This window comes from Peromyscus maniculatus, chromosome 1 (genome assembly GCF_049852395.1).
Source record: "Peromyscus maniculatus bairdii isolate BWxNUB_F1_BW_parent chromosome 1, HU_Pman_BW_mat_3.1, whole genome shotgun sequence".
Lineage (NCBI taxonomy): Eukaryota > Metazoa > Chordata > Mammalia > Rodentia > Cricetidae > Peromyscus > Peromyscus maniculatus.
In genome coordinates, this window is record NC_134852.1 from 153,368,160 (window position 1) to 153,438,916 (window position 70,757).

The 70,757-nt window shown below is 47.7% G+C and overlaps 1 protein-coding gene and 1 long non-coding RNA gene across 2 annotated transcripts; both read right to left on the reverse strand.

Moving 5' to 3' along the window:
• Positions 1-35,503: 35,503 nt before the first annotated feature.
• Ascl2 (achaete-scute family bHLH transcription factor 2) lies at positions 35,504-37,418 on the reverse strand. Its single transcript, XM_006977352.4, has 2 exons — positions 36,568-37,418; positions 35,504-36,007 (listed from the first exon to the last, which is right to left on the reverse strand). The coding sequence occupies exon 1, from the start codon at positions 37,165-37,167 to the stop codon at positions 36,586-36,588; it is 582 nt and encodes a 193-aa protein (XP_006977414.2). The 5' UTR covers positions 37,168-37,418; the 3' UTR covers positions 35,504-36,007; positions 36,568-36,585.
• Positions 37,419-37,553: 135 nt separating this feature from the next.
• LOC143269644 (uncharacterized) lies at positions 37,554-59,820 on the reverse strand. Its single transcript, XR_013046225.1, has 3 exons — positions 59,506-59,820; positions 58,857-59,424; positions 37,554-40,839 (listed from the first exon to the last, which is right to left on the reverse strand). It is a non-coding gene; the product is annotated as an uncharacterized LOC143269644 (long non-coding RNA).
• Positions 59,821-70,757: the final 10,937 nt, after the last annotated feature.

Here is a 70,757-nt window from a genome sequence, read left to right on the forward strand (position 1 = left end):
GTTTGATGCCCTCTTGGATTACAAACTCCATAAGGACCACATTCATCCCTGGCCCCGAACTGTGTCCCAGCCACATAGCAAGTGCCCAGTGAATACCAGTGAAGCAGAGGGTAGCAACGGACAAGCAGCTATCTGGATGGTCCCTGGAAGGGAACGTGCTGAGTTTAGGAAACGTCCAGGGTGGTAGTCCACTGGTACCCTACTCATAGGTAAAACCCCGAGCCAGGCAGAGAGCCTCAATCTGGGAAGGGAGGAAGCCAATAGATGCCATCCTGGGGCAGAAAGCAGCACAGACTACTGTGGCTCCTTTTCATAGCCCTCCAGTGAGCAGTCCAAAGCAGGAGGGGTTTCGGTGAAGTGGGCTACAAGGTTCCACAGCGTCTTGAGCTGTGCCTCCCTCCCCTTTCTTTTCTCCGAATTGCTGCTGCTTGCTGACAAACAGGGGCTGGACATAGACCTGTGAGTGCTTACCATAGCCCGCCACCCACTGCTGCCAAAGGGAGAAAGAGGCAGACGTTGCCTAGCCTCGAGACAGGAACTCAGTGCCAGGTGCACACAGCCATGCACAGGTTCACATGGCCACACACAGACAAATACAGTCACACGCAGTCACACGCAAGTGTGCATTGCCTCATGCGGCCACACAGAGGCGTGTACAAGCACGGAGACACGTGCCCAGCCCTCCCAGCCGCACTCAGGCTCCCATACCCACAGCCACGCCCATGAGACCCAGCAACACCCAGCCACTCCTGCAGTGGGTGCCCGCAGGCAGCAACAACTCCACCGCCGCCCAGGCGCACGTCCTCAGCCGTGTCCACCCAGGCCTGCAGGTTCAGACAGACACCACCCCAGGCAGCAAGTGTGCCTGGAGCCTGCCAACTTGGACTCGGAGGCTGTGGGTGTGAAGATGCTCCATCTGAACCTAACTGCCGTGGCCAGGGGAGTGGAGCCCTGCTGAGCCAGTGTCCTACTTCACAGCCTAGAAGGGAAGAGCCAGAACAGCTACCTGCCATAGCCAAGGGCCCCGGAAGCTCTTCCTGGGGCACCAGCCTTGGAACTTCAAGGAAATTGATACCCAAGTGCTACATGGTGCTAAGAGTCTCCAGAGCTCTCTCTCTCTGCCTTGGTGGATGCCACCTGTGCCCTAGCCATGCAAAGTGTCCAGCCCCAGCTCTGAGGTTGACTGCTAACTGCCCACACTGCCCTCTGTAGCATCTTGTTCTAGACAAATCAGAGGTCGTGCTGGCCAGGATGCAATGGCCAGCCCCTCACCTGCAAGCAGGACCACCTGTGGAATAGTGTATGTCCTAGTCTGCCTGTCCCGTCTGCCTGACAAATCCTCCTTCTCTTATAGGCCCCTTCCTTCTCCTGAGGTCATTGGTCCCCACCAACAAAACCCATAAGTAGACTCTCCATCCTAGGCCCTATTTTGAAAGTTGGGGGGTGGTGCTAAGACAGCTGGTGCTGGCTGTGGAGCTGAGAAGTATCTCAGGACAGACTTTGTTCCATCCTCTTCAGAGAGCTCAGGTAGGGGACCTGGGGGCAGACCTCTGCAGGTGATGCCTTGCAGTTGCTGCCCAGCCTTGTACTGATGGGAGGAGGTGGCACACACCTATCTCTGCACCCCAGAGCAGGGGGAGGGAATCTTCAAGCAGAGGGCTGTCCAGTAGGCAACATATGCTGAGGGTAGCTGAGGACCCACAGAAGGAAGATGCGGCAGGGCATGGAAAGACAGGATTGGAAATTACAGTTGGGCTAGGCATGGTGGTTCAGTTCCTTAACCTTAGCACTCAGGAGACTGAGGCAGGAGGATCCCTGTCTCCCCCAGAGGGGAAGCTTTGAAAATGTTTATGAAGGGTATGTCCTAGGACCACAGACCACTGAAACAGTACAATTTAACCAAAACACTGAGGAACACTTCCCACATACCTCACCACCCCTTGTTGGAAAGGGGCCTGGGTTCTCAAGAAGATGGCACACAAGTACTTCAACAATGCTAAACGTTCTACTTCTGCAGACAGGTAATAGAGATACTCTAAATTCAGCAAGCAAGCATGGGGGGGGGGGCTTCCACTGGTTTATTTTTTTTTTTTTTTGAGATTTATTTTTGCTTTTATTTATGTGTATGAGAGAGTGTATGCTATTTGTGAGCAGTGTCCATGGAGGCCAGAGAGGGCATCAGACACCCTGGGGCTGGAGTTACAGACTGTTGTGAGCTACCTGATATGGGTGCCCGAAACCCAACTCAGTTTCTTTGCAGGAACAGCAGGTGTTCTGAACTGCTAAGCTGTTTCTCTAGCCCTCTCCACTGTTTGGGGTTTTTGTTGTTAATGTTGTTGTTTGTTTGTTTGCTTGTTTCTAAGACCCCACTGGGTTTTTATGGCTAAGACAGAGGGATCTTGTACCACACTCTGATGCAACTGAAGCACACACTTTGATCTTAGAAAAGTGCTGCCTGGGAGGGGATGTTTGTGAGATGGTGTCTTTACCCGTTTATTTAAAGATGGACTTTCTGATGTTCATTTAACTCTTTGGTAGAAAAGAGTACATTTCATTTACATTCCCACACTTTCCCCCTCTTTTACAATACATTTTTATTATTTTCTTCAAATTCAATTCATCTTGCCTGACTTCCTTATTCTTGGGTACTCTTCAGTAACACACATGATAAGATGTCAGACGTTTGTGATCGGTTATTGCTGCTTCAATAACTTCAACTCCACAGGTTCAGGTATGTGAACACTGGCCCTCAGTTGGCAGTGCTGTTTGGGTAGGCTGTGCAGCCTTGCTGGGGTGGCCTTTGAGAGTGGTTAGCCATGCCCACTTCTCTCTCTCTCTCTCTCTCTCTCTCTCTCTCTCTCTCTCTCTCTCTCTCTCTCTCTCTCTCGTGTTTATGGTTAAAATGTCTCAGCTTCCTGCTCCCGCTGTGCCACGCCCCCACCACCATGATATATTCTTATTTCTCTGGAACCATAAGCCCCAATACACCCTTCCTTCTGTAAGTTACCTTCGTCATGGTGTTTCAGCACCATGACGGAAAAGTAGCTAACATGGAAGGTCAGGACTGAGGTCGGGACACCTTCCCTCTTTCCAAAGCAATATGCCATCACATTAGAAAAGGGGTCATCTAGTCCTGAAGCGTCAGCTAACTCGTTAAATAACAGAGTCCCTGAAGAGGTTTTGTAATGGCACCACCAGGATCCATGATATTAGGAAGGAAAGTTCAACACTGGCCGCCTGCCGTCACACAAACCCCATGGTTTCTGCTAGCCATGTTGAGGGCTCATCTCTCACCCCATTGTGCTGGTGGCTTTCCACTGGTCTGCCTCGGTGCTCACAGATCTTTGTTGGTTGCAGTGCAGATAAACCGCCAGGGTGGCACTGATTCCAATCACATCGTTATTTGGTTCCTGGCCTTACACTCACCAGGAACTCCTTTGGGCATGCCGATGGAATCTCTATAAACATCAAGGTCATAGGGCTCTCCTGGAGTTATCAGCTCCCTTTTTCTAGGAGACAATTGGGTTTGACTTAGGAATAGACTGGAGAGATGTAGTAATGAAGGAAATAGCCGACTGGACCAAAACATAGCTCTCATATAATGGCTCAGCACAATTACAGAAGACGTCTACCTTGGCAATGCTCAGGATAGAGCAGCACATTTCCTCAAAGACCCAAAGGCCCTGCCGTCTAGACACATTTCCCAAGAATTACGATCCTCCTGACCTTTCTTGTTAGAAGGTGTCTTACTCACTGCTCTACTGCTATAAAGAGACACTATGACCACTACAACTCTTACTAAAGAAGGAATTGAATTGGGCTTGCTTACAGTTTCAGAGGTTCAGTCCATCATCATCTGGGGAACCCCGCAGCACAAAGGCGGACGTGTTGCTGGAGACTTCTATGTCCAGATCCTCAGGCAGCAGGAAAAGAGCAGCATTGGACCTGGCTTGCTTGTGTCAGATTGACAAGAAACAAAACAAAACTAATCAGGAAGAATGGTCTCTTTGTGAAAAGGCCGTCCATTTTCCCTGAGTGCTGTTGCATTTGTTTCTAGTTCTGGGTAGTGTGTCCAGCTTCCTTCAGCCATCTGAACCATTGTCTCAGTAACTAACAGCACCAGAGAGGGTCCCTCCTGGGCTGACTCCAGTTGGCTCCCTTTTCCACTTTTTATCAGCATTGGTAAAGGATGGGCTGGAAATTCAGATGAGGGGGTGTGGATGAAAAAACCTTATAACCTATGAGAAAGGAAAACAGAAGAAAGCTCGGCACTCCATTTCTGAGAAATTGATCTCCAGTCTCCAGGTTGAAAAAGGTCATCATTCCTCCCCACTGCTCATCAATCAGATAGCATTTCATAAATGGATGGCCCTGAGTCCTCTGGAGAGCTGAGAGGATTCTAAACAAAGCTATGGGAAACACTATCTGTCTCTATCTGTCTACTTGTCCTCTGTCTTCTGTCCTTCTATGGATCACCTATCTATCATCTATCTATCTATTATCCATCCATTTTCTACTATCATCTATCTATCCTATCTTTCCATCCATCCTCTAGTAGCTTCTATCTGACTACTTGTCATCTATCCATCTTCCATTCCATATGCATTTATCATCTGCTTATCTATCAGTCTATTTCCTTTTGGTTCTGTTTCTCTGGAGATTTCTGACTAATACAGACATATACAGAACAATAGAAAACACTGACTGGAACACAGGAAAGAAGCATCATAATCTAGTCCTTCCCAATTTTAACAAACAAATTAAAAGAACACACACCTTAGACCATATTCAAATTTTAACTTAAAATAAATTCATTACACAATATAAATCTAAAACTAGAAAAAGTGTAGAAGAAAATGTTGGAGAAAAATCTTTTGATCAAGAACCAAAAGGAAATTATAGTAAGAGCACAATTTATAAAAATAAATAAGTAAACCCTTATAAAAATTAAAAGCTCCTACTATTTCAAGATGAGGATAAAAACATGGAGCTGGAGAAAAGGCTCGGCAGCTCAAAGCACTGGCTGCTCTTGCAGAGGTCCCAGGTCCAGTTCCTAGCACCCACATGACAGCTCACAACTGTCCTTAACTTCAGTTCTAGGGGATCCAACACCCTCTCTGGGTTCCTGGACACATGAACCAATGTGCATATAGACACACACACACACACACACACACACACACACACACACACACACACGTATATATATGTATATATATAGAGAGAATAATTGAATGATTAATTGAATTGAAATTTTGATATCAATTAAATAATTGAAAAATAATAAAAATAAGTCTATTTTTTAAAAGTTGATCACAGCACCCACCATGAGCTCTGACTGATCACACTAAGCTATTTACTCAAGAGCTATAAATAAAAATGAAATCATGAACTTTACAGGTAAATGGATAGAACTAGAAAAGATCATATTGGATAAGGTAACCCCAGACCCAGAAAGACAGATGCTGTATGTTCTCTCTCATTGGAGGCGCCTAGCTCCAAATCTTCAGATGTGAGTACACAGCTTAAAGTAACTACAGAAACCAGGAAAGAAATGGAACCACTGTCAGGATAGGGGGCTTGGGGATCAGGAGAGGGGTGAATAGCAAGGCACAAGTGATTTGATCCAAGAAATGGGAAAGGGAGGGGGACTCTTAAAGGGGACGAAGAAGGCAAATACAGAAGGAGGGCAAATGAGAAGAAGAGAGTGCATGTGATTTGACAGGGAAATAGGAAAAAAGAGGGCTTTTAGGGAAGGCAGAAGGAGGGAAATACAAAAGAAAGGAGGTGAGTAAAATAGCAATAAGGATGTCTGGAAAAGCCACAATGAATCATACTATTAACTGTTTACCTAGGAAAATCTATAATATACATAATTCCATGTATAAACACACATACATAGTTTTAATGAACTTCTCTCATTTAGGCTGATGATGCTAGAGAGCCAAGCCTACAAGAGCCAAAGACCACCAAACAAAAATCCCAATACCAGACATGAGAAGCCCTTTTTGAGTTGTTAGCCAGGACTGTCCAAGAGAATCCCAAAATGTACATCCTATTACTGTTACTGTGGGTTACCTGACAGAGGTGGAAGATAAGTCTCTATTACTGAAAACACCCTGCACTTCAGAAACAGAGCCCAGAGACCCCTGAGCTGGAACTGACCTCAATGCCGCCTCTTTGAGGACTTTCATGGAACCAGAAGACTCTATGCAAGCTTCCAAAGAGGGTAGGCAAACAACAGTCCTATCTAGCTATCATGCTGATGAACTACATGAACAACCAGCATGATACAATAACCCTAAGGGGTCCACTAATGGCACACATACCTTGGTAGTAACCAATAGCTCTCTAATTGGATTTAAGGCCTGCTCAACAAAAAAAGAAACCATGCCTGGTACTGGAAACCTAGCTGCTACTCAGTACTAGTGAAGTCATGACTGTTGGAGGAGACTCTAAAACCTCTGGTTCACTGAACCAGCATAACCCCTAAGAACAATCTATAAACATTTGTCCTTATACCCACAGATAAGTAGTCTTTACCCTTCGGCAAAGAATTCTCTTTGCAACAGATGGAGACCACTGCAGAAAACCACAGCCAATCAAAATGCAGAGCTGTGGAGCCCAATCCCAGTGGATTCATCTGCAAAACACTCCTGCGCCTAAGGTTTGGGGAATGTTAGAAGAGGTGGCAAAAAGATTGTAAGAGCCGGTAGATCAGGGAGTTTGCTGTGAGATTATGTCATCTCCTAGTAACATCAGAAATTACACCCATAAAGTCTCACCAACATGATAGCCCATGCATGAACTGAGCATGACTGACACCAATAGACACGTCCAACTGGATGAGGAAAAGTTAATGAGTTCAACCAACATGACCTGTAAGGTGCCAATGAAGAGCAAATGTGTTCACTATACAACTCTTCAGCATAAGGGAATGAGCCTGCAGCAGCTTCAGCCATGCCAAGGAAGCTCAAAACAGGATGAAAGAAGCCAGTGGAGGCCTGGTGAGATGACTAAATCCATAAAGTGTTGCCTATAGCAGGAGGATCTGAGAATGGATCCCTGGAAAACATTTTCTAAAGCCAGATATGGTGGCACATGCTTGTAATCCCAGCACTGGAGAGGTAGAGACAGACAGGTGGAACCTAGACTAATCAGCAAGTCTGCTGATGTATTTGAATGAGTCACCAGGAAGTGGCACTATCTGAAGGGTGTAGAAGGATTAAGAGGTGTGGCCTTGTTGAAGGAAGTATGTCACTGGAGGTGGGCTTTGAGGTTTCAAGAGTCTATGCCAAGCCCAGAGTCTCTCTCTCTCTCTCTCTCTCTCTCTCTCTCTCTCTCTCTCTCTCTCTCTCTCTCTCTGCCTCCAGATCAGGATGTAGCTACTGCTCCAGTGCCATGAGTGTCTCTATGCTCCCCATCATGATGATAATGGACTAAACTCTGAAACTGTAAGCAAGCTCCCAATCAAATGGTTTCTTTTATAAGAGTCACCTTGGTCATGGTGTCTCTTCACAGCAACAGAATAGTGACTAAGACAGAGCCTGTCTGAAAATCTAAGGTGGACACAACTGAAGAGCAACACCTGAGGTTGTCCTTTGGCTTCCACACACATGCATGCACACACCTGCAACAACACCCACACAAACACATGCAGACATGTGCATCCATACAACAAAAAGGAGGAGGAGGGGGAAGAAGAGGAGGAGGAGGAGGAAAGGAAGAAATGAAAGAAAGAAAGAAAGAAAGAAAGAAAGAAAGAAAGAAAGAAAGAAAGAAAGAAAGAAAGAAAGAAAAAGAGAAAGAAAGAAAGAAAGAAAGAAAGAAAGAAAGAAAGAAAGAAAGAAAGAAAGAAAGAAAGAAAGAAAGAAAGAAAGAAAGAAAAAGAAAGAGGGAGGGAGGGAGGGAGGGAGGGAGGGAGGGAGGGAGGGAGGAAAGGAGGAAAGAAGGAAGGAAAAAGTCATATAAAAAGAATGCCTATGGTGTAAGTCTACTTACAGGAAATTCTAGAAAATAAAAATTGATCTATCATGGCAGAAAGGTTAGCAAGGGTTAAGTGTAAGTCCAGATTCTTGACAGGTGATGATTTCACTCTTGGCTTACACAAAAACTTCTCAGCCTCTACACTCCACAAAAATAGAGTCACTTCCCAGGAAGATGGCATAGGCTGGCACCACCTGCAAAAATTAGAACACAGATAAACTGATCTCCATTGTATCTACTGGTCCATTGTCCTGTAGGCCACCTCACTTAGAAGAGTCCTAGCTCCCAATGCAGCTGCTGGTCCAAACACGGCACCTTCATTAAAGTATATGAACTGCCCACAGCGTAAGGGAGGACACACAGGGTAATGGATGTTGTCCCCATGAATGAGTTCTTTTCCATATTCCTCAGGAAGGTATCTGAGCAACACTTTGCAGTCACACAGGGCAGACAACAGTGCACAGCCCCTTCACCCAGCCTATACTAGGTATGTGAGGAGCAAGAAGGCAAGTCACCCAGATACCCCAAGTAAGATACATGATCTCTTCAAGGGGGAGTCTTTCAGAGATTAAACATAGTGAGTAAAGCCTTGATCCCAGAGCAGCACTCTTGGAATAGAATGCAGTCTTTGGGAAGTGGAGACTAGTGGAAATTCCTTAGGTATTGGTGGTAGTGTGCCTTTGAAGGAGACCATTGCACCATGCCTCTTCTTTTTTTTTCCACTGGCTCTGAGATGAGTTTTTCTGTTCTGTCACCTGCTCTTGCAGCAATGTGCAGCCTCACCATGGACCCAAAGCAATAGAACTCTCTAGAGAAACAGAATAGAATAAATACATAGTAAAAAGGGATTTGTTAGATTGGCATTTGTTATGATATGGCCTAGGCAGCCCAATAGTTGTTGGCTCAAACCAAAGAGGCCAAGAAAGCTGGATGCCTCTGCAGCCCCAACCTGATTCTGAAGGACTGGAGGGCTGCTGGTCTTTGGTCTATACTGGAAGACCAAAGGTGGTTTAAATATCAATGAAGAAATGTAGCAATGGTAGCAAAAGGATAGAATTTTCCAGCAAGAGTGAAAGCAAACAGGCAAACATCAATGTTTCTTTCTTCTATCTCCCTTTGTCTGGGACGTCACCAGAAGTGACTGCTCATATTTAGGGTGGATCTTCCTACTTCAATAATCTGATCAAGAAGAATAATATAGGAATACCTAGTAGCTTGCCTCTAAGTTGATTCCAGATCCAATAAGTTGTCAATCAAGATTAACCATCACAGTGGCCAATGGGTCATAGGCCAGAACCTCTAAACTTGTAAGCCAAACCCAACCCTTCTCTGGATAGATGACTGGTTCAGGTGCTTGCTCTGTGATGAAAAGTTGACTCACATACCATGGAAACTGGTAAATCCCAACAGAGCAGGTGCCTACAATGAGGAAAAGTGCTGCATATCCAGAGTCCATGGAAAACCCCACAGATGAGCCATAGTCCAGTCACTCAAGTTCAGGGATGAGGCCATCTAGGGAATGATCACATCCTGCATGGCTTGGATCTGGAAACCTGACTGAGGTGGTGAGGGGATGAAGAAAGGACATTTACACAGAAATACTGGAGTCAGATGGGCTGTGTGTACTCTGATGGAACCTCACCAACTACTGCACAGCAACCAGGAACCTCAATGTGCTTATTATGTATAGCAAGGAGGCAGGACCTAGCTAGTCTCAGTAGGAGTATCTATAGGTGAGCAGTCTCAGGCTGTAAACATCTTGGAGGAAAAAGCTACAGTTGCTAGTTTTTGTACACACTGGTCATTTGTAAACATTGTACTTGGACCAGAGGAATGTTGTGGGATATTTTGATCGCACTCTGATACTCTCAAGACTGCCCAATAAAGTTATACCTTGAATCAGTGGGTGGAGCCAGTGACTAGCTGACTGGAATTGGCCATAAAGAAGCCAGCAATTTGGATAGAGAACACTCACAGAAAAGAAAGGGCGGCGACTGGAGTTTGAGCTCTCTTGGTTCTGAGATGAGGGAAGAGATGTGTCTCTTGAGGTGTTTCCAGCCAAAAAGCAAGGACAGCTAGTCGCTACTCAGCCTCTCTGAGCTAGCAGGTTTTCACCCCAGCCTTTGGCTTCCTTTGAGTCTTACTGATAAATAGAACAATAGGGACTTAATTTAAACCTATATAACACAGCTGCAGCAGAGTTGGGGCGCGGGATCAGAAGCCCCGCCAAGCCTTGGCCTGAGTCCACAGGGTGCTGTGGGGCAGCAGATGATAATTAAAATATCAGTAGACTCATGTGCAGCCACTAAGCCAACAGAAAAACATCAGAGGAAGGCTTTGCCAATTCTGAGCCTGACCCACACAGGGAAGGTTTTGCCAATTTCCCATGAGTCTGAGGCATTAGTCTTTGGCATGGTTGTGCCCCTGTCAACAGTATGCATTTATGTGAACCAAGACTTACCTACTTTTTACGCATTCACTCAAGGCTTCACTGGCACCCTACAGAGAACTTCTCCGTTATCCAGGAGGTTCTTGCCACACTTCTGGGCCCTAGAAGATATCATATATCTAAGAAGTTTTGAATGTGTCAAAATTTGTGTGCTGAAGACTTTACTCTCAAATCCTTGTGTGGCTGGCATTTAGAAGCATGGGGCTTTGGGAAGTGAGGTTATAAATGTGGGGTCCCCCGGGATGGAATCAGGGACTCTATAAGAGGAAGATACTATCCCTAACACCCTTGCTCTGTGTCGCCACTCAATGCATGTCCACATTATAGTGAAGCACAAAGCCACTAGCAGGTTCCATGCAGATACAGAGCTATGTTTCTGGACTCCCCAGCCTCCAGAACCATGAGCTGGAGCTAAGACAATAGGACAACACCAAGGATGTGCTGCCAGGTCCTTTGCTTATGTGTCTTTCTTGTGCCCTCTTCTTGTACCCAATGCTAGGTGTAAACTACATCTTCTGGTGTAGGATGCATGGATGGCTTCCGGGTTTGTCTGACCTCATGAGTTGGTGGTTCTGACAACACTGAGCTCACAGTGGACATCTCAGAGCACAGATCCCCTTGGATTCTGAGACCATCTCTTTACAGTCTGAAAAGACAACTGGGCATGGCCCCTGATGAGACTCCACACCTGCATTATCTGGCAGATGCTGTGGGTGAGCAGGGTAGGACTGCAGAGGGGTAGGGAGCCAGATAAGCATTTCATCAGCTGCCACGATGGAGTTTCCATGAAGAAAGGGGTAGATGAACCTTCCCAGGAAGGTTCTATGATGCTCTGCTCCCCGTGGAGCTACCTCTCTTCTGCTTGGACCACTACATCGCCCAGAGCATTGGGAAACTGGTGGGGAAGAGTGATGGAGACAAGGTCAGGTTCAAGGGTCCAAGCCAGCTCTTTCACCCATGTGGCAGGTTCTAGTCCCCAATGGGATCTGGGAAACACTGGAAAGGCAGCCTGGCCTGCCCCACCTCCACTCTGGATCCCAGGAAGGCCTCAAGTGTCTTCATGGATATCCTAGGCTTCCTCAACTCCGAGAATGGGCCCTGACCAAAGGGTCCCAGACCTTACGTTCACAGAGACAGTTCTAAGAAGGGACTGTAGGGGAAGACCAGGTCAGTGAGTCAGAGAACCCACCCCTTTAAGATGTGCCCTAGGCAGATCTAACACCTCAGTGTTGGAGAAACATCTTAATCACAGCCTGGCCGAGGATCCAGGTCAGCCCTTGGTCCCTGGGGGCCGGTCTATGCCTACCATCTCCTCTCACAGAAAGCAGTGGTGCCTGCATGGCTGCTCAGGATGACAGCGAGAACTAAGCTTCAAGCTTGTGAGAATCCCTGGATCGCAGACTAAGAAGCCACTGCAGCTTCCATCAGGGACTCAGAAAGCCACGCCCACACCACCCCCAACCTGAGCAGAAAGACCAACAAAAGGAGCCAAACGTCCCCCAAGCATATAACTTCCATTGAAACAGTCAAAGCTGAGCTCCCAGGCCAATCCGCACGCAAAGCTGAAACTGAAGAAAAGGCAGCATCCACCAGGAGAGACCAGCACAAAGGGACCCAAGGCAGGTGAGGCAGAGCACCAGCAGAACTCAGCTCCCAGGCTGCAAATCTGTGAGAGTCAAATGAAGGCTTACAAGACAACATGGAATCCCTGGAGTGTGAACATGGGTGACCTTATCTGGGGGAGGTGTGAACAAGCATCTACTCACCCCAGAGAGGTCACCACCAATTACAGACCAAAGAAAGGATTCCACACAAGTCTGGTTCAGCCTCAGAAAGTTTACTGCAGTTACACACAGGAGCATGCGTGACCCACAGACAGGAACAAAGCCCAGCCATTGTTGGCTGCTTCTGAGCCTCCTAGCTTCCCCCATCTTCCTGAATCTTACAACACCTCCTTTCTGGGGTCTGTTGCTGTGATAAAACACAGACTCACAGCAACTTGGGGAGGAAAGGGTTTATTTCGCCTTACAGTCCATCATGAAGGAAAATCAGGGCAAGAACTCAAGGCAGGAACTGAAGCTGAGGCCATGGATGAACACTGCTTACTGGCTTGTTCCCCACGGCTTGCTCCCCATGGCTTGCTCCCCATGGCTTGCTCAGCCTACTTTCTTACACAACCCAGGACCGCTTGTCCAGAGGTGGCACTGCCCACAGTGATCTGGGCCCTCCCACATAAATCATTAGTCAAGAAAATGCACCACAGATTTGCCTGAAGCCAAAATAACGGAGGCATTTTCTCAGTTCAGATTCCTTCTTCCCAGGTGACTTCAACTTGTGTCAAGCTGACAAAAACCTAACCAGCACAGAGGGTCTGCTGCAATTTAGAGGGAATTACTACACACCACCACCCACTTCTGGTCTCCATGCATCTCTTAGGATACTTATAAAGAGGATTAGTGAGTATCTCAGGATCAACCCCATAGTGTATCAGGTCACAGACCCTCTAAAGGCCTCTCTCTCTCTGCCAGAAATCAGGTCATAGTCCGCAGCTCTCTCTGGACAGAGTTGGTCAGCTGCTTGTGTGGTCTTGCATTCTCCCTCCCCCTTGCCATCCAGGACCTCCTGGTACCCAGACCCAGACATGAATTGTAGCTGCTTTGAAACTATTCTTATGAATTCTTTGAGAATTTCATACAATGCATTTTGATCATACTCACCTCCTCTAGTTTCCTCCCTAATTCCTTACCTCCCTATCCACTCTTATCAACTTCATGTTTTGCTTTTTTTTTTACTATTTTTTAGGCGAAGTCTCTATGTAGACCTGCTGTCCTGGATCTTGTTATGTAGATCAGGCTGGCCTCCAACTCCCAGAGAGCTGTCTGCCCCTACCTTCTAAGCGTTGGGACTAAAGGCGTGTGCCACCATGCCTGTTTGTTTGTTTTTTAAATAACGCTTTGACTCCCTTCTGGGACTATCCATTTAGGACTTCCCTGTGACTCCTGGCATGTAGTGTGCAACTTCCTCCCCACCCTGTCTCTGGAAACCTGTAAGAACAAAGGATTCTGAAAGATGTCTTCTTTGGGGACCCCTTCCTTGCCATCTGTGCCAGCTCTCTCCCAGTGAAGCTCTTCTTCAGGCCTGAAGGCTCATCCTCCCGTCTCGGGGTCCCACCATGGCTGTCTGTGGTCATGATGCTGTAACTGCATCTCAACTTTCATCTACCAAACCTGTAACATCTTTTATGAGTTGTAAATGTGGATCTAGAGGGTCAAAACTGTCACTGGTTGTTAAAATGTGGATCTGGCCTCCAACTCACAGAGATTGGCCTGCCTCTACCTCCCAAGTATTGGGATTAAAGGCTTGTACCACCATGCCTGGCTTTTTTTTTTAAATAACCCTTTGACACCAATTTGTACTGTATGTATACACACCCTTAAAGAAAACTAAGTCTCCTTCCCCAGGAGCTATCAAGTGTCCATAGCTCTTCAATCAAATATGGGGCTCATTCTCTCAAAGATCTATGGATTACAGACCCAAGCTAGTGACACTCCTGAGAGGCGATTGGCTCATTAGTACACTAAAATCAAGGGGGAATCCGCTGCTGAGCTCACAGCTGCCTGGGCTCTTAGGAGGAGGGGCCTAGTTGGGGGAAGTAGGTCACTGGGAAGTGTGACTTTAAAGGGTATACTTATCCTCAGCCTTGTCCTCACACTCTGCTTCCTGCTTCCCCACCACCTCGACAAGAGCAGGTCTGCTCTGCCACACCCTTCTGCCACGAGGCACACTGTCCTTCTACAGGTCCAGAGATGATAGAACCAGCCCTCACCCCCACCCCCGGCCTAAAACCACCAGCCAAATGAAATTTTTTCTCTTTTCAGTTGTTTTTCTCAAGTATTTTGTCAGAGCAAAAATCACAGAAAGCTGACTAACACATAGCCCAAGGCACAAACTCAGCCAGTTCATTTGCTCCTGGGCGAAAGGCTGCTGCTTGTTGCTTCAAAGAAAAGGCTCTCCCTGTGGGGGAGGAGGAAGACCGTGAAGCTTAAGGTGCCAGCAAAGAACCCCAAAGCTGGGGACTCTTAGAAGCTGACAACCTGTGGTGAGGAGTGAGCTGTAGACCCTGGAACCACAGCTGGAGGTGGAGGGAGAACCCTGAGGATGCTGGGTCTAGGGATAGCCATAAAAACAGAACAGCCCCAGCACCCACAAACGCTGACCCCCACAGCGTTGTAGGACCTGTGACATTGGGAAGTTGGCTGAGAAGGTGACTGAGAGCATAAAGAAACACCTGTGAGGTGTCACTCACAGCTGAAGGTGGACCTTGACAGGGAAACATCTCCACATCAAATCCCAAGCAGTAGGAGACTTACTGGCTGCCCGGCTCTGAGCACAGCTAAAGACATCCATCTCAGCTTGGTACCAGAGGGACACACCAGAGAAGCCATGGCCATTCCCAGGTGTGCATCTGCTTACTTCCAATCCCCCACAAAATTTCTACATCTCAACAAAAACATAGCCTGCGCACACTTATATGTGTATACAGGTATGTGTGTGCAGATAGCACTGTATTCTGCAGCCACACACACTGGCATGACCTTGTGCCCTGGGCACGAGACCCCCAAAGAGACCACCAGAGACATGAACTCACCAAAATGCAAAAGCAAGGTTTATTGGAGCAGTTCAAGCCGGGCAGCAGGGACCTCGGTTGAGTACCCCAACACAGCGGAGGTTAGAGGAGGTGCCCAGCCCCCTACAAGCTCAGGTTTAAAGGCAAAAACCACAAGGTTACATCAGTTAGGGGTGCTAGTACGGGTACAATTCTGATTGGCTCAAGTTTTAGGGGCTTTTCGGAATTCCTGCGTTAGCTTACTTGGCAGTTTTGACCGGTTGTTTGTCAAACTTTGTAGACTACCTCCAGCATTGGGGCATTCTGTGGTTAATCAATTGCTACCAGATAGTCCTTCAAACATCCTGACTTTGTACTTTTGAGTTCCTGGGACCTATGTCAGCAGCTCTGAGAATTTCAAAACTCAGGCCTATTTCAAGTTGGGGTGAGGGGCTTGCTTGAAATGGGGGTGCTTTGGTTCTTCAAACATGAGTGTACATGCTATGTGTGTGCAGGCAACACTGGCAAGAGAAAGCAATCAGGACAACCAGGTCAGGTGTGACACACACTGAAACCTAAACAGCCACTGTAAACATAACAAAGAGGGGAAAGGAGGGCAGTGTACAAGAGCAGACAGCGTCTGCAAGGAGACAGAAATTCAGACGAAAACTGGTCAGGTTGATGAGACGCCTTTGTGGGCTCCACAGTGATTTGGCACAGCAAAGAAAGTCAGACAACAAGATGGGTCAGTAGTGATGCCACAGGATGAACTGCAAAGAGGTGAAAAGGAAAGGGGAGGGGGCTGGGCACGGTGGCACAGTCCCAGCCCTCAGGAGGCAGAGGCAGGAAGATCTCTGTAAATTCTGTGCCAGCCTGGTCTACATAGTGTGACTTTGCCTCAAGAAAAGGGGGTTGGGGAGGACACGATCCGGGAGATGCCCAGTGGGTAAGAGAGCTTGCTCCACAAACATTCAGATCTCTGGCACCCACCTAAAAAGACAAGTGTGGCCCTGAATGCCTGTAACCCCAGTGCTTGGTATGGGGTAGAGGGGGAGAAGGGAGATAAGCCAGGCCTAGTCAGGTTCAGTGAGAGACCCTGTCTCAAGAGAATAAGATAGAGAGATGAGGACCCAATGTCCTCCTCTGGTCTTGCACACACACACACACACACACACACACACACACACACACACACACACACACGAAAGACAGAAAGAAAAGGGGAGAGAAACTGGATCAACCCAGAGATGTGGACATTAAACTCTAACACATGTAGCTGGAACCTCAGGAAGACACCTAGAAGAGCCGTGCAGACAGAATATTCAGAGGCACAGTGGGGGAGAAGTGGCATACCTGGAGAGCTCAGGAAGATCCAACAATGTGATGCCATTAGAAGGGAATCCAAGGCTCAGTACTCAGCCTGCTTACTACCCAAGACAGAACCTCCTGAACCACCAGAGAACCCACAGAGGGCAAAGAAGTTCCGGTCAGACATCAAGCAAGTCAGGACTAGAAGAAAAAAAGAGAGAGAGAAGAAACTTTCAACCTAGAATTCCATGCCAGCTGCAGACACCTTTCAATAACTAAGACAATAATGTCTTTCTTGAACAAAGAAAGCCTGGAGGATCCATTGCCGTAAGGTGTTCACTGCAGGAACTGTCAAAGGATATTCTTCAAACTAAAGGAAGGTGATGCTGGACAAGAACATGTATCTGAACAAAGAGCACTGGAAACGGAGCAAATGAAGGTGAAAATCAAACTGATTCTTCCCTTGTTATTAGTGTTTCTGAAAGAGAGCATACATCTAAGAAAAAAAAAACAGTAATGCAGTGTTTGCTTATAGTATGGTGCAAATTACAACGTGTGACAATGGCCCAGATAATGGAAGGGAGGAGATGAGAATAAACAGTTATAAATTCCTACCGTAAGGCCTGGAGAGATGGCTCAGCAGTTAAAAGCACTGGCTACTCTTCCAGAGGACCCAAGTTCAGTACCTAGCACCCATATGGTGGTATACAGACATCTGCAACTCCAGTTCCAGGGGATCTGATACCCTCTATTGGTCTCTGCAGTCACCTACATACGTGTGGCATACACACACACACACACACACACACACACACACACACACACACACACACACAAACACACACACGAATAATAAAAACAAATCTTTAAAAATATTCCTACCATGATACATAAAACAGTGTGACACTGTTTTGTAGGCATTGATCAAATAATTGTGTGTGTGTGTGTGTGTGTGTGTGTGTGTGTGTGTAAAATACAACATAATATGTTATAATGTGTAATAAAATCTGTCATTTTTTATAAAGAAGATATAAATAAATCAGAACTAGGAATGTAGTTCAGTGGTAGAGTGCTTGCCTAAAGTGCACGAGGCCCTTGAAACAAAATTATTGATTTTAATAAGCCAAAAACAGAAAAAAAGAAAGAAAGAAAGAAAAATACTCACGGGGCTGAGGAGATGTCTCAGTAGTTAAGAGCTCTGACTGCTTTTGCAGAGGACCTGGGTTCAATTCCCAGCACCCATGGCAGCTCACAATTGTCTGTAACTCCATTTCCAGGGGATCTGACACCCTCTTTTGACCTCTGTGGGTACTGCCTACACACAAACTTGTGTATACAAGCGTGTCACACACACACACACACACACATGCTGACACAAGCACATACACATAAAGTAAAGAAGTAATTTTTTAAAGCGGAAAGAGAACTATGGGTACAGTCAGTGACGGGTAGGGCACTTGTCTAGCTTGTGCAAGGGCTCCGGGTTCAGCCCCTAAGACTGAAATAATAAATAGGATCCTGAAAGGAAACTAACACAGTAAACAGTAACGGACCACCACGCTGCTTCCTGTACGACTGGGGAAGGCCTATGAAGAGGGTTTCCTCTCCTGCCACTCTGACTACATATTTTTCACTGGAAAGCTCACTAGTTTAACAGTTTTTTAAAAGGCATGCATATTTTAAGGGAAGAAATAAAAATTATCTCTATTCACAGTGATGTGGATGTTAAGTGGACCATCCCCCCCCCCACAAAAAAAAAATAATAATACGGGAAGCTAAGTGTGTGTTGATGCCAAGAACTGAGCTGTGCTCTCAAACACCTGTAATGAGCTAGGAGAAATCATTTTCCCCAAAGCTCCACTTGCAGTAACAAAATAGTTATAACAAAAGCATGTGGAGTCTATAAAGCATAAAATTACAAAACACTGGGCTCAGGAAACAGCTCAGTGATCAAAGCATTTGCCACTCAAGGGTGAGGACCAGTGACCTGTTCTTCAGGACCCATGTAAGTGCCAAGTAGACATGGTAGTCCACCAATAATTCCAGACTTGGAAGGCAGAGGCAGGAGATCCCCAGAGTAAGACTAGCCAGATCAGTGAGCTCGGGGTTTGACTGAAAGAATCTGCCTCAAGGAATAATGTGGAAAAGCAAAGGAGGATAAGTTCTAACAGCAGCCTCGGCCTCCATATGCACACACACACACACACACACATGCACACACATGCACACACATGCACACACACACATGCACACATACACATGCACACACACATACACATACACATGCACACACACATATACTTGCACACACACATACATATGCCCATACACATGCACACACATACATATGCACACACACATACACATGCACACACACACACACACTTGCACACACATGCACATGCACACATACATACACATGCACAAACACATACACATGCACACACACAATGGAAAAAGAAAAAAAAACCTACAAACCACTGATGATAGAAATCAAATAAAGATCAGAATAAAACAGACAAACACCCATGGATGATTCAATTTTAGAATGTCGGTCCTTCTCAAGTCGATCTAAATATTCCCAAATTTATTCTAAAAATCCCAAGAGGGTTGTTTTTTTTTTGTTTTTTTTTTTTTGTTTTGTTTTTTTTTTTTTTTTTTTTTTGTGAAAATGAGCTGTTAAGACAATGATAGTTAAGACAACTCAGAAAATGAAAGACACATCACAACACTCACCAAGGAGTCCACAGTCACCACCTCACAACTGTTCCATTTGACTTTCCTTAAAGCTGAGACCATGTGCTGTTGGGTGGAAAGATAGATTGATTGATCAAGGGAAGAATAGATCCCAGAAGTAGACCCCTGTAAATAAGGTCCATTGAGTTTGGGCAAGATGCCAAAGTGATTAAATGGAAAAAAGGTGGTGCTGTGAGACTTCTTGTCCTAGGAGGCAGAGACAGCTGTCCATATACCCATACGGCACCAATGACAGACCAAAGAAATGATTCCTCCCAGGTCTAGCTTAGCAAGCCAGTGAGTTTATTTTCCAAGTCTGCTTCCCATTGCTTGATAAACACCATGACCAAAAGCAGGTTGGGGAGGAAAGGGTTTATTTCATCTTATGCCTTGTAGACCATCTTGGAGAGAAGTCAGGGCAGGAAGTCAGAACAGGAACCTGGAGGCAGTAACTGGAGCAGAGGCTGTAGAGGAGTGCCACTTATTGCCTTGCTCCTCATGGTTTACTCAGCCTGCTTTCTTATACAACCCAGGACTCCCTGCCCAGAGGCGGGCACCACCCACATGGACTGGACCCTCCCACAGCAATCATTAATCAAGAAAATACCCCCCATAGACTTGCCTACAGGCCGATCTGATGGAAGAGTTTTCTCAGTTGAGATTCTCCCTTCCCTGATGACCCTAGCTCGTGTCAAACTGAAAAGTACAATAAACCACCTAACCAGCTCAGGTGACTTACAAGAAAGGAAACCAGGATGTTGTGAAGATGGATGAGGGGTGACTTACAAGTACCTGGGTGACGCAAGGGTAACTGCATCAGAAAAACCACTGGCTGTAGGGTCGTTGGACTTCCCATCCTCAGCCTTGTCTTTTGGAGACTCATTCATATCTCTCTGCTATGGAATTGTTTTGCTCTGTGCATGAGGATAAGTAGGTGAGGCAACAAAAACGTTCTCCAGACATTGCCAAATGTCCACCAGGGAAACAGCAGCCCAGAACTGAAAACAACCAGGCTAGCAAAGGGTTCCCACCCGGTTCACCTGTGCACAGCCCATAAAAGAAAGAAGTTATGTGCTAGATTTTTGTTACATTTAAAATGTAAATAGCAATGCTAAGAAGAATGTAGGCTGTAAGAAAGTGTTCGCAAAGCACACAGCTAGTCCAAGGCCTCCACCTGGAATACATAGGGAACTATGAAAACAGCAACAAGAAAGTCAATGTCATAGGGCGCAGAGATGGCTCAGAGTTAAGAGTATTGTCTGCTGCTGGGCATGGCGGCACACGCCTTTAATCCCAGGACTCAGAAGGCAGAGGCAGGTGGATCCCTGTAAATTCAAAGTCAACCTAATCTACATAGCGAGTTTTAGGATAGCCAGGTCTATAAAGAAAGATCCTGTTTCAAAAAAAATCAAAAGCAAACAAGCAAACAAAACCCACAAAGAGCATTGTCTACTCTTGCAGAAGACCCACGTTCAATTTCCAGCACCCACATGGCAGCTCACAACCTCCTATAACTTCTGTTCCAGGGAATCTGAGGCCCTCTTCTGGCTACTGTGAGCACTGCAAGCAATGCACATGATACACATACACATACACACACGCGCGCGCACGCACACACACACACAAATCATCCACACATATTAAATTAAACTTTGGCATCTCTTCATGGTGTGCATCTCTCTCTCTCTCTCTCTCTCTCTCTCTCTCTCTCTCTCTCTCTCTCTCTCTGTGTGTGTGTGTGTGTGTGTGTGTGTGTGTGTGTGTGTGTGTGCACCAGAGGTCAATATTGTGTACCTTCTGTGAGGCAGATTCTCTCACTTAAACCCAGAGCTTGCAGGTTAACTAACTAGCTAGCTGGCTCCAGTGATCCCCTGTCTCCACCTACCTGCCAACAATTACACAGGTTCTGGGGATCCAAACCCTAGGTCAAGTGCTTTCCCTGATGAGCCATCTCCCCATCCCAGAAAATACATTTTAAAGGTGGATAATATCTAAGGAATGATACTTGAGATGGTCCTCCAGCTTACACATACAGACACATGCAAAACATACACACACACATACACACACACACACACACACACACACACACACACACACACACACATCTGCAAAGCAACCATCAACATGGCTCAGCCAGTATAGATACTTTTACACAAGCCTAACCACCTGAGTTTGATCCCTGGAACACATGTGAAGAAGGAAAGAGAGAACTGACTCTACAGAGTTGCACTCTGACTGCCACACACATGCATGTACACCCATACACATCATGCATACACATAATAATAACAACAATACATTGCAAAGGGCTTAAACAAACACCCCACCAAAGAAGAGCTATGCACGGCAGATTAATGGATGAAAAGGTATTCCGTATCATCAGGTGCTAAAGAAGTGAGCTTGGCTCTTGTTCCTCCTCTGCCTGTAGGCCTTCATAGAGGCTGAAATTAAAGCAAATGATGCCATCCTTTCCCATTCGGTCGCTTTCACATCTTGCCCAAGTTCAACTGGCCATGTTTATAGGGTCTACTCCAGGGATCTGTTCTACTCCATTGATCTAGAAACCAACCCTTTCACCCAACATCATACGGACAGATGGACATTTGGATAGATGAGGGGCCAGTGCCACCATGCAGGTTTCTATACAAGGTGTAGGTCAATTTGTGTGCTGGGGTGGGCTCTGCTTTATGGGGTATCAGGAGTATGAGATGTTTGAATAGGAGCTTGTAAATGAAAGGGTTAAGGGGGAAAGCCAGGGGGAATAGGGAACAAACATGGCGGACTTTGTAAGCAGCATGGAACCACCCATGCCTGTATCTATGCTGCCTAAAGCTACAATCCAACCTGTTTCAGGAATGTGCAGGTGTGAATGCTGGTGTCTCTATATACCTAACGTTATGACTGTACATGTGTGTGCTGTGTGTATGTCTATGTTTGTGTGTGTATTTCAGCATGTCCATGTAATTGTGGTGTATCTGTCTCAATGTGTCTGTGTACATGTATGTATCCATGTATCTCTCACAGTGTCTATGTGTATTAGAGTGTGTCTGTGTGTGTTTCAGAGTGTCTCTACATAAATCTGTGTGTGCATGTGTGTATGTTGCGGTTTCTGCATTTATCTGGGTGTCTGTTACTTTTCTATTACTGTGATAAAACACCATGACCAAGGCAACTTATAAAAGAAAATGCTTAATTTGAGGATTAGGGTTTCAGAGAGTTGGAATCCATGGCCACCATGTCAGAAGTATGGCAGCAGGCAGGCAGGCACTGAAGTGAAAGCTCACATCTTGATCTATAAGCACAGGCAGAAAGAGCTAACAAGGAATGGTAGGGGCTTCTGAAACCTCAAAGCCCATCTCCAGTGACATACCTCCTCCAAGGCCACACCTCCTAATCCTTCCCAAACAATTCCACCAACAGAGGACCAAGCATTCAAACATAAGGGGAGCCTATGGGGACCATTCTCATCAAACCACCACACTGGATGTGTGTATGTATGTATGTATGTATGTATGTATGTATGTATGTATGTATGTATGTATGTTTTGGGGCATCTCAGCATGAATCTGTGCATGTGTTTCAGAGTGTCTCACATGTGTCTGGTGTGTTTAGAATTTATCTGGGTGTGTTTTTGAAGTGTCTATATGTATTTTTTTTTTTTTTTGTGTGTGTGTGTGTGTGTGTTAGGAGGCCTCTGTATGTGTATGTTTCAGGGTGTTTCAGATATATCTGGGTGTATGGATGTAGATATGTGTTTGGGCTGTCTGCATGCATCTAGGTATGCACATATATCATGTATGTGTGTTTTGGGATGTCTCTGCATGTATCTGGGTGTGTGCAGGTATGCATGTTTTGAGGTTTCTCTGCATATATCTGGGTGTATGTGTTTTGAGGTGTCTGGCATGTGACTGGGTGTGTGTTTTTAGAGTGTCTGGGTATATCTGGGTGTGGACATGTGCATATGTTCCAGGATATCTCTGCATGTATCTGGGTATGTGCATATGTGTGTGTGTTGGTGTGTCTCTGTATGTGTACAGGTGTGTGGTGCACCACAGGGTCTTTGTGCTTATGCCATTCCTGTGCACATATGTAGGAGGGAGGGGCAGCGCTTGGCTGCTTGACGTCTTGTAAGTAGAGCCCTGGGGCTGAGGGCTGGGCTTGAGTGGCCAAGGCTGGGCCAGGCGTTTCCAGCTTCAAATGAAGCAGAGCAGAAACAGAAGCTGGAAGCCACCCCCAGCGGCGGCCCTGCCCAGAACAGGTTCAACCTGAACCAGCCTGGTGCTGTTTGGGGGTGGGGTAGCTGCCACCACAAGGGAAGGGAGGCCAGACCTTGAGGGTGGTGCTGCCACCCTGTATCTAGGCCTGCTACCTACTGCCTGGCATCTCCCTCATCTGTCTTCTAGTCTGAAGTTTACCAGACCCCCCTTCCCTGGAGTCCTTAAAACCGTTTGAGCCCTGGGGCCTCCCTGACTCTGCCTTGCAGCTCTGCCTGAGTCCAAGTCTTCTCCAGGGCACTGAACATGCCTTGCTCAGGTCAATGGCTCCATGTCTGCCCCTAATTCAACTGGCCTCCCCTACCATCACCAGCACCAGCTGCTCGAGTTCTATATCCCATCTACAGGCACTCTATGTCTACTCCAGAAGTGCCCTGTCCCCAGGCTGTCCTTGGCTGAGCTCTGGAACCCATACTAGATCACTAACAACTCATGAGGCCTCATAGGAACTTTAGAAAGGCCATTGATCCCCAATGCCCCAGAGGCTTCTGTTTCCTGTTGACAATGAGAAAATGGTCCTCACATCCCTTCACCCCCTTTCTGCCCCAGGTAGGCCCTGTCCCAGAGCTGTCATGGGAGGGAGGTGCCATGCTGGTCTGTGTGTCCCAATCTATCCCAGTCATCAAACCTTTAGAGAATAAATGACCTGGCCTCTTTTAAAAGTGGAAGATCTGTCTGTCTGATGTTGGTTGGTTGGTTGAAAGAAGGTCTCACTATGTTGCCCAGACTAGCCTTGAACTCTCCATCTTTGTGCTGCAGCCTCCTAAGCACTAGAATTACAGGAATGTGCCACTATGCAAGTGGATCAGCTTCAGAGGCTAATCAAGCAGGAAGGACCTCCTTGACTCTTAAGAATGAGTACCTCAACCAGATGCCTGATCCCAGGCTTCAGTAAGAAGCCAAGGGCATAGGCCAGCTCCCATCACAGGACTTCCCAGCAGCCAAGGCTGGGTAATAAGAAACAATATGGAGCCCATATACCTGCCAATGTCCCCCCAACTCATACTTTCTGGGCATCATCCCAATGGCCTAATATCTCAGCTGGAGGTCAAGCCTAGGAACTCCCTACAGCTCTGCTCAGGGGCCTCAGTGACCATCCCTGACAGAAATGCAAGATGTCAGTCTAGCCTGATCCCTTCTGAGTGCCAACAGAACATAGCAGGAAGCCTGAGTCCATGGAGGCAAACTAGCCCAAGAAAGCCACGATAGCATTGTCTATAGCAGCTAAACTATGGGCCACTGTCAGTGGTAGAGAAGAGGGCTGAACCTCATGTGGTCACTAGTGGCCATCTTCAGAGACCACAGCAGTCAATGGCTCATAGGTTCATGTGTTTGCTTTGTTTGAATGAAGTTCAAGAACAGCCCCCAGATGTGGTATCAGATGGCAGGACATGGCAGGGATGGGGCCAAATCTCAGAGAAGCAAGCCTGTGGCTCTGAAAGCATTGGGCGTGGTGACAGAGCGATTGTCCAAATGCAGATGAACGCAGAATTCTTTAGCAACCACACCAGACTCCTACTCAGACTTACACCTCAAAAAAATCAAAGATGTCAGCTACTCCCTGGCCCCCCAAGACTTACAGATCTAGAGTACCTCAGAAGAGGGGAGATTCAAGGGTAGGTAGAGGATAATGGCAGGCTTGTGTCCCTGGGGAGGCTGACTGAGGGCACACTCATGTGGGGATGTGGCACTCTCCTCAGAGAGGCCTTGCTGCAGAACTTGGGAGCCAGAGACGGGTTGTTCTAAGTCTTGGGCCCCCTAGATTAAGCCCAAGGCTCATGCCTCAGTCCAATCCGATCTCCAGTCTGCATACCCCCTAGGGAACCCCTAGCGTCCCCTCTTCTTTTACAATGCAGAGGTAGCCAGAATGCGATGGCTTTAGAAAGGAGAGCAGGACTCCAGTGATCCTGATCCCAACCACAGGGCGGATGCCGGTGGATGAGGATGGGACATTTGGCCTGAAACTTGCCCCTCTCCATTCCACTGGCTCTCCTTCTACTAGACCTGCTTCATCCGCAGGTCCAAGCTGACCATGGCCTCTAGAGTCTCCCCTGCCCAGTTGTGCAGGTGACCAAAGCTCTCTCTGATGCTCCCTCAGCATCCAGTATCCCCAGGGGGAGGGCAGGGTAGGGGGGCACCTTGAAGAAACAGGAATAAAAAGACAGACAGGGAAGGGGTGAGCAGGGGCCTACCAGGCCCTGCCCTGGGGATGAGTGGAACCGTGTGCCCATGCCCGCGCCTGTCCTCTCTTCTACCCTGCTCTCTTCAGAGCACATCCTAGGGGCTGGGGTGTAAGCGTATCTCCTGGAAGGCTGTTAGGGAGGAGAAGCCCCCAGCAAGGTCAGCGCAAAGTTGCATTGTTACAAGATGGCCCTGCCAGGGTGAAACTGGGGACACGATGGGGATCATGATGGAGAGAGACTAATGGAGATAGGGTGACTGCCAGGAAAATGCTGAGATGACCCCAGCACTCCTCCACCCCTTAACCCTAGGCTGTAGGGAGCCCATGACCCTTCCCGTCCTCTACAGCACTGGTTCTCAACCAGTGGGTCGCAACCCCTTAGGAGTCGAATGATGCTTTCTTAAGGGTTGCCTAAGACTATCAGAAAACACAGAAATTTACATGATTCATAATAGTAGGAAAATTATAGTTATGAAGTAGCAACAAAATATTTTTTTTTGGTTGGGGGTCACCACAACATGAGGGACTGTGTTAAAGGGTCGCAGCATAAGAAGGCTGAGAACCTCTGCTCTGCAAGCTTTCCTTGCCCAGCCCTAGGAACTCATCTCTACCAGCTACAAAAATCACATCGGCAGCTAGGAGGAAGGGCCACAACCAGGGTGGCCCTGAGGAAGATTACCAAGACTCAGCCTCCACACCTGTGAAATGGACACTGAACACAGGCTAAAGTGAAGCAGGAAACACCTTGGGCCTGGCACCCCAGCAGGGTAAACTGAGGAAGATGCTCTCTGCTCTGAAGACTGGCCTCTAAGCACCCTGCTAGTTCTAGGTGTATCCAGAGGAAAACTGACCAGAGTCCTGACCAGCATCCCAAATCCCAGGGCTGGCAAGGCTGTCACGTTGTGGGTGGGGAGTCAGACTAGCTACACACTCAGTGAGCTCAGAATAAGAGCAACAACCAGAGAGGCATCAGACACATGTGTTGCACACTCAGATGTCTGGGTCACACACTCACACCCAGTCAAAGAAAGCTGTGTGCCTGGCTGCCATATCTCTCCCATGGAGTCCTGGCTCCAGCCTCGGATTAGAAAGACCCCAGAAACTAAGCTCCCCCTACCCTCCACAGCTAAATTCTTACACAAAGCAAGCCAGCCTCAAGCCTCAGTCTTGCCATCTGACAAGTGGGTCTCTACTTCCTTTCTCTGTCTGCCTTGCAAGAGGGTGTGGTTTACACAGTAGCCAGCCTATGGGGGCTATAGGGAGTAGTCAGGGAAAAGACAGACTGTGGGACCCAGAAGGTAGAGTTGGATATATAAAACCCAGCCCAGATCTTCCCAAACCTAGCTCACAAGACAGCTGTTGTCCGAGTTGAAGGCCCCACCTGCCAGCTTACAAAAGGCATTCAAATAAGAGACAAATATTTGAGGCTCCAAGATATAGGCCAGCCCAGCCTCTGCCACTCAGTGGCTGCTCCGGGGCCCTCATTTGGGTATTAATTGCATTCATTTGGAGATTTGCATGTTTATCAATGCAGCCAGCCTCTGAGGGATTGGACTAAGCCTGGGACTCCCAGGTAAGCACCAGGTGCAGGGAAGGCGGGTAATCAGGAGCCTAGGGCTACCCTCATCTCCCAGATAACATCACAGCACAATCAGCACCTTGGGCCACATCACCTAGAGGAATAGGCCCAAGGGACAAGCTAGGGGGAAAATTGGAATCTACCAACAGGTGTGGAAAGCCAACATCCCTGTCACATTGGCTCCCAACATCCCATGGCTGGGGTCAGGGGGTGCTGCCTGCTCCTCAGTCTGTCAGGGCAGCCCTGGGGTCACCGTCACATGAGGTCGGTCACAAGTAGAAGGGGACCCTCCTACCCATGTAGCTCCTGGGGGAAGAGGGAGTCCATGCCACGGTCCTAGGCTTCACTTTGCTGGTGTTGGGATCCTAGAGGGTAGCTTTTACTTCTCAGGTCTGGTCAGAGCCACCCTAGTCTCAGGAGAGGTATCTCTCCCAAGGCCACATGGAAACTCAAGTGCCCCTGTCCTCAGTTCTGGACTAGTTACCATCCACAAGAGTTGCCCAAAGAGGGACCTGCTTCACCAGGGTCCATGAACAGTGAAGGAGAGGTGTGGCCTGGATGCATCTACGTAGGAGGCCCCTCCCTTCCTGTCGGGTGGGGGCCGCGTCGTTCCCTCCACACACTCTTGCCAGCTGAAGTCACAACCATCCAGTCACCCAGAGCACTGTGCTTGGAGACGGGTCTTTAAAAGAGGTAAGTTAAAACAAAGTCATTACGGTAGCCTTGATCCGTATGACTTGGGTTTCTTGTAGAAGAGATCAGGACACAGGCACACAGCGGATGATCACATGAGGACACAAGAGAAGACACCATCTGCCATGTAACACCTTGTAGCTCTACCTCAGTCTTCTAGCCTCAGAGAAAGCCCCGAGGAGATGATGCTAAAGTGCTGTCCCCGGTCCTGGCTGACTCACCTCTGCCTCTGCAGCTGTCACACCCCCAGGTCCTGCTGCTGCTCTGCAAATGTGCCTCCTCAGGCAGTAGTAACTGGGGCTGGCTTTTCCTGGTCCTGGAGGTACAGCAAACAGCGCCCAGATGGAAGTCAACAACCCTCCCTGATCTTCGACTGGGGAGTGTGGGTGCCTGGGGAGCGGGGTGCGGTAGAGGGACTCGGACTGGCATGGTGACACATCCAAAGAATATACCACTCTGCCTCCTGTTGCCAAGTGGCCTTGGGCAGTCACTCTGGGGGAGTGACAGGTGACCCCTCAGGAGGTCCTTGCCCTCCTCTGACTGAAGCTGCACTTCTGGGAGGCACCTAGGCACCTGGCAGCTCAGAGCCCTGTGGACAGTGGCCTAGTCCCACATGTAAAATGGAGGGAGTCGGGGTGGATGGGCAGGAGCTCACAATCTCGGCAGAGGTCCTGATAAGCAGCTGGAGGCAGGAGATGGGGTTCTCTGTGTCTTCAGGCCTCTGGCCAATCACCTCACTCCACTAAACCCAACCAAGAGCCAGGGAGGGAAAGGGCCAGAGTGGTAGGGCAGGAGCCCATGGGTCCGGGTGGCAGGGAACAGGAATCAGCTCTGAGTGGGCCATACCTGCTTTCAGCCCATCTCTTTTCCATTCCTCCTTCCTTTAGGCCCACCCACAAGAAGTTCTGGGATGAAGCAGGACCTGGTGGTCAAAGCAGAGGTGCCACCCTCCAGTCAGCCTTTCAGGGAGTCCTTCCGGAGCCCCAGGCCTCTGCCTGTTGTCTCCAAGCCCAGGGCATAGGCCTTTTCCTTGCCTGCTTGGAAGGCTTGGAATGTCTAGAGGCCTGAGCTGGGCCTGGGCCTGGGCCTTCTCTAATTGGCAAACCAGTCCCTCCACGTGAGCAGAAAACAGTAAGCTCGGTGTCCTTACCTCAGGCAGGCACAAGGGAGATGTGGCCTCCACTCTTGCTCACTTGGAACCTTTCTCACCTGTGGGCTCTGGGCAGGGAAAGACCCCTCAAAGAGGCCAGGAGGATGCACCCCCCTGGGGAGACTGGAGATCCCCATGTCATCATGCTGCGTCTTTTCCCTGGAACAGCCTCCACCCTCCGCTAACCACCTGTCCTCACAGCTTAGGACCCCCCACACACACACACACACACACAAAACCAGCTTCTGGCTCCCTCCTATCTTCTCTGGGCTCTAAAACAGACTTGAGCCAGTCCCCAGGTCTTCAGAGCTCAAAGATGACCCAGACCAATCATTCAGACTGAGTTTGAGAAGCCACTCACCAGACCAGGCTGGAGAACAGAGAACTGAGGGCATGCACCCACCCAAGGCCTAACTGTGCTGTGAAGCCTCCAGGAGCTGCCCTAGACCACCTTAGGTCAGGTCTCTTCAGCCTCACCCTACAACCAAACCAGTTGCCTCTGGATGCGGATGTGCTGCTATGGTCCCCAGGTCTCTGAAGGTCACCAATCTCAGGAGAAGGAAAGATGTAAGGTCAACAGAGCCCTGTAGATGGCTGCATTCTCTGACACAGCCCTTCCGCTGTTTGCTGTGTCTGGGCGTCCACCATCTGCAAGGAGCTCTGGTCTCAAGAGGGGCAGGAAGCAAGTGATATGTGGGGCCTCTTCACACAGCAGTTTTGGGGGTGGCTTGAGGGTGTAGCCCCATAGGTCCTACAGTGTCTCCATGTCCCATAGTGTCTTGGTATTCTTCCCTTTGAACATGAGTGGGGGGGGGGTGAAGGTCAGGGGACTCTGGAGTACGCTTGTGAGTGAAGGAGACATTGTCCCCTGTTCATGTTCAGCCTTGCCATCCCCCCACCCCACTGTCAAGTCCAAAGTCTCCCAGGTACACCTACAGCTGAGCAAGCTAGGTGCCCAGGGGCTGCATTTCCCATTCAAACCAGGACTTGGCTTCAAAGGCAGGAAGGAGAGAATGTAAGCGTGAAGGACTAGGGGACAGGAGACAATGTCTGTCTTAGCGGGAGACTTCCCTGCATCAGAAAACCACTTATGCTGAATATGCTGATGGGAGAGTAGGGTCAACCTCAGTCCCCTTTTGTTGTGGCTGTTGTTTGAGACAAGGTCTTACTGCACAGCTTTGGTTGGCCTGGAACTTGCTATGTAGATCAGGCTGGCCTTGAACTTGCAGAGGTGCGCCTGCCTCTGCCTCCTGAGTGCTGGGATTAAAGGCATGTGTCATCATGCCTGTCCTGTACTTCTTTCCCATCAGTAAGCAAGGATGGAGAGCACTGACACACTACACAAACCATTGAACTTTGGCCATGTAACATCTCTGGGATACCAGGAACTATGTCCTGTCAGAGTTTCAGCTGAATGTTCTTGCATTTGCATGTCTAACTGGCACTGCACAACAAAAAAACAGATGGCAACATTTATGCTGTTTATTCCAGGCAGTCTTTTATAATTGAGGGAGACTGATTTTGGAAACTACTACCCCTGAGATACCAAAAAAGGGGTGCTCAAGACTCCTCTACAGAACCCTGTAGTATACAGAACCTACACATCCCTTGTGTGCTTTAATCTTTCTTCCACGACTGACAACACACCACTACAGAACGCTACATGTGATGGGTTAATGTTCTATTGACAAGAGAAAAGTCCCCACATGTTTACCACGGGTAAAATTGTTTTTCAAAACATGTTGTTTTTTAGAGACAGGATTTTTCCGTGTAATCCTGGAGCTTGCTCTGTAGACCAGGCTGGCCTAGGACTCAGAGATCCTCCTGCCTCTGCCTCCTGAGTGCTGGGATTAAAGGTGTGTGCTACCATCCCCAGCATCTCAAAATATTTTCGGTGGGTTGGAGAGCTGGCTCAAACATCAAAGTACTGAATAAGCATGAAAACATGAGTTTGACCCCCTGCAACCATATAAAAAGCCAGGCAAGGTGGCATTTGTCTGTAATGCCAGCATTGGTGAGGCATAGATAGGAAGGCCCCTGGTGCTTTCCAGGCAGCCAATATAGCCTAGAAGTGAGCTTCAGGCCCAGTGAGAGACCCTGTCTCAAAAACTACTGTGCAGAGTGATTGAAGAGAACCGACACCAGCCTCTGGCTTCCACACATGCGCACACACACACACACACACACACACACACACACACACACACACCATGTACTATGCTTGAGCATTGCGTGCACATACAAGCATTTTCAGACCACGGTTGGAAAGCCCTTGAATACAGAAGGCCGACTACAGTTTAAACTGTTCCTTTCCTTACAATGGCATTGAATTAGTGAGCACAAGATACTCGAGTCAGGACACAAAGCAGAAGAAAAAGAAGCTTTGCATTCGCTCCTTACTCCTTCGCCCTTTCATAGGAAAAAGTGTATGTGTCTCAGTCAACTTCCTGTCACTACAATAAAGTGCTTGATGTAATCAGTCCCTCAGCGGAAAAGATTTATTTCAGCTTGCAGTTTCAAAGATGTCAGTGCAGTCCCTTGGCTCTGTTTTTTTTTGGGGGGGTGGGGGTGGGGGTGGGGGGGTGCACATATCATGGTGGAGACATGTGGCAGGCAGAAGAAGGCTGCTCAAAAAGCAAAGAAAGATGGAGGGCAGGAGCCTCCTGAAACTCCACTTGTTTTGCTCTGTGCCCCAGGCATTCCTCAGCCTGCCCTGGACATTCTGCATCGAGCAGCATGAGAGTTTGTTTGTTCCTGAGTTCTGGTAGAGCTCAGGGTTCTGGGTCTCCAAAGGCTGAGTCACAGCTGGGTTCCCAGGGCTGCCTTGGCCTCCTTGGGAAGACAGTATCCTGGGGAGTGTGGTGCCTTCAATGGTGCTGCTCTGGAATGAAAAGAACCTTGTGCAACATGGCCTTGGCTGACAGACGGGTCTATGCAGCTCACCTGAACCCCAGGGCTTCACAGGCCAGGTGGCTGCCCCATGAGGTCAGTACTGTATAGATGATTCTGAGAAAGCGAGGGAGCCAGACACAACCCCAGACCTCTGCTGCAGCCTGGGGCCCAGTGCACATCCCCTAGACACTACTATACAAGGGACACATTGGCTGTCTGGAAGAGGGCATCCACCAGAGACTGGGCTCCTAGATGGGTTGTCTGTGCTGCACGTGGCACACGTAACACAGAGGGTGGTGCCAGTGAAGATTCCCCGGACGTGTGGCTGGAGACCTGAATTCAGAGGATATTCAACCCGGGCAACTTCCCTGACCCATTTTGGGGTCCGTGTGTGTCAGTGACTACACCCTGCCACACACACAATGTGGAGTGAAACACTTGGGAGAAAGTGATTCTTGAGTCAGAGTCCATAGGACACTGGTGCCCCCTGGGGGGGTCTTAGTGATCAAGAGACAAGAACATTTATTGATCACAAGCAAAAGAGGGTTCCCAAAGCTCCCTGAATCCCAGGTCATTGGATTGCCCTCCACCTCCTCACTCACTCCTGCCAGGGTGAGCATGACCCTGAGCCTGACTCTGTGGATGGTAACCATTCTGAGGCACCTACTCCACCTTGTCCCAGGGTTGAGAGCACCGAGAGGCTATCCCTGCCCCCACTCCCCAAACTGATCCAGATCTCCTTCTGCCTGGAATGGGCGTCTCTCCTTGCAGCAGAGCTCTGCGGCTCCCCACCCCCACTCCAGCAGAGCCTAGGGCAAGCCAGGGGCCCTGTCCAGGAGAGACTCTGCTGTAGACAAAATTCTAAACAGTCTTAGTAAATAAGAAATACAGAGCCAAATACAGGGGAATAGCCGAGGAGATCAGAGAATTGGTGAAGAGCTCTTGTGTGGGAAACTATGGTTTGGTGGTAAGGTAAAGGGGAGTCAGTGGCTCTTTGCTAATTCTCTGATCTCTTCAGCTATTACTCCTGTATTTGGCTCTGTGTTTCTTATTTGCTAAGACTGTTGAGAATTTCGTCTACACTCTGCCTAAGCTTGTTCATCCAGAATACCAAATGTTGGGGGTGCCTTCCCCAGGCCAGCTGTGGGGCCACCACTCCTGACTATTCAGGGAAGGATGGAAGCCCAGGGTCAGAATGCCATTTACCTTCCATGATCAAGTTCTGTGGCTTCGGAGGCACTTAATCAGTGGGGATTGGTGTTCCGTAATTGACAGCTCAAGGGACTTTCTGACCAGAGGAGCAGCAGCTCAGGTGACTCACCTGTTGTCTGGCTGCTTGTAAATAGCACTTCTACACTCCACAGTGGCCCTGTCGGGATAAGTTTGGATAATGAATTATACGGTGCCACACCTCATGTCTTGAGGCAGGATAGTGCACTGCCAAAGAGCTCCACTCTTGTCCCTCAGGCTACCATCTGCAAGCAACACAGGGTGAGGGATTCCAAACATGATACCTGGGACAGATTGCTTCCAAGAGGCTTAAGAGATCTATCTATCCAGCAAGTTTGGTGTATGGACATGGGATGGACCCTGGTTCTACAGATCAGAGAGAGAATGGTGTCACTGGCTGGCAAGGTGCACTTACATCACTGTGGGTGATAAAAGGCGCTGGGGTTTCCTTAGGCATGGAAATCGTACAATCTGGAGGTGCTTCAAAAGTGCGTGGAGGCAGGAAGCAGGGTGGGGCAGCAGTAGCCTCTTTAAGCCACAACCTGGCTGTGGGCTTAAGCAAAACTTTCACCTGGCTGCCCATGATCTGGTCCATGCCTCTTGCCAATAGGCTTGTCTCCAGGAGAAGGCAAGTTCCCTGAGGTTGGAGTTTCTATCTGGCACACCAAATACACTCTCAGTTCAGGAAGCAGAAAAGTTCCTTGGCGCCTGTGTTGTGTATGAGACTTCATGCACGAAGGTCCGAGGACAGCATCAGGTGTTGGTCTTCACCTTCCACCTTGACACAGGGGCTCCTGCTTTTCTGCTGTGTGCGCCAGCCTGGCTGGCCTGTGCACGTCCAGAGATTGCCCTGCCTCTACCTCCCATCTTCCCACAGAAGCACTGGAATTACAGATGTGCTGGAAGTCCGGCTTCCGAGGATCTATCCCCAGGTTCTCATTCTTGCACAGCAAACGCTTTCACCCACTGAGCCATCTGCCTCCTCCGCCCCCACCCCCACCCCTCTGAGCTCAGACTGGCCTGAAACTCACATCAACCCTCCTGTCTCAGCCTCCTACGTGTCCAGACTACACGTGTGAGCCAATAAAGTTGCTTAATGAAGACTTCGGATATCCCATAATACAACAGGTGCACATCATTGACATCACTGAGGATTTTTTTTTTTTACATAAGGAGGCTCACGCTTCCAGCAAACTTCCGCCCCCTTCCCACAAACCACTTGGAGATACCGGAAGGAAACCATGAGACAGTTCAGGTCCCCTGGCTCAGTGAAGACACTGGCTGGCTATGGGCTCCTGGGAAAAGGGTGGCTTTCCCTCAGTGGCCATATGTTCTATGCTGTCCTCCAAGACAGGTCCACTCAGTCCTACAGCCCCAAGCCGGAGCTGGACTGACCCCAGCTGAGCCTGATCCTAATCAGAGCAGCTGAAAAACTTTGACCCAAGTTAGATTCAACTTTGGCCCTGGCTTTCGGGTTCTGGGTCCTGTGGGGAAAGAAGGGACCCTGCCATCATACTGACACAGATGACCTTGTATACAGCCTTCTGTACAGCTACCAAGGGTACATGGAAGACATCTGCTCCATGGCACAGCCCTTCCCGCTTCCCACAGCTCCAACGGTTGTGCTCCAGCCACTCCCTCCTGAAGAAAGGGATGCTTGAAGCACCCTAAAACCACCTGGGATCCCCTCAGCCCCTCCCAAACCCCTGCAATAAAAGGGAGCTTTGGACACACGGAGACTTCAAAGCTTCAGAGGTTCAGGGTCAAAGGTGGAGCTGGGTAATATCTTAGCAATCACAGCCTGCTTCCCTGGGCTAGGGAACGTGGGTGGGGAGTCCTTGGGAAGCTTCCAGGTCTTCCTCGCTCACTACAGAATCTTGCAATTGCAATAGAGAGCTATCTGCAGAGCCTAACTATGGCCACTAGCCCTAGCAGCCAGCACAGGAGCCTAGCACATGCTGGCTGCAAGCTCATGGACTGGTTTTCCAACCCCTCCCTAAAACCTGGAAGGTAGGTTTAGACTCAGTACCATTTGCAAAGTAGGCAATTTGCCAAAGGTTGCCAGCTGGTAAGGAAGAGAGAGCCTAGGCCTAGAGATGCCCACAGTTCAGAGATGAGAAGTCAATGGTTCACACACCTCAATCTACTTTCAGCCTAGCACCCTGCACTTGCCCCTCTCACACAGACCCCTCCTGGGGCGAGCAGCCCTGCAGGGCAGACACTGGCTCACAGACCCCTGCATGAAAGCCCTTGTCCTCCAAGGTGTCTGAACTGCTTTGCCATCTGTGGGGAGATAGCTAGAGTGGGCACTCACACCTCTGCACCAGCCCATGCAATGTGGGGCACGAGAGAAGTCTCAGCCACTACTATCCACCCAGGCCTAGCCCTCACCTAGAAAACAGGGATGAGACGGTATGAACACCAACGAAAAACAACTTTTATAGAATAGTACACTTTACAACAGCAGGTTTCCCACACTGGCCAAACATCAGCGCCAGGCTGGGCTTCAGAAGAGGAAAAGTGCAGCCAGGCATCTTGCCCTCAGGGCCTGGCTGGTCCAAACTTTGGCCAGGTTGGAAAGTTCTAGACAGCGGGGGTGAGGGGCAGAGACAATCTTTATTGTGCTCCAAGCCTAAGGATCCTTTGTACAAAAATAAGTCTTCATATTTTCAGTAAGAGTCCCTCCAGCAGTTCAGGTTAATTCGTAAAAAATAGATTGTCATTGTAAAATCCTTTCTCCTGAGAAATCTCCAAGTCCTTGAGCCACACAGACTGGGAGATGGAAGGTCCATTTCGCGGGGTGGAGGCCCAGGTGAGGTCAGCACTTGGTTTTTGGTCAAGTTGCACTAGAAAGCATCGGTCCAGGCTCCATGGGCAAGAAGCGCGGGTCTGTCCACCAGGAGACAATCAGGGATGCGGCTGTGAAAAGGACAGAACGCGTTAATGTGTGCGGACACCGCCCCACCTCCCAAGGCGCAGCAGGCAGTTTCAGTTTGCTTGGTTAGTTTTGGAGTCTCAGTTCGTGGGTGCCTCGATCCGCTCGGAGGCGCCTACGGGGGCGGGGCGCACGCTCAGAGTCGGCCCGCGGTGACTCAGGGGCCCGCTCCCGCCGACTCATTCGGCACCCCGGCCCAGGACGCGATTTGCAATGCAAACTCACCCCGCCTCCAGCACTAGACTCGGCCGGGCTCCGCCAGCACTGGGACTTCGCCGGCCCGGCCCAGAGGCCGCTCCCCTCCTCTAGCCTCCCCCTCCCCCACCCTCAGCAGAGCCCAGGGAGGAAGTTTTGCAATCCCGGACAAACAAACGCTGGTCTTGCTCAGGCTTGAAAAAGGTTGAGGAAAAATGAAGCGTGCGCGAAATCGAAGTGATCGTCCCGGCCGAGCCCTGGCTGCAATGGGTCCCCGTGGCGCGAAGCGCCAGGCCCGCCCACCACGTGTCTCCCTTACTGCCTCTCTTCCCGACGCCCTGGAATTTACCTTAGAGGGGTTGGGTACTCAGTAGCCCCCTAACCAGCTGGAAAAGTCAAGTAGCTCGCGCTCCATGGGGCTCAGCTCTCCCTCGCAGCCGCTGTCCTCCGATGAGTAGGCGGAGCGCGGGGAGCCAGGCTCCGAGCTGCCCCCGCGGTCCGGGGATGAAGAGGCGCAGGACAGCGACGCACTGGTGGGGGAGGTAGCGGGAGGCGCGCGGGCAGCCAAGGGCCGAGTGGCCGGTGTTAGCAGCCCCCCGGCAAGCGCGGCGCGTACCGCGTCGTGCTCCGCAAGCAGCCGCTGCAGTGCACGAATATATTCTACCGCGGAGCGCAGCGTCTCCACCTTACTCAGCTTCTTGCTGGCGCCGCCGTGCGGCACATGCTGCCGCAGCGCCTGGAAGCCCAAGTTTACCAGCTTCACTCGGTTGCGTTCGCGCTCGTTGCGGCGTGCCACGGCCGCCGAGCCGCCCCCGGCTTCAGTTGCTCCAGATCGCCGGCGGCGGCTGCAGCGCAGCAGTTCCGGGGATGCGGGTCTCCGCCGAGTAGCGCAGGTTCCAGCGACTCCAGACGAGGCGGGCATGAGTCGGGGCAGCGCGCCGCCGTCCATCAAGCTCGCATCCAGCCCTCGGGCGCCTGCTATGAGTTTCTGGGTGCTACAGGAAAAGTGCCCGCGAGGAACCAGGTGCGGTGGGAAGCGAATGCTCTCACCTCCACCGGTCTCAGGCAGGGCACTGCTGCAGGATTTCCTGGGGCACCGGTCGTTGACTTTCTGGAGCCCTAGGACCCCGTGTTGTACAAGGGCTGAGAGTAGGGAAGCGTGGTGCGCTCGTGTCCCGCGCGTGCGGTCAGACCTCCCCTGGTCTCCCTGTGCGCGGCTCAGGCGGCTCCTTTTAAAATGTATAGATAACCCTCCTCCGCCTGCCGCCGCCTCCTTTCTCACGCCCTCCTTCCTTCGCCTCGCCCTCCCGCCACGCTTCACCCTCCCCCCTGGCGTACACATTCTGCAAAGCTGACATCGCGAGCCCCCACCCCCACCCCTCCGGGGTGCAGATACAGGCTACTGCGCCCCCATGCTCCGCGCAGGTGCTTAGTGAGTCCTCGACAAGTCCTAGAATACAGATCCCGAACTGTGCTCCTTAAGTCTCACAACCCCAGGGGCTGTCAAAGGGTCTGAGTGTAATTTACAGGCATCCATATCCACCCTGGTGCTCAGCACTCAAGCCCCAATGACTACCAGGTCTCTGCACACCTAGAACGCGTGGCCGGGTAAGGAACCCGACCAAGCTTTGCAGTGGCCAAGAAGTAGATGAGCGCGACAACCACCCTCCAAACCCCGCGCGCGCACACCCCCAGGGCACACACGCCACGAACCCGCTCCCACGTCCCTCCCCCTGGCGGAGGAGGCGGGAGCCGGAGTCTCGGCCAATCTGGGATCGTCCGTTTGGCCAATGACAGCTGGCGCGGTCCTATGCTGGGCCAGGAGGAAGCGTACGCCTGGCGCGTGGCTCCAGAGATGGGGAGTGTCTCAAACAAAGGCACCACGCCCACTCCGCCCCACCCTGCTCCTCCTCCCGGACCCCAGTGTCCACGAACTGCAGGTGCACACCTGTCCCCCTTTGAGTGTGAGGAGGGCTTGAGGAATGGCTCAGACTTGTCTTGGGAAATCTTATGTTCCCCAGACACCTTGTTCCCATTCCGTCCCTCATGCACACTCCATGCCTTTGTAGTTTCAAGGAGCCTCAGGACCCGGTGCCCTGACCTGAGGAGATACAATCAAGCCAACTCGGACCCCTCCTTTCTCAAGCTCACTCTCATCTGCATCTTACAGCCAGCTCTCCAAGTCTGGGTCTCTGTTCCTGATGTCCCTCCTTAATCTAGCCAGATTAGTTCTCGTTCAGTTCCTAGGCTTTTTGCTCAACGATACTTCTCAGGATTCCAGCGGGCCTGTCAGTCCCATCCTTCCCCTGAGGCCGGTGGAGGGAGAGTCGAAGGGGCAGGGAAATGCACTGATCTTGGAAAAGTCTCAGTCCTACCCCACTGTCCCGGAACTGTGTGCCCTCGGGGTCATAGCAAGTCCAGCATTCCCAAAAAGGACTAGGTGCTCCTGAGCCAAGACCTATAGTGTTGAAGTAGTCTATCAGGCGGGTCTGGATGCCTGGAGTTACTTTCTGTGTATATATATATGATTGAGGGAGGTCTGCGGGACTCAGGGCCTCTCTCTGCTTCCACACTGCCAGGGAGCCTTTACCACCAGGATCCGTTAGGGCTCTATCTTCCTAAACTAGCCTTTTGCCCTTCATGCTGTGTGGGGGAAGTGAGCTGTGAGTCGCGGCTGCCTGGTTGCCTGCTCAGCGCACCTGAATGAGGCAAGTCACTTCTCCAGAGCAATCCAAGTAGAAGCAGACACTGGTCTGGGGAGAGTGTTCAGTGGGTAAAGTGCTTGCTAAGCAAGTGTGAGGATCTCAGTTCAAGTCCTCAGAACCCATATAAAGCCAAGATGTGAAGCAGAGAACAAGAGAATCCCTGTGAATTCCCAGGCCAACCAGCTCCATGAATGCAAAAATGAACAAGACTCCATATCTCAAATGGGCTGGAATGGGAGGCCGAACACCTGAGATATCCTCCAAACCCCATATACATTGTTGTGTGCACCATCACACACAAAAGTATGCACACATATACAAAATAAATGGAAGCAGATTGTATCCTGACTCCTTGACAAACCTTAATCTGCACTCTCCCTGTTCAGAGGCCACTGCTGTCCTACCTGCCTCCCTGCCTTTCCCTGAGTTTTTGTTTTGTTTTGTTTACTTTTCCTTAATTTTGGGAGGGAGGGGGGATAGGGCCTCCTGTAGCCTAGGGTAGCCCCAAGTTCACTATGTAGCTAAGGATGATCTTGCACTTCCGGAACTTCTTGTCCTTTTTCTTTTATCTCCAGAGTGCTGGGTTTACAGGCATGCACCACCACACCCATTGTGTGTGATGCCGGGATTGAACCCAAGGCTCTCCATACATGGTATCTGCTAGACAATCTAGTCACTGAGCCACATCCTCAGACCCCTTCCTTGGTCTAAAAAAACTTTTTATTTATTTATTTATTTATTTATTTATTTATTTATTTATTTATTTATTTATTATTGTATGCATATGAGTGTTTGCCTGCATGTGTGTCTGTTCAACATGTACATGCCTAGTGCCCACAGAGGTCAGAAGAAAGTGTCAGATCTCCTGGAACTGTAATTACAGATGGTTGTGAGTCACCATGTGGGTGCTGGGAATCTGACCCAGGTGCCCTTACCACTGAGACATTTCTTCTCTCCCCTCCTCCCTGATTCCCTCTTGGCAAGCTCAAAATGACAAGAGATGTTCTTCACTCTACACATCAAGTGAAGGCTGCAGAGCCAGGGCGGGGACAGTCCCAGGGCCCTGCCCTGGTGGTGAAGCTCTCCATACAGGTCATTGTTCTTGAGACTCTGTGGGACTGTAGCCATCGCTCTGCTGATATGTTCAAGCGTTGTTCATCTTGGGACTGTGGAGGGCAGCAACTGGTCCTAGTCATCTTACCTGGCCTTCAACTATATTTTTTTTAATTAAAATTTAATTTTTTTGAGAATTTCATGCATGAGAGCTGTATTTACATCAATTCCACCCCTTCCTCTTCCCACTCCAACTCCTCCCTTGTCCGACTCACTCCCTCTCAAACCCATGGCCTCTCCTTTAACTATTATTTTAATACACACACACACACACACACACACACACACACACACACACACACACACTACTGAATCCATAGTGTTGTCCATACATGTTTACGACTGGCCGCTTGGAATCAATACCCTACCAGGGAGCTCACCCCTGGAGAAAATGGATTCTTCCACCTTCAGAGCCTTAATTGATTGTTGTTCTTCAGCTAGGGGTGGAGCCTTGTGGAAGTTCCCCCATTCACATTAGCATTTGTCCACTGGTGATGTCATTTTTCAGATCTTGTATAGTCAGCCATATGGTTGAGATTTCCTGGGTATAGCTTTTTGGTCATATATAGAAGATATAATCTAGAAGCAGACTTCCTGATCCTCTGACCCTTATAATCTTTCTGCCCCTTCTTTCTCCATGTTTCCTGCGTCTTTAGTGTAAGGATTGCCTTATAAATGTGTCAGCTGGGGTAGGCAATCCACAGTCAGTTGTTCTCTGCATTTTGAACATTTGTGGATTTCTGTAATGGTCTCCATCTGCTGTAAAAAGAAGCTTCTTTGATGAGGACTAAGCTACATTTAACCTGTGGATACAAGGACAAATATTTAGAATGCAGTTAGAGAGTATACTGGTTTAAGAAAGTGGCTGTGGTAGGCTCTCTTCTAGCATCCATGACTTCTCCAGCCACAGGTAGTTGGCTAGGTTTATAGGACCAGGTATGAATTCCCTCCTGTTGATCAAGCTGCAGATCCAATTCGGCAGTTGTTGGTTACTACCAAGATGTGACACTATTGCACCTCTGAGGATATCTTTCTGGACTTTTGTTGTTGTTCATAGGCTTTGTAGTTTCTCCATCTAGCTTGCTGTCCACAGCTGGTTTCTGGCTCTCAGGAGCAGAGCTTGCAAGACGCCTTAAGAATCAGGACTCCTAGGAGTGAACCTCTGTTGAGACTCACAGTCCTTTCAGAGGTCCCACCATGTTTCCTTCCTCCCAGGCTGGCATCTACCCTACTTTGTAACAAGTCTTTCTCTGTCCCGCCAGCCAGCTCCCAAATAATGACACGGAGACTACTTATTAATTATGAAAGCTCGGCCTTAGCTTAGGCTTGCTCTCAACTAGCTCTTATAACTTAACCCATTGCTATTAATCTCCATTCTACCACATGTTTTGTTTTGTTTTAACCTCTTCTCCATTTCTGTATGTCTGACTTATTCCTCATCTTCTGGCATCTCTCTCATGCTTAGATTCATCTCCTACTTCCCCTCTCTCTCTGCCTGGAAGAAGTTCCCACGTATACCCCCTGCCTAGCTACTAGCTATTCTTTTTTTTTTTTTTTAGCTCTTTAAACCAATCACAGCAATATATCTTCACACAGTGTACAAAAAATATCCCACAATATTTCTCCCTTTTTTGTCTAAATAAAAAGGAAAGGTTTTTAACTCTAACATAGTAAAACTTTATACAAAGAACAATTATCAGGTAAGAATTACATTTACAATGTCCAGTTTATCTATATTTGACAAATTCAGAGAAAATATTCCATCATCTATCCTATCTTGGTGAGTCAAAAGTTTTGTACCTAATTTACTTTCTATACTAACTTGTATTACCAACCTACAACTATCTTTTTAGACCTCAAAATATTTTCTTAGATAAACAACTTAAGCTTTTATGTCTTTCAACCTTATATACTTTATATGTCTTTTGTGAGTTTCTTTTCTGAATTTGGTAACAAGGAAAACTGTAACTATAACTATTTAGTCTTTAACTCCACTGAAGACCTGAGAAGGATATAATATTACCTGCATAAACAGAGAGTGTAGAGCAAGCAACTTCCAAAACTAAGAACAACAGAGACATCTAATCACCCCAAGCTTCCTCTGCTATGCTGGAGGATCCATCTTCGGCCTAGGCCTAGAGTATCTGACAGACTTTTCTGTGAAGCAGGAATTTGAAGGACTGTCCTATCTTGTCTTGGCAAAGTTCAGCAATTGCCTTCTTTTGTGTCCCGCTTGTCTAAACTGGACAGCATTCTGTTAGCAGCCAAGGCAAGGGCAGTTTCTTTGCCCAGTGGCTAACTTTGCCACAAATGAAAGCAAACTCCATATGGAGTTTTTTCAATGTTCTTCATCCTCTTTTGAAGTAAACTGGTGCTGCCAGGAGCAAATGTGTCTCACTGTCATGAAAAGCCTTATGTTATTAAAACATTTTAAACGCCATATTCTGTAGGTCTTTGAAGTATTTGAAGACCATCTATTTAAAATATATCTCTGACCTTAAAAACATATCTAACATGACTGTAAATTTGGTTGTTATAGATGACTAACTACTAACCTGTCTTTCTTTATTATCCTAAATAGCTTCAGGGACTAGAACTTTACATTATATTTTTAAATGAGTTGCATAGATACAAAATCTTAAACAAGAAATAAAAACATATATACAGTATATATAACAAAAATAACCTTAAATTTGTATCAATATATAAAAATCCAAAGCAATGCAAATATTTGAGGCTAGTGGTTGTTCAAAAGTAGACTCAACAATCCACCTTTTTACCCCACCATTTTTATACTATATCTCCCCCTTTTCCCTTTCAGAAAGAGATCCTTGGATTTAATGTTTTTTTGCTCAGCTTTTTCCCTGATCATGACCAACAACAACATGTAACTGATGGGTTTTTTTTAGCGGCACTCTTACCCCCAAGGAAAAGTCATGAAACATGACAGAATCCACTAACAAGAGTTTTATCAAGACAAAGAAAAAGGGATAAATGTGATCAAGCCTGTGGGAGGACACATGCAAGAAAAAGAGCCGGGAACATGGGGCCCGTCTTATAAAGGCCAGAACGCACCTGTACACACAGGCCCATGTGGCTATTCCACGCATGCGCATAGATCACGTGGTCACATCGTGTCATTACGTGACCATATAGCCATGGGACATGGGTCACAAGGGACGTATGACCCGGAAATGACTAGGCGGAGATGACTAAATGTCCCGCCGGGCATGCATGGGGGGTGGTTGGAATTCCTATCAGTAACCAGTCTCCCTAAACAATGATAAAAATCCATAATCAATTGAATGACCAAAAGTCACCCACCCCACCTCTTGGGATTGTGGGCATCATGTTGTCTAGACTGCTTCCTGTTGTCTGGGAGTGACAGCATCTTTGGGGGATCCTGAGAAAATTGGAATAAAGGTCAAGTCCTGAGAGAATTAGCAGTACTTTTTTAAAAACATAGTCTCTGTGTGATGGAAAAGTGTAGAGCTTATCTGAAGTTTTAGCTGGAGTAGTATGTGAGGCTTGACCACTTCAGCTCATAGCTTTGAAGTTGTTCTGGATGCAAAATGTTGAGGAAACTGCAACAGAAGCATTCTGAGAGGCTGTGCTACTTTATTGGTATCTGATCATTTTTTTCTAAAAACACATAAACTTTTAAAGGTAGCATACACACACACACACACACACACACACACACACACATCTGCATTAACACAAGTATCAAATGTGTAGTGTGCACAAGTCAGTTAAAGATGATGTTTTGTTTTATGTGTGAGCAGGTAAAAGGCGTCTGTTTTTGTAAGTCTGTTTGGACTGTATAACCAAACCTCTATCCATGCCATATGAAAGGATGGCATGTAATAACAAGTCATGAGGACTCTGTATCCAATAAGATTTATCATGTCTCATCCAATCTTAGAGCTGTTCCTACGTAGAGGGATCAGCATACACGTCACCTGTCTTGTAGTCTTTCCGAAGTCTTCCTCCCTCATGTCTGTAACCAAGATCCTCAGGAAGTCTCCCCTGGTCAAATCTGATCTCTACTAACTTTGGAGGAATCCATAGTTTTTCTTTTCCTTTGGGGGCAGGGGGGAAGGCATAGCTTCTCCCCCAATGCAACATATTTTCCAACTTCCATCCTGAAGCCCATCTCTAAAGTATACAGGCTGGTTTAATTCAGCATTCCCTTCCACAATCCAATGTCTCTCAGCAGCTGCCGTTCCCTCATCAGCACTCAAGAAATTCAAAGTCAACAAAGCACCATACTGGATCCAGACACCCTGTGTATTTCCTATCCTTATGTGCCCCCCTTTTTTGTATTGCTTTACTCTTTCTTTAAAGACGTGACTTTATTATTTTTAAACTATTTTTTTCTATGACTGACTACACCCATTTTCTCTTCTTTCTTTAGCATCTGAGTACATTTTTAAATATACTGTACCTTTTTAAAGGTTTTCTTTGAACCTGGCTTTACTAAGTAAGCACTTGCAGTGTTCTCAGACCATGTGAGACAAATCCTAAACTGTCTTGTCTGCTGTCACGTGGCTCAGCTTAGCACATGTTGCTGGCACATGGCACTGGTGGCTGGCTCCAGCCCGCAGGCAGTGGCCAGTAGCCATTCCTCTGTACACTGAGCACTGGCCCTGCCCGAGAGACTATAGGACTATGAAGCCACATCCAGGTCCTTGTCCAGAACTTTTCTTAGCTCCTCAGGCCTGTTTGGATATTCAAGCCTCCTCATTGGACATATGTAGATGAATTTTTCTTTGGGCTGCCAGCTCCCAAATAATGACACAGAGACTTAATTATGAAAGCTTGGCCTTAGCTTAGGTTTGTTCTCAACTAGCTCTTATAACTTAACCCATTTCTATTCATCTATGTTTACCATGTGGCTTTTTTTCTGTACTGCTACTCCATTTCTGTATGCCTGACTTGTTCTGTATCTCCTGGTATCTCTCTCACACCTAGATTCATTTCCTGCTTCTTCTCTTTCTGCCTAGAAGACCCGCCCATACCCTCTTCCTGGCTATTGGCTGTTTAGCTCCTTATTAAACCAATCACAACAATACATCTTCATACAGTATACAAATATCCCACAAGACTCCTATCAAGCCAGTGTCTCATCCCACCTAGCACCTTTCTGACCTCTGCCACCCCATCCTCATCCTGGCCCTCTCACTTTCTGCAAGCTCACCCTATCTTCCTCAGCTTCAAGGTGACATTTCACTAGGGATTGGTATCTTCCTAGGTTCCCCCTTCATTTCTTAACCTCATTTACCCACACCCTCTGACCTCTGACTTCTGCCAGCCTTCAACACAGGGCAGTTCTGTTGTTCTGCAAGCAATTCTCTCCTGGACATGTAGGTCTCATGTGTCTCTCTTGTAGGACCCTGGTTCTATCCTCATCCATGTAGTCTCCATGTTGGATGTTTTGAAACAGCCAAATGTCCAACAGACAAATGGATGGAAAAAGCATGAGCTGACCCCAAAGGGACTATCACTCAGCCAAGAGAAAAGCTGCAACACTGGTGGGCACCATGGTGTTGGTAGAGATGAGTGAGTGAAAGAGGGCAAAATCAAATGCCACATATTATATGACTTCGTTTACAAGAAATGTCCAGAATAGGACAATCCCCAGAAACAGACACAGACACAGGGACAAGAATGAGGGGGAGGTGGAGACTATGGGGTATGGATTTCCTTTTAATCACAATATTCTATGGAGTAGGGAAATGGCTCAGCACATAAAGTGCTTGCCATGCAAGCCCAGAGGCCTGAATTTGAGTTCCCAGAAGCCATGCAAAGCCTGTCATTCCTGTCATCACAGTCTTGCTGTGATGAGCTGGGCGATGGAAAGGAGAGTCACTGGAAACTCAAGGCCAGCTGGCTGAGAACAGACACTTGTGAACAGCGAAGAAACCTTGTCCAGAAAGGCGGAACTTGAGGACTGACCCTCGCGGGAATCTGATCCCCACACATGCTATGGCACACACGTGCATACAGGCTGACTCTGCTGAAGCTTACATGCTGTGAATGAATGGTTCAATGAAGTGTGTGGAGTGTGACTGTGCTCAGAAGACAGCTGGAAGACTTTGATATGGCATGTGCCCCGCCTCTCCTCTGTGCCTCGCCTTTGCAGTGGTCTTCTATTGCTGGCTTGTGTGACTTCTCGTGAGTCTCCATCCTTGAGCTCTCAGGTAGGGGCAGAACAGCTTTGTCGGAGAACCTGATAGCAAATCTATCTTGCTTTGCAGGCTACATAGTCAGTGTCACATGCCCTGAATTGCTAGTGAACAAATGCTACCACAGACATAAACAACAAAAACAAACAAACAAACAAAAAACAAGAGTGAATGTTTCCCAGCAAAAGGACAGCCAGTGCATCTGGAACTTCAGGTCCTGTTTATGTATTACAAAAAGTTATTTTGGTTTTGGTGTGTGTGTGTGCGTGTGTGTGTGTGTGTGTGTGTGTGTGTGTGTGTGTGTGTGTACACATTTATGTGGGTATGGGTGTACATGTGTGTGGGATACATGAGCACTATGTGACAAGAACACATGGCAGCCAGAGGACAACCTCAGGTGTTGTGGCATCTATTTTTTTTTTTTTTTGAGACAGGGCCTCTCACTGGCTTTTATCAGGTGGCTGACTGGTCAGCAAGTCCCAGGGATCCTCTTGTCTCTGCCTCCCCTAGAATTGCAAGCAGTTAGCAAGCCTAGCTTTCTTTCTTTCTTTTTCTTTTTTTTTTTTTTTAATGTAGATTCTGAAGTTCAAACTCAGGTCCTCACATCCAGCAAGGTTAAATCTCAGGTAGCCTAAATATTGACCTTTTAAACCACATAAATATTTTTTTAATTTTAAAAATCCAGTATTTATCTTATTTTATGGTATGGGTGTTTTGTCTTCATGTATACATATATGCACCTTATTAGTGCAGTACCTACAGAGGCAAGGACAGGGCCTCAGAATTTCTGGAACTGGAGTGGTTGTGAATTTCTATATAGATGCTGGGGACTGAACCTAGGTCCTCTGCAAGGGCAACAAGTGTTCCTAACCACTGAGCCATCTCTCCCACCCCTCTAGCTTTGGGACAGTACTACAGCAGGTAAAGGTCCTAATGCAAGCCACAATTTCTGTCCATGTGACATGTGGACTGAGCCTCAGTCCCCCACAGCTTCCCAAACTGAATTCATAGTAGGCTTATCTTATACTTCTTTTCCTTCAGCCCATGTCCCTCCTAAGTCCTCTCCACATAGACGTCTCCATAGCCCTGACAGTTCAGCCACATGGGTGCCGTCCTCTTTCCCCATAGTCATTTATCTGTGACGTGGCATCTTCTCCAGCTGGATTTCCACCTTGCCCTTGGAGGTTGACCTTTGACTACTCTGGTCTCCTGAGTGTGGAGTTCACCTCCCACTGTCTGAGCTCCACCTCCAAGCAGGGACAGCCTGGCCAAACGCAGTCAGATCAGGCCTGGCCCTTGGGATTCAGTCTCAGCTTTCCACATGCTGTATTGAGAGCCATCTGCCTGTATGGTCCCCAGGTCACCCCATTCCAACCCCTTGGGAATGGTACAAACACAGTCATCCCTCAACAACTGTCATTTCTTCATCAATGGGCTCTGTGACACTTAGATAGCAATGGAGCCTACATAGATCATCCACGAGATGGAACAGAAGGGGAAGCTCTCCAAGGCTTTGCTGGTGAGTAAGAAGCAAAGGATCAGCTAGTTCAACACAGACTGCCTACCATTGTGACACCCTGAGACCTCACTGAGGCCTTGGACAGACAGCTTGGTTCTAGGCCATGCCCTGGAAGTGGACAATGCCATTAAGAAGAAGCCACTCCGGGCTGGAGAGATGGCTCAGAGGTTAAGAGCACTGACTGCTCTTCCAGAGGTCCTGAGTTCAATTCCCAGCACCCACATGGTGGCTTACAACCATCTGTAATGAGATCTGGCACCCTCTCCTATATACATAATAAATAAATCTTGAAGAAGAAGAAGAAGAAGAAGAAGAAGAAGAAGAAGAAGAAGAAGAAGAAGAAGAAGAAGAAGAAGAAGAAGAAGAAGAAGAAGAAGAAGCCACTCAGCCTGATGGCAGAGGATAGCTGCCCCCCCTCCCCCGCCGTCAACTCATCAGACATCAAACCATGAGGGAAGCTGCCATATCCACAACAGCAGATATTCTCCAAGGATGTTCCTGTGCACGGCAAGACAACCTGGAAAGGAGGTGTCCCAAGCACGGTGGCAGATGCAATAAAAAGGACAAAAGATCCAGGTGACATGTGGCTCTCTCTAAAGTCAAAGAGTAATCAGGAGGAAGGGCTGGGTAGAGGGCTCAGTCAATCAAGAGTCTGCCATGCAGGCATGATCCCCAAGGCCTCACAGATTCCAGGTGTGGTGGTGTGCTTGTAACCTCAGTGCTGGGGAAGCCGAGACAGGGGGATCCCTGGGGTTTGTTGGCCCTAGGTCCCACAGAGCTCAAGCTCAAAAAACCCCAAGTGCACAGCTCCTGAGAAACAACACCTGAGGTTGAGTTCTGGCCTCTATGCGTGCACACACACACAACACATAACACACAACACACATACATACACACAAACACATACACACATATACATACAAACATGCATACACATATACACACATGTACATGCATATATATACACAAACATACAAACATTCATGCACATACACATAATCACACAAACATACATGTACATATATATATATATAAACAAACATAAACACACACACATACACACACACACACACACACACACACACAAAGAAAAGCCAAGCATGTGTCCACAAGCCTGAATGAAAGTGGTGTGGTGAGAGCAAGGCCTATGAAGCCCTATAGAGATTTGACTTCACCATAAAAGGATTCTTTACAAAACAGGAAAGACAGGATGGAAACAAACAACATGTTTGACTCTAGAACATCAAGAAAGATTTCCAAAAAACAAAAAAGCCTGGATAATTAGTGATCGGGAAAAGTCAGCAAGATAGTGAATCATTCTCAGCACCTGCATGGTAGCTCACAAAGCCGTCTCCTGTCCCATTTGAGTACTGCACTCACATGGTATATATTCAGACACACACTATACAGATCTATCTATCTATATACATATAGGTATATATAGGTAAACAAACACGTGTATAACAAAAGACAGAAGATCACGGCTGGAGAATGGCTCACTACTTAAGAGTACATACTGCTTTTCTAGAGGACCAGGGTTCAGTCCCCAGCACCTACATCGGGTGGCTCACAAACCTGTCCTCCAACTCTAGGGGATCCGACACCCTCTTCTGGCACCCATATGCATGTGCACATACACATGTAGACATGTATAACATAAAATAAATACTTTAAAATTTTAAGTCAAGAGCTGGGTAACAGGAAAGGACCTCCACATAACTCCCAAAGACCAAGACTCAAAACTGAGTCAATGGCCTAAAAACTGTTTTTTTTCCTTGTGTTATTGGTGCTTATCATGTACTTTGATCATCTCACACCTCCATTGCACTCTTTCCACTCCTCATTTCTTCCTCTTCTCAAACAGCTTCCCTTCTGCATTTGTCTTGCTGTTGTTGTTTCTCTGTGTAGCCCTCGCTGTCCTGGAACTTGCTCTGTAGACCAGGCTGGCCTCGAACTCACAGAGATCTGCCTGGCTGGGATTAAAGGTGTGTGCCACCACCTGCCAGCCTGCCATTCTTTTTAAATCTAGATTCCACATATGAGGAAACATGCAGTGTTTGGTGGTCTGAGCCTGGCTTACTTTACTTAGAGCGACGATCCCCATTCCCACCCATTTTCCTGCCAATGACATAATCTCACACTTTTTGGCTGAACCCTCTATTCTGTATATAGACCACCTTTTTTTATCTGTTTATCAGTCATGGGGCATCTAGGCTGATCAATAAGTGCTGTTGTGAACAGTGCAACAATGCACATGGGCTTGTGAGTATCTGTGGTTTGCTAGCTTGGAGTCCTGCCCATAAGCAGCAGGAGTGGCACAGCTGTGTCGGGTTTTGGAGGGAATCACCGTTCTGATTTCCATAGTGGCTGCATTAGTTCACATTCCTACCAGTATTTGTTATTAGAAAAATTGATTTTGTAGGTGTGCATGCATGTTCGTGTGTGTGCGCATGTGTGAAGGGTACACGTGCATGTGTGTGCATGTGTAGGTCAGAGGTTGGGTGTCTTCCTCAATCACTCTCCACTGGATTTTTTTGAGACAGGGATTCTCACTGAGCCTGGAGCTCTGCCAGGCTAGGCTACCCTCCCAGCAAGGCCCAGGGATCCTCCTGGCCCTACCTGCCTGGCACTGGGTTAGTAGCTTTTACACAGATGCTGAGGATTGAACTTTGTCTGGTCCTCATGCTTGAGCTTTACTGACTGAGACAGCCTCACAGACCAAAGGCTGATTGTGAATGAATGAATGAATGAGTGAATGAATGATTTTTTTTTGGAGATGGGATCTTTCTGTGTAGCCCAGGATGGCCTGCAACTGGCTATGTAGACCAAGCTGTTCTCAAACTCACAGAGAGCACCTGCTTCTGCCTTTCAAGTGACAGGATTAAAGGCATATGCCACCACACTTGCCCCAAAAGCGATTTTTAAAAAGTCAATAAAACAAGCTTTAATTTTTTTCTCATAATGGAGATGGAACCAAAGGCCTTTTGGCATGTCAAGCAAGTATTCTGCCTCTAAGCAACACACCTCCAAAACAAACAAGTCTTACCAAGATAAGAAGATACTCTTGTTTTTGTTTTGTTTTTTTTTGCCCTAGGTGTTATGTGTGGACTTCAGGAGTAAGGAACGTTACCCTAAATAAGCATCACTCAAGACCTTCCAAACCCCAAAACATCAAAGTGTAACTCCACACTGCAACTCAGCCATGCCCAGGACAGAGCTGGAAACCAGAAACACAAAAAATACCTGGGGCCAAAAGGACTAAAACTTGGCCTGACAATGACTCAGCATGGGAAGGTACTCACCATGCAAGCCTGATGACCTGAGTACAGTCCCTGGGAGCCATAGTGGAAAGAAGAGTCAGCTCCTGAAAGTTGTCCTCTGACCATCACAGGCATGCTGTGTAATGTATCCAAGTGCACCTGCACACGCTCATGTGCATGCACACCACACACACACACACACACACACACACACACAGGGTGGGGGTGTGGAAATGAGATCAATATTGAAAAGAAGAAGATAGGGGCTACAGGGATAACTTACTGGTTAAGAACATCTACTGCTCTTGCAGAGGACCAGAGGTCAGTTCCCTGCACCCATGTTGAGTAGCTCACAACTTCCTATAACTCCAGCTCCAGGGGGTCCAATGTCCTCTTCTGTCCTCTGTGGGTACCCACATGTACATGTGATACACACACACACACACACACACACACACACACACACACACACACACACACCCTATCTTAAACAAATATTTTTAAGATTTAAGTTGCAATGTCTAGTACCCAACTGTCTTTTCTCATTGCTGTGACTAAAAACCAGGCAAAAGGAACTATGTGGGGGGAACAGACACTTCTTCATCTCCCCAGGAACAGTGTCATAAAACAGGTCACAGGCAAGGTCAGCAAAATATTACTGTGGCTGAGTTTCCTATGCTGAATGTCAAGGAGAAGCACAGGAGGTAGGTAGTTACAAGAGCAGAAGACATGCCCGGAAGTTCTGGAGACAAGAACAACAGCATCTGGGATGGAAAATGCACCAGTGGCACACTGGATGCTGTGGAAGGAAAGGCTTGTGAAGTTGACGGCACAGAAGGGGTCCCATCCGAAGGTCAGCACAGACAGGCAAGGTGAGGAGACGCACACATCTAATACACACAGGAGCTCCTGAATGAGAACGAGAAATGAGACAGAAAAACACCTGGAGAAAAAAATAACTGAAAAATTTCCAAATTTGATAAAAATCATAAGCCTACAGATCCAGAAAGCTCAGCAAAACCTAAGAACAAAGAAAAAACATCACGATCATATTATGTGAAACCAGGAAAGGAAAAAACATTCTTAGTCAGAGGAAAATGATACATATGCATACATGCAGAAAAAATAATTTGTATGCAGAGACACCAAAAGGAGGTGACACAATACTGGTGCATCTGTTCACAGCAGTATTTCTTAAAACAGCCAAGGGGTGGAGGAAACCCACATCCACTATTGGTGGGGGGCATGAATGGATAAGCACAATGTAGTCGGCCATTCTTAAACATGAAGGAGAGGATTGGATAGAGAGATGGCTCAGTAGCTGTGGCTCTTGCAGAAGACAGGCATTAGGTTCACAACTTCCACATGATGGACCCCAGCTCTCTGTTTGTCTGGTTACACGAGATCCGATGACCTCTTCTGGCCTCTGTGTGCAATTCATGGACATGGTGCACAGACGTACATGGAGGCAAAACACCCATATACAAAAAAAGAAATACTCGGCTTTTTCAATGGAGGGGGCAGTGACATGACTCAGTAGGTAAACTGCACCTGCCAGCAAACCTGACGATCTGAATTAGATACCAGGGGCCCACATAGCGGAAGAAGAGAACCAGTTCCTACAAGTTGTCCTTTGACCTCCACATGTGCGTTGTGGCATTCACCCCCCACCCCACCCTACCCCCTGCCAACCAATCAGTCAATACAGTTTTTAAAAATGAAGGAGATCTGGAGATGTGGCTCAGTTTGATAGCATGTTTACCTGTCAAGCACAAAGCCCTGGGTTCAATCCTCAGCACCCCATAACCAGGCATGGTGCTCATGCCATCATCCCAGCACTCAGAAGATGGAGAAGTCCAAGGTCATCCTTGGCTACATAGTGAGTTCAAGGCCAGCCTGGGATATGTTAATCCTTGTTGGAAGGAAGGAAGGGAGGGAGGGAGGGAGGGAGGGAGAGAGGGAGGGAAGAAGGAAGGAAGAAAAGAAGGAAGGAAGGACATTTTAGCCAGATGTGGTGGTGCATACCTGAAACCCAGCACATAGGAGGCCAGGCAAGAGGATCAGAAGTTTGAGACCAGCCTCCTCTACATAGTGAGATAGAAGAAAGAAGAGAAAAGAAAAACGTGGATAATTCACAGGCTTTGAGGACACGATACTAAATGCAATAAACTAGTCACAAAAAGACAGGTGTTGGGGCTGGAGAGATGGCTCAGTGGTTAAGAGTGCTCGTTACTTTTCCAGAGGATCCAAGTTTGGCTCCCAGAACCCTTTAAAATAGCCCATAACTGCCTGCCTAGCTCCATGGGGAACTGGAACTCTCTTTTGGCTTCTGCAGGCACCACCAACACACACACACACACACACACACACACACACACACACACACTTCAAAACAGATGTTTAAAAAGATTTATTTTTATTTTTTCCATAAAATAAACTTTAGAAAATAAAAAGGGAAGGTACTGAATGACTCGGTCTCTATGAGGTTCCTGGAGCCATCACATTCTTGGACACATAAGGTAGGACGATAGGTATCAGATACTTGCCTTATTTCTGTGCCCAAATGTCTGGTAAAAGGCAACTTAAGGAAGGAAGTGTTTACCTGGCTCACAGATCAAGGGCACAGTGCATCAATGGGGAGAAGACGTAGCAAGCAGGAGGCAGGTGGATCTTTGTGAGTTCAAAGCCAGCCTGGTCTACAGAGCTAGTTCCAGGACAGCCAGGACTACACAAAGAAACTGTTTCTACCAAGGGCTTGCAGGTCACATTGCATCTACGTCAGGAAGCAGAAAGATGAATGCTGGTGCTCAGCTCACTTTTCCTTCTTATTCTCGTGGAGCTCCAGACACAGGATGGTATCATCACATTCAGGGTGGACCTTCCTTCATCAGTTAAACATCTCTAGAAAACAACCACACAGACCCACAGACACACAGACAAGTGTCTCCTGGGTGATTCTACACTGTCACATTGATAGGAGTAACCATCACAATAGGTGTGGTGGGGTAGGGGCTGGGAGGAGGATTTGTAGCCCAGGCTTTAATGGAACAAAACTTTGGAAGCTGAAGACACTCTGGAGTTGGATGGTTGTGATAACTGCAGAGCAATGTGGATTTGTTTGTTTGTTTGTTTTTGTTTCTCCTGAACTCTGCACCCTAAAATGGTTAAGGTGATGCTATGGTTTAAATGTGAAATGTAATGAACACTTGATCCCCAAAGAGTGATTTGGGGGGATGCTGTGTACCCTTGGAGAGGTGGAGTCAGTTTAGTGGGCAGAAGTAGGTCACTGGAGGGCAAGCCTTGAGTTGTGGAGCCTAGGTCTGTTCACTTCCTGTCCTGTCTCTGCTTCCTGACTGCCAAGGAGATGTAACCAGCCACCACATACCCTTCCCACTGCCATGCCTTTCCTGGTAATGAATTGTATCCCCTGAACTGTAAGCCCCAAGAAACAATACTCCTTTAAGTTGATTCTATTAGGTATTCTGTCACAGCAAAAAAAGGTAACCAATATGGAATACTGATATCAGGAGTGGGGCTATTTCTGTGATAAACTTGATCATGAACTGTAACAGGAATCTTAAAAGTTCTTATTAATAAAATCAAACCTGAGCCAGGTATTGGGGTGAACTGGAGGATCAGAGAAGCAGAACAAGCCACAGCTACCTCACCTCGCCGGATCCTCAGCTGGTCTTGCTTCCTCAGACTGGAGGCTTCTGAGTCCTCATCCAGAATGGGTCTCAGCTGAATTGCTGCTCAAAAGCCTGTATGCTTAAACAGGCCAAATGCTTCTAGTTTCTGGTCCTCAAACCTTATATATCTTTCTGCCTTCTACTATCACTCCCTGGGATTAAAGGCTCACTTTCTGGGATTAAAGGTGTGTGTCATGCCTGGCCGTTTCCAATGTGGCCTTCAACTCACAGAGATCCAGAGGGATTTCTACCTCTAGAGTGCTAGGATTAAAGGTGTGAGTGCCACCATTTTCTAGCTTTTGTATCTAGTGGTTGTTCTGTCTCTGACCCCAGATAAGTTTATTAGGGTACACAATATTTTGGGGAACACAATACCACCACAATGTACTGCACAGGCCTTTGGGACTGGCTTTGGGAGGAATGGGAATGAGTTTGGAGATTGTGAGCTACCAAAGCCCTAGAATGCTGTAAGAGGAATTTACTGGGCCACTCTAGTGGGAGCCCTGAAGACCTGAATGTTCATAGTAATTGCGACATTGAAGGCTGTGTGCATGTGGTTTCAGAAAACAGGGACTTAGTCAGGAATTGAGCTAACGACCATCTGTGTTAAATTTTGACAAAGGTGTATTTTGTCTGTGTCCTGAATACTTGAGTGTGGGTGAATTAAAAAAGAATAGACTAAGTTGTCTGGCAGTGAAAATTTTAAGATACATAGTGGTTATTGCTTGCTGCACTGACTAAGATTTACAGTGAAAGTATAAAACAGGGCAGAAAGATATGAAAATGTGTAGCTTCCAAGGAAAGGAGTATGGATGAATTTAAGGCTGCAGACGTGGCAGCCATGGACAAAGTAGCACTGATTACTAAAGAAAGAGAAGCCAGTACTCTGCACTTGGACAATAGGAAAGGTATATTGAAGACCAGACCACGCCCATCAATAGCTGCAACTTATAAAATGTAAATTCATTAAAAAGGGAATGCTTGGATAGAAAAGTGGCCATAGTGTTCCCTGTTTGTATTAACTACCTGGGAAGTGTTTCCCCAGGATCATACTGCATTGAGATCATGATGACACACAGAGGTCACAGCAGATGTGGCCCAAAGAATATCAAGCTACATGCAGAAGCAGGCAGTTGTGATCTCATAGTGCTGATTTTGTGGACCTACAAAATGGAAAAATTATGGGGTCATGGAGGTTTGCCCCAAGGTTCAAGGAAGCCTCCAAGTATGTGTGGTAGGGTTGGATTCTATGCAAGGAGGGCCTTAGAGGCCATTATATGAAGCTGTAAAGATAAAGCCTAGATTAAGAGATAACAGAACCCTGGGGCATTTACTAAGGAAAGCTGCAGGTACCAAATGGAGTCAGGCAAAGTGGGAGGAGCTGGAAAAGCAGGGCCATCTGAGGCTTTTGGACCCCAGATGGTCTCATCCTTAGTTCTAGACATGAGGCATGGAACTGCGTGGGTTGGTGTTTTTCACTCTGGGCTTCTGTCTTGCTTTGCTTCAGCCTTTCCTTGTTGTATCCCTATCCATCCCTTTGGAATCCAAATGTTTACTTTGTGCCATTGTGCATTGGAATTATGTGTCAGAAATAGTGATCCTTACTTTATAGTAAGAGCACTCTCATTTTAGAAGAAGAGCGCTGGAGACAGAGTAGTAAAGTCAAGGCAGTTTGTTTTGCAACATTACGAAGTTGGGGGTCAGCCTGGAATGCCAAGCACACTGACTGGGGCAGAGAATAGTCTTTGTAAACCCCAACACATGACCTTTCATCCCTTTTTTGAATGATCAGGAAAGTACAATCTTCTGCATCATCTCAGACTTCTCTTTCCCTCTGACATTTAATTTGTCTTTTACTCAACAAAACACACGCACAGGCTCATCTCTATATTTTACATCATGTTTGTTTGAAGGTTTATCAGATGCATGACCTCGTAATCATGACTGGCTGTCAGTAATCTTCTACTCTAAACCTCTAGTTTTGAGGGCAGAAGTAGCTAGGATAGCAGGCAATAGTAAAAGTCCAGTGTTCTCTGTCCATTTAAAACTGAGCTGTGAGATATTATTTCTAACAGTGTGTAGCTATTTTTTTTTTTAATTTTTTTAAACAGGGCTTCACAGTTAAGAGCTTGCCTTGAGTGTCAGAAGAGATGCTAGACTTTCACCAGTAAAACTGTAGAGACTTAATTCATTTTACATTGTGAGATAGCCATGAATGAGCTTCAGAGGCCAGAGGTGGAATACTACCATTTAAAGGTAACATAGATGGGAACACTTGGTCCCTAGTTGGGGCTACTATTTAGGGGAGTTGTAGAACCTTTGAGATATAGAGACCAGCTAGAGGATATGCGTTTCTGAGGGCAGGTTTTCAGATTTACAACTCGGTCCTTCCTTCTCTCTGCTTGTTGACCATAGAGGAGATGTGACAAGCCCATCACACCCCACCGAGACAGCTGAAAGCTTCCTGCCATTGCTCCTTCCACACCATGACAGAGTACATCCCCTGAACCGCTGGCTAGGAAAACCCTCTATCCTTAAGCTGCTTCCACAGGGTACGTTGTCATGGTAATGAGAAGAACAGCTAATAGAGATAGATGGTAAACTTCAACTTGTGTGCTTTATTTTTAACTAAGTACATGTACACACACACACACACACACACACACACACACACACACACACACACACACAAACACACACTTGTGTGGGCTATGTGCACATGGGTGTAGGTAGCTTTGGAGGCCAGAAGAGGATGTTAGACCCCTTTGGAACTTAAGTTAAAAGTGGTTGTGAGCTACCTAATGTGGGTGATGGGAACCAAAATCAGGTCCTCCACAAGAGGAGTACCTGCTCTTAACTGCTGAGCCATCTCTTCAGTTCTCTCCCTCCCTCCCTCCCTCCCTCCCTCCCTCCCTCCCTCCCTCCCTCCCTCCCTCCCTCCCTCCCTCCCTCTCTCTCTCTCTCTCTCTCTCTCTCTCTCTCTCTCTCTCTCTCTCTCTCTCTCTCTCTCCCTCTCTGCCTTGTGCTTATGTGCAGATGTAACCTCTCAATTACTGCTCCACTGTGATGGCTGCTGCCATGCTCCCTGCCATGATGGTCATAAACTCTAACCCTTAGGAACTGTGAGCCCCCAAATTAAATGCTTTCTTTTGTAAATTGCCCTGGTCACTGTTTTTTCATGGCAATAGAAATGTAACTAAGTCAGAACTTGGTACCAGGGAGTGGCATATTGCTGTGACAGGCCTGAGCACGCTAGAGTTTTTGGGTTTTGTTTTTTGAGAAATGTGGAAGACTTTGGGACTTTGGGCTAGGAAAGTGGTTCAACACTGTAAGCTGAGATTAATGGATCATTCCAGTAGGAGTTTAGAAAACAGTAGTGCTGAGAGCAATGTAGACTATGGAGGACCAGCTTAAGAGGTTTCAGAGGAGAACAATACTAGAAACTGGGCTAAAGACAGTTTTTGTGATATTTTGGAAAAGAATGCACCTGATTTTTGCCCTGGTTCTAAGAATACGCCTAAGGCTAGCTTGAAGAGGGAGCCATATTCCTTGGAACTGTGAGTCTCCATGTGTGTACTGAGAATTGAACCCACTCCTCTGCAAGAGCCGTGAGTGCTCTTAATCACTGAGCCACCCATCAAGCCCCTAGAAACTGCTTTTATCAATGAAAACAAAAGTTATTGGGCTGGGAAGATGGCTCCATAGTAAACACTCTTGGTACACAAGTGTGAGGATGTGAATTTGAATCCCCGAATCCACACAAACCCAGGTGCAGTGGCCTGCATCTGTAATCCCAGTGTTCCTATAGCAAGATGGAGGCAAAGGCAGGGGAATCCCCAGAAGCTTGTGGCCCAGACAGACTGACATCCACAGCAGGGGACAACAAAGACAACAATGAGAACGCGCCTCAAACAAGGTAGGAGGCAAGGATTGGTACCCAGGGCTGACCTCTGACCAACATACGCAGACTATAGCATTGCTGTATCTACACACATACATACATGCCCACACATCATACATACTGTACACACATCATACATACTGTACACACATCATACATACTATGCACACATCTATAAAAATAAAAACCAAGGTTTATGGAATTCGATGCTTAAAGGAAATTTAAAGCAAGTTATCGGCTTCTTCAGCATGCACAAGGCTTACATGGGTCTGCACCAGGTCCCCTGCATATGTATTATGGCGTCCAGTTCAATGTTTTTATGGTATTTCTGCATGTGCAAACAAGAGGGTCTCTGATTCTTGTGCCTTCTCTTGGATTCTTTTCCTTCTGTTGATTTGTCTTGTCCAACTTTGATGTCACAGTTTTTGTTTTATCATTATATTTTATTCTGTTATGAACTGAATAAAAACCTAACCATTGGGGAAAGGTTAACAATTGAACTGTCATCTATACCTGCCGGGGAAAGGAAAATCAGTTTTCTCCAAGGGAGTGACACTGGATGTATGCCAATCACTCCAGGCAGGCCTCATGTTCAGGAATAGTCGACCAACATATAATGGACACCACGGGTAGGGGTGTGTGTGTGTGTGTGTGTGTGTGTGTGTGTGTGTGTGTGTGTGTTTATTTGGTTACAGTTTGGTGGGTTTTGGGGGGTATTTTATTTTGTTTTCTTGATTTTAGTGGGGGCTTGTTGTTGTATTGTGTTTTTGTTTGTTTTTGGGAAAGCACTTAAAGTTGGGTGGGTAGAGAGAGGGAGAAGATCCAGAAGGGCTGGGGGGAAAGGAGAAATACAATCAAAATATATTTCAATTTTAAAATTGTTTTAAATAATTAAAAATATATGTTTCTTACCCTTAAAAAGTCAAAGCACTCAATAATGTGTTAGAACAGAATAAAGATTCCAAGTCAGAGACCGCTGTTTCCTTAAGGAACTTAAAAAGAAAAAAAGGGCAAATTAAATTCAATAATCCAATAGAAGTGGACAGACTAGAGAAATGGGCCATAGAAGAGCCACAAAACACACAGAGAAATGAAAAACCAAACACAGTCTTTGGGAAGAGGGAACCTCAACTAGGAAAATGCTTCCATCAGACTGGCCTGTTGGTAAGTCTGTAGGGCATTTTCCTTCCTTCCTTCCTTCCTTCCTTCCTTCCTTCCTTCCTTCCTTCCTTCCTTCCTTCCTTCCTTCCTTTCTTCCTTCTTTTGCTGTTTGTTTGTTTGTTTGTTTGTTTTGTTTTGAAACCAGACTAGCCTTGAACTCACAGAGATCTGCCTGTCTCTGCTTCCCTGGTGCTAGGAATAAAGGCGTACACCATCACACCTGTCTGTTGGGCATTTCTTAATTAGTGATTGATGTAGGAGGGCCCAGCCCACTGTGTGAGGTGCCACCCCTGGGCAGATGGTTCTGCATTGTATGAGAAAGCAGGTTGAACCATAAGGAGCAAGCCAGGGAGCAGCATTCTTCCATGGCCTCTGCTCCAGTTCTTGCTTCCAGGCCTTGAGTTCGCCCCATCTTCTCTCCATGATGGGCTGTAAACTGTGAGATGAGATGAACCCTTTCTTCCCCAAGTTGCTTTTGGTCATGGTGTTTATCACAGCAACAGAAAGCAGACTAGAACAGTGGGTAAAACCTCCCAACAAAGAAAACTCTGAGTCGGTGTGGCCACATCAGTGAATTCTATTAAATACTTTAAGGGAGAAATAAAACCAACCTATACAAACTTATACAGAAAAACTTGAAAAGGATGCAGCCTTCCCAACTCTCTTTATAAAGCTAGTATTGCTCAGATGCCAAAACCAGATGGACCACAGTCTTTTGTTCCTCATGGATGAGGATACAAGAATTCTAAAAGAAAATTTAGCCAATCCAAAATAACCTATACAGTGAGGTTTGTCCTTGGAATGCAAGGTTGATTTAACAACAAAAAAATTGGACTTGAGTGGGACTGGAGAGGCAGCTCAGCAGCGAAGAGCACTGGCTGCTCTCATAGAGGACCAGGATTTGCTTCCCAGCATCCACATGGTGGCTCACCACCATCTGTAATTCCAGCCCCAGGGGATCCATCCCCTCTTCTGACCTCCATGGGCACTGAACATACATGGTCCAAATATATACATAGAGACCCAAATGCAAAACATTCATCAACATAAAATAAAATAAATAATTTATTAAGGGAAAAAAAAACTTGATTTCTAGAAACTTCCAGGCTTTGTACTGTAAATGGCATCTCCCCCAGGTTCCCTCTTTCTAGACACCTCCATCACCTTCCAGGACTTGGGTCTCTAGTGGTCTGAGTACTTCCTTCAAAGGGTTGGTACAGTGGCTCTTTCCAAAGCAGGTGTAGCATGTCTTAGATTAGTGGGCCTGAACTTATTTACACCCCATCTGCATGTAAATCCTAGTTACAGCCTATAAACTCCCACATCTGGGCTGGGGAGGTGGCCAGGCAGCAAAGTGCTTGCACAGACACAAGGACCTGAGTTTGATGCCCAGCACCCATGTAAAAGCCAGATATGTAATCCCTGGGCTGGGGAGGCCCACACAGGAGGATTCCTGGGGCTTGCTGATCAGCCAGCCTAGCCTGCTCAGTGAACTCTGAGTTCAGTGAGAGACCCCATTCAAAAAAAAAAAAAAAAATTAAGAGGAAAGCCATCAAGGAGAAAACCATGGACCTCTAGCCTTCACACACACACACACACACACACACACACACACACACACACACACACACACACACTGTGTTCAAAGGCATTTCTCTTCAGAGCTATAGAACTTACTTTTCTCACATCTAGCAGTGTGTGTGTGTGTGTGTGTGTGTGTGTGTGTGTGTGTGTAGAGGCGCATACACACCATGATACCCATGTGGAGATTAGAGGACAGCGTACAGGAGTTGGTTCTCTTCTCCCACTATGTGGGTCCTGGGCATCAAACTCACATTGCCAGGCTCAGCAACAAGCGCCTTCTCCCACTGAGCCACCTCACTGGTCCCCAGCATCATTCCCAAGCTGTAGGATGTGTTTGCTGTGACCAGTTTAGAACTGTGATGCTGCAGCACTCGAACATGTGTGTCCTCTCGGGTGCTTCCCTGAGTTGCCTGAATTCTGGGATCGCTGATATCTCCAGGGATCTTTTTCCGGCCAGTTTCCCTCTTCCCTCTGTGAGCCCTCACACCTGGCCCACCTGGCCTGCTTTTCTCTCCCACATCCCAGCTCCAGCTCCCTTTCCACATGCCTCCTGAGCTTCTAGAACAGTGGTTCTCAACCCGTGGGTGGCAAACCCATTGGGGGTCCGCATCAGACATCCTGCATATCAGATATTTACATTACATTTCATAACAGTAGCAAAATTACAGTCATGAAGTAGCAATGGCATAATTGTATGGTTGGGGGTCACCACATCATAAGGAACTGTATTAAAGGGTCACAGAATTAGGAAGGTTGAGAACCACTGTTCTAGAACCATGCCATCTGACACCTCCTCCGCACAGTGTGCCACCATTTCCACAACCAGATTTCCTTGGTTTCTTTCGTGGCCATCTGAATGCTCATTTCTGCTGCTGCTTATGGCCTTCCATGATAAGTCTCTACTGGGACCACGACATGGCTCCATCCCTCTCAGTGACACTGCCTTGTACTGGGGGAGGGTCAGAACGTTGTCTCTTTCTCAGTCAGGGATCTGGGAGCTCAGGTCCCTGGTGAGCTTGATCACTCTGTCTGGTCATGTGTATGGAAACAAGTCAGGACCCAGGTCCTCCTGGCTGGGGTCTGGGAATTGGGGTTCATCTTCCCCCACTTGCTTTTTCTTTAGTTACAACACACTCATTGCTTTTCTCCCCCTTCTTTCTTTCCTTTGAGTTCTTCTGTAGACAGGAAAGCTAGGAACATAGGGAACAGGGCTGGTACCAAGGCCAAGAAGAAGCTAGAGTCTGCCGGGTTCAAGGATATGTCAGGGACAAGTACCCACAGCATGGAGACTGTTACAAGAATGGGGACCCCGCTGGGCATGTGTTGGAGATGAGGGGAGCCCCATGTCTTGTCATAGAGACAAGTGACCAGCATGGTAGGGCAGAGCTCAGAACACTCACCATGACCAGCATCAGAGAAATCTGAACTGACTTGCATCTTTTATCTTGGGGTTGGCCAGCATTTAGCTGGATATAGATCAAGCATGTAGATGAGGATGTGCACAGGTTATCGGTCCTCACTGTTGGACCTAGACTGATGTCCAAACACCACACCTCAAAACCCAAATCTTACCTTTAAAATGTATTTTCTCTTTCTGTGTGTGTGTGTGTGTGTGTGTGTGTGTGTGTGTGTGTGTGTGTGTATGTGTGTGTATGTGTGTTGTATGTATGTGTATGTATGTGTATGTATGTGTGTGTATGTATGTATGTATGTGTGTGTATGTATGTGTATGTGTGTGTGTATTCTATGTATGTGTGTATGTGTGTGTATGTATGTGTGTGTATGTGTGTGTGTATGTATGTATGTACATGTGAGACTGGATGTTGATGTTAGGACTCACTCTCAATTGCTCTTCCACTTTATTCTTTGAGGTAGGGTCTCTCATCAACCCAGAGCTCACACATATAACTAGTCTTGCTAGTCATCTTACCCCCACCACCCTTTGCTAAAATGACTGTGAGCCACTGCACCCACGCAGCATCTCTGCATGGTCTGGATGTCTGAACTCCTGGTCCTCATGCTGGCCAGACTAGTGCTTCAACTGCTGAGCCAGCTCCATCTTTAAAAATTGCATTTTTGAGAGGGGCATGGTGGTGCATGCCTTTAATCTCAGCACTCAGGAGGCAGAGGCAGCTGGACCTCTGTGAGTTTGAGGCCAGCCTGGGCTACAGAGTGAATTTCTACACAGAGAAACCCTGTCTCAAAAAAAAAAAAAAAGAAAAGAAAAGAAAAGAAAGGAAGAAAGAAAGAAAGAAAGAAAGAAAGAAAGAAAGAAAGAAAGAAAGAAAGAAAGAAAGAAATTATTTGTGTGTGACATGTGTCTGCGTGCACACATGCATGCACCAAGATGTGTGTGCAGAGGGTGAGAGCACAACTTTCAGAATTCGATTCTCTTTTTCCACTTGCAGGTTCCAGGGGTTGAACTCAGGTCATTAGGACTGGTGACAGGCCCCTTTACATGCTGAACCATCTCACAGGTCCCCTAAAATTAACATTTTCTGATAAAAAGGAAGAGTGCCTTTGAGAGACAGAAAGTCCACCGCCAGGCAAGAAACACCTGAGATGACCGTCCCAGGTCAGAGAGTAAGTCAGCACTTGGAGGCGCTGGGCACTTGTCAACATGACAAAGGAGCCAGCTTCATGGGCCAGCACCTGCTGGACACACTGGGGACATCTGGAACATGGCAGTGACACACTGTAACAGCTGGCCGCGGGTCCGCTCTACAGGCCGCGTATTACTCACTTCGCTGTGGAGAAGAAAAGGCCGGGGGAGGTTTTTTGTTTTTGTTTGTTTTGCAGTAGAATGTCAGCTAATAAATGTATAGGGAAGGATGGGAGGAGAAAGCCATCACTTAGCAACACCATACGGATGGAGCTGGCCCAGGTGGGTACAATGGGGTTGTAACGGGGCAGTTGGGGGGCTTCTGCTTCCCTCCACAGTGGGGGCATTGACAAAGGAAAAGGCAGCGCACACGGGAGAAAGCTCCTGGCTACAACTTCTACCCAGCTCTCGGCCGGTCCTGCCCATGCTTCCTTTTCGGACAGTGATGAAGAGAGCAAACCACACGTGCCTGTCCACTTCCAATACTTGAAAACAGGACGTGATCTCACCCAGGTGAAGCAACAGCCTCCCGGCAGCATCCGCAGCATCCGCAGCAGCAGGAAGCCAGTGAGGCCTGAAGCAACCAGGGACCTGAGTGGCTCCCTTGAGCTGAGGGCTCCTGAGGTGGAGATACCTGGGGGAAAGGGAGGAGGAAGAAGTGGAAGAGGGGAGGAAAAGGGAGGAGGAGGGGAAGAGGAGGGAGGAGGAGGGGGAAGAAAAGGAGGGGAAAACAGGGACAAGAAGGGAGGGAGAGAATAGGATAAGGGGAGAGAAGAGAAGAAAGAAAGGAGAGAGAGAAGGGACACAGACAGAGAGACAAGAGGGACAGAGACAAACAGATGGCGGAGAAAGAAGAGAGAGAGATAGTAGAGAGGGGAGGAGGAGGGAAGAGAGAGCGAGAGGGAAGGGAAGCGGAGAGACAGAGACAGTGTGCTGCTGCAAGTCCCAGCAGAGGCCTTTGAGACACGGCAGAATACTGCTCCCCACATGCATACGTGGCCTGGAAATCGTGTCACCATAAAACTATAACAGCTATAATGGAGGGAGAGTCCTCAGACGTCTCTCAACCCCTGATGTCAAATGCGTCTTGACCTTCGGCAGCTCTGCGGATGACTCGTTGATCCCCAATAAGACCCTTTCATAGGAGGAATGGATTGGGGTTCTGGGGCTTGAGTGTGGCTTGAATCACTCCCAAAAGTTCCTGTGTTAGAGGCTTGGTTTTCAGTGTAGCTCTGTCAGAGGTCCCGGGGCCTTTAAGAGTCAGCACTAGTGAGAGGAGACAACGTTCTTGGGAGGGATTAAATAGAATCCAAGAACCCCAGTTGGTTTCTCAAAGAGAATTGTTGAAAAAAACAAACAACAGCCAAAAAAAAAAAAAGCAAAAACCCAAGATGAGCCAGATCAGGTAAAGTGCTTGCCGCTCCAGCCTGTAGACCTGAGTTCTATATCTGATGCCCACATGGAAAGCCAGGCACAGCGTTCCATGCTTGGAATCCCAGAGCTGGGGAGATAGGTGGAGCCCTGGGGCTCACTGGCCAGACAATCTGGTCTTATCTTCAACTTCTGGGTTGCAGAAAGACACCCTGTCTCAAAACACAAGGTGGCTGGCTCCTGAGGAATGACAGCAGAGGCTGACCTCTGACCTCTACATGCAATTGCACAATCGTGCACCTAACACACATGAGCGTGTGCATACTCGCTTGCACACAAACAAAGCAACGCTGACCCCTCCCCTCCCTCTCACTTCCTGTCTCACCTACAGCCACTGTGACACTGTCATCACCAGGTTGTCACCAAAGCCAGGCTGATGCAAGTGTCATGCTTTGAGCAAATCTCTTTTCTTCACTCTCCCCACCTTCAGAAGTTTTGATATAGAGAGGAAAAATGGGCCAACACAGGGTTTGACACTTGTCCTGGACTGAGGTGAACACAGGTGACTATTACCCAGGGACTCATCTGCATATGACAGTCCCTTTAATGGGATGTGCCCCATCCCCAGATTCCTTAGCTTGAACCTGCTTCTGATGCATGATGGTTTGAAGGTGATCTGTCACACCTCATAAGTTTGTGTTCTGGAAGTTCAGTCCCAGGAATGGCAGCACTGAGGCCTTGCAGAGGTGGCTCTGTCCCTGGAGACACCCAGCTCAGAAGCATTAATGCTACTCTCAAACTTGGGGCTTGTGTATGTGGTTGTGAAGAAAGGCAGCTTGTCCTGAGTCCCCCGGCTTCCTGTCTTACTGTGGGTGCTCTTCTGCATATGTGACGTGACACAGCCAGGACCCATTGGACATCCAGGAGTTGACTGAGCAAAAAGGAGGCAGCCACTGAAATTCCAGTGGAAAACTGGAGACCCCTCGGCATTCCATGATATTTAAACCCACCGGAGCTGATTATATCATTGAAGGGGCAAGCGGAAGATGTGAAAAGGCAGCTGAAGGAAGCCCCATGTTTCTACAAGTGAAACAGTGATCTAAACAAACCCTTTTCTATTATAAAACACCAGCCCTGGGCATCTTGTTAGAGCATCAGAAAGCAGACCGAGATGAACTGTTTACATCCTTTGTGTCTCTGTTGTGTGTATATGACTCTCATGCTTAGGCATCTTAACAAATGTATCATGGTTTTCTCTGTCATTCTGTCTACCCACCATTTTATTTCATAGACTGAAACAACAGAACCTTCAGAGGCCTCGTCTGCCCATGTGTCAGATAAAGGAGGCAAGGCTGGGGCTGGCTTGTGGGATATGCCTCTTGTTCTATCAGGACCTCTGCCAGGTGACATATGGAGTTTCTAGTATGCCCTGCTTTGCCCCAGCCACCATGGCTCCTGCTGCAAATTCGTCTGGTGAAGGAGCCAGGAATGACTACAAGGCAACTGGTGGGGCTTTGTGAGTGGGGATAGGGAATTAGTGAGGCTTCTTCCAACTGCTGACCCCTGTCATTGCCTCTGGCCATTCATCACCACACACATGCAGGTACACCCACATGCACACCAGCCACAGTGCAGTGCAAAACAAGGACAGTACAGTGCACACACATGTGCCTCACCTACCCACATGCATGCACACATATAAAAAGACATGTGTATGTGTGCATAACATACACACACACACACACACACACACACACACACACCCTGCAAACATGCAGACAGGTTTGCACACAGGTATAAATATACATGTGCCTGGGCACATACACATGAAGCCAGGCAGGAATGCATACATGTATAAAAGCATGCACACATCTATAAATGCTTGCATACATATACATACACATGTATGGAGCATAGCACCACTTACACATGTGTGCACACAAACATGCAGGCATGGATATATGAAAGCACACACACACACACACACACACACACACACACACACACACACACACACACCAACCCAGTCTTTAGTATTTGGTTGGTTGCTGGTTTTTCTTCAAATCCCTTAGAGGTAGGATCTACAGTACTAATTGAGGGATAGAAGCACAGTCTGGGCAAGGTCACCATGCTGGATACCAATGACAGTTTAAAATGGTCACATTAGCTGCTACATAGATAGATTAGGTGAGGGAGGGATGGACCAGTAAGTGTGGAAGAAGACTTCTGGGGGAAGGTGAGCAGAAGTGATGGCCTGCACAGGCAAGGGAAAGGTGTGGAGCACAGAATGTTCTAGACACTACTCAGGGAAAGAAGCCTCCCACATGGTGTAGGACCCCTCTCCTGAGGTCCCTGGAGACCTCAGATCCACAGACAGAGAACAGGGTGGGATGATGGGTGCTGAGGAAGGACAGAGAGTCCGTGTTTCATGAGGAAGATGGGAGGCTGGTGGTGAATACCACTGAGTCATCATCATTCAGATGATTCAGTTCTGTGTACAGGTTGTACACAGGTGTGTCTGTACAGGTTGCTAGGACTGGATGGAGTCTCTGCTGACCTCGGGCTTCTGCTGTATGTAGTCTGCAGCTGAGGTGGGAGAGGATGGGGAAGTGAAGTAGAGGGCACAGAGAGCATGAGTCTAAGGCCCATGGAGCTGATTATGTCATCAAAGAAGCAAGAACAAGAAGAGAAGAGGCGGCTTGAGGAATCTCCACGTTTCTGCAAGAGGAGAGCAAGAAAAAGACAGAGAACGGTCACATACTAGTAACCAGAGCTGGGGACAGATGTCACCCAGGCGCTTCATGGAGAGGAGCTAGGGCCAAGACAGAAGAGCCCTGCTAGACTTGGGGGCCCGGGTTCATGTGTTCCCGGCTCATGGAACACATCCTGACTGGGATGTACACAGTGGTCAGCTGGAGTCCCAGTGGGTGAGAAGTGGGAAACAGGAGGTCCCCTATGGTGCTGAGCTCCCAGGAAATCTGGATTAACTCGCGACAGACATTTGCACAGCTCTGACCTATGGGAAGAGGCCAGTACTCAAGACTTGAGGGAAGGGGCTCTAGGTGAGCAGGCTAAGACAAACGTGAGGCATAGAGAAGATGGTCACCACTTCACCTCTACACCCAGGGCTGCCCCCTTCAGTTCAGTGAAGATGATGCCACGTAGATCCCCTCTCGCCCTGGCGTCCACAGACACTTCCCTTTGAAAACAACACACTTCCTTGCATCTAATTGACATGGGGTCTGATTCACTCTTAGCAAACATAACAGTTCTCTGACTTTCAGTAACTCCACTGACAATCACCGTTATCTGATGTCAGAATGTTGCCAGCCCACAGGCCCCCATCTCCCCACCACCATTGGCATCCACTCCTCCCTTTACTCCCTCCCCAGCTCTAGGAAGCCACTTCCTTCTTTAAGGACCTGGCTGGTTGGCATTTCCTACATAAATAAACCCTTTGGTGAAACTTCTGAATAAAACAAAGCAAGGCTCCACTTTCACCTAACAGACAGCTGGGACTGCACAGCCAGATGTGCGTCCATCCCCACCCCCGGAGAGGGGAGGTCCCCTGTCCTCTCTGCTGCAGTATCTATCCCTTTTCTGGCTGAGCTGCAGCTGGAACAGTAAATGCTGAGAGAGAAAAGAAGCAGCTAGGAACTCATAAACACTAGGCGCAGGGCTCTAGGGGAGGGGAAGAGGAGGGGAAGGAAGAGTCACTCCATCATATCTGCTCACAGCATAGCGAAGGATTCCATAACCCTCACAGGCTCAGGGCTATAGCCGGTCACATGGTCTGGCTGGTATTTATAACCATTTTCCTGCATATCTCTTTCCTTCAGCGAGTGCCTCAGCTGATTGTGGCCCTTTACCTAGTGGGTGACCTAAGCCTTCATTCCTGAAGGGTCTGGGCCTTTGGCGGTCCTACCTGGATTGGGCAGTAGAGTCTTTCCACAGATGTTAATCATTGAGACCAGAGCTGCAGGCCATCATCTATGTTCTAGACATTCTGTTGTGAAACCACAGCCTGTTTCCCCAGTTGCACCAGCCTGTAATCAATCGCCCCCTTGCAGCCTGATGTTTGGACCCATGATCACCTCAGTGTCCAGGGTACTGGGAGTCAGTGCAGTACCTACGGTGGAGGTCTTGACCAAGAGAACCCAGACTAGTGGGGACAGGAAAACAAATGCTACTGGCAGAGGGCTAGGATATAACTTGGTATCAAGGTGCTTGCCTGCTGTGTGCAAAAGCCCTGGGTTCAGTTTGCCAGTCACTGGCGGACTTTCACTGGGGAACAAGAAAATCATTGATGCATTAACCTCTGTGTCCCCAGGACCATGAGCAGTGGCTACAGGAACACAGCCACATGGTTGGGTTCAGAGGACGTTGTTCCAGCTCCTCAGAGTGCAGAAAATGAGCCACCTTTCTTTCTGTCCTCAGGCCAGGGCGGTGGAGCATGTGAAGGATGGCGATTCTCTGAGCTTGCGCTCCTGCTGCTTTCTGGTCCTGCCTGTGCTGAATCCCTGTTTAGAAGGAAGCCCTGAGATACACAGCAGGGTGTCAGTTAAGCATGCTGTGAAGGTGCCCTGGGCCAGGAGGACCAGCTCATATTCAAGTGTGCCTCAGTGCCAGTGGCAGCAGAGGGGGTCTCTCCCATGATGGCAGTACTCCAATATCACCCAGCAGTGAGTGCCAGGCAGTAAATTTAGTGGATGGACCTCGATGAGTAGACACCCATGTACTGTCCACACATGATCTCCAGGTCATCCCATTCTCAAACCCCTTTGGGAATGACAGGGACATCTGGGGGAAAAGCTGGCTGGTGGCCACTGACTGGGTCATCTCATCCACAGTGGACCTCCATTCATCCCAGGGGTTTATTTCTGTGGCCAACATCCATATGGAACATATGTCTCTTCACAGCCTGTGAGGAGCATCCTGAGAGATGTGTAGCCCTTTCCTCTAACCTCTTGCTACCACCTTTTTCAAATGCTTTCCTTCCAATTCCTTGACCATCATGACCTATAATAGGCCACCAAATGGTGGAAGCTGCAAACCTAATCTCTCCTTCCAGGTCAAGTAGAGCAACCAGGGTGACTGTGCCAAGTCTTGCCTGCTGAGGTGTATCCTTCCTTCCATTCCCCAGAGGAGGCTGCAGGTCACCCACTCACTTTGGGATTGGGCTGACATGTCGTGCAAAGCTGTTGGAAGCTGAGCCTAGACTTTTTCTTTCTCAGTGACCAGGTAACAAGAAGTTACACATGAAGTACAGGTGCTGCTGGGAAGGGCTATCAAAGAAGCAGGAAAAAGTCACCGGCATCAGGGGAGCTCTTTATGAAACTCCCTGGAGCTTTGAAGTATGCAATGGTCAATCTTGATTGTCAAGAGAATGGGATTTAGAATCACCATGGAAACAAACCTTAGGGCATGTCTGTTGGGGATTTTCTAG

Excerpts from the sequence above, each read along its gene's own strand:
- Ascl2 (XM_006977352.4), bottom strand. The coding sequence starts at position 37,167 with ATGGACGGCGGCGCGCTGCCCCGACTCATGCCCGCCTCGTCTGGAGTC.